Genomic DNA, 72,089 nt, shown 5'->3' with positions numbered 1-72,089 from the left:
TGTAGTATTTGATAGTTTATTTACAGTATATATAACACATATTTGGTGTACTTTTTGATATTTTATGTACATTATGTAATATATATTTACTGTATTTTTTGATATTTTATTTACAGTATAAAAAATGTATTTGGTGTACTTTTAGTTAATAATATATGTACAATAAATGAAATATATATACTGTACTTTTTGATATTTTATGTACAATATATAGATATATTTGGTGTCCTTTTTATATTTTATGTAAATTATATAATATATGTTTGGTGTAATTTTTGATATTTTACATAGGGTGTGTAGTATATATTTACTGTCCTTTCTGATATTTTATTTACAGTATTTAATTTACATTTGGTATAATTTTTGATAATTTATATACAGTACATTGAATATAATTACGGTAGTTTTTGATATTTACAGTATATAAAACTCATATTTGGTGTACTTTTTGATGTTTTATGTACAGAATATAATATATATTTACTTTAATTTTTGATATTTTATTTACAGTATATAACATGTATTTGGTGTACTTTTAGTTAATATTATATATACAATATATGAAATATATTTACTGTACTTTTTGATATTTTATGTACAGTATAGAAGATATATTTGGTGTCCTTTTGATATTTTATGTAAATTATATGATATATATTTGGTGTAGTTTGTGATATTTTAAATAGTGTGTGTAATATATATTTACTGTACTTTTTGATATTTTATTTACAGTATATAATATACATTTGGTATAATTTTTGATATTTTATGTACAGTATATTAAATATAATTACTGTAGTTTTTGATAGTTTATTTACAGTATATATTACACATATTTGGTGTACTTTTTGATATTTTATGTACAGTATGTAATATATATTTACTGTACAATTTGATATTTTATTTACAGTATATAAAATGTATTTGGTGTACTTTTAGTTAATATTATACATACAATATATGAAATATATTTACTGTACATTTTGATATTTTTTGTACAGTAGAGAAGATATATTTGGTGTCCTTTTGATATTTTATGTAAATTATATAAAATATATTTGATGTAGTTTGTGATATTTTACATAGGGTGTGTCATATATATTTACTGTACTTTTTGATATTTTATTTACAGTATATAATATACATGTGGTGTAATTTTTGATATTTTATGTACAGTATATTATATATAATTACTGTAGTTTTGATAGTTTATTTATAGTATATATAACATATATTTGGTGTACTTTTTGATATTTTATGTACAGTATGTAATATATATTTACTGTACTTTTTGATATTTTATTTACACTATATGAAATATATTTGGTGTACTTTTAGTTAATATTATATGTACAATATATGAAATATATTTACTGTACCTTTTGATATTTTATGTACAGTATATAATATATATTTGGTGTCCCTTTGATATTTTATGTGAATTTTATAAGATATATTTGGTGTAGTTTTTGATATTTTACATATGGTGTGTAATATATATTTACTGTAATTTTTGATATTTTATTTACAGTAAATAATATACATTTGGTGTAATTTTTGATATTTTATGTACAGTATATTAAATATAATTATTGTAGTTTTTGATATATACAGTTTGTATAACACATATTTGATGTACTTTTTGATATTTTATGTACAGTATGTAATATATATTTACTGAAATTTTTGATAATTTATTTACAGTATATAAAATGTATTTGGTGTCCTTTTAGTTAATATTATATATACAATATATGAAATATATTTACTGTACCTTTTGATATTTTATGTACAGTATATAATATATATTTGGTGTCCTTTTGATATTTTATGTAAGTTATATAATATATATTTGGTGTAGTTTGTGATATTTTACATAGGGTGTGTAATATATATTTACTGTACTTTTTAATATTTTATTTACAGTAAATAATATACATTTGGTGTAATTTTTGGTATATTATGTACAGTATATTAAATATAATTACTGTAGATTTGATAGTTTATTTACAGTATATATAACACATATTTGGTGTACTTTTTGATATTTTATGTACAGTATGTAATATATATTTACTGTAATTTTTGATAATTTATTTACAGTATATAAAATGTATTTGGTGTCCTTTTAGTTAATATTATATTTACAATATATGAAATATATTTACTGTACATTTTGATAATTTATGTACAGTATAGAAGGTATATTTGGGGTCCTTTTGATATTTTATGTAAATTATATAATATATATTTGGTGTAGTTTGTGATATTTTACATAGGGTGTGTAATATATATTTACTGTACTTTTTGATATTTTATTTACAGTATATAATATACATTTGGTGTAATTTTTGATATTTTATGTACAGTATATTAAATATAATTACTGTAGTATTTGATAGTTTATTTACAGTATATATAACACATCTTTGGTGTAGTTTTTGATATTTTATGTACATTATGTAATATATGTTAACTGTATTTTTGATATTTTATTTACAGTATAAAAAATGTATTTGGTGTACTTTTAGTTAATAATATATGTACAATATATGAAATATATATACTGTACTTTTTGATATTTTATGTACAATATATAGATATATTTGGTGTCCTTTTTATATTTTATGTAAATTATATAATATATGTTTGGTGTAATTTTTGATATTTTACATAGTGTGTGTAGTATATATTTACTGTCCTTTCTGATATTTTGTTTACAGTATTTAATTTACATTTGGTGTAATTTTTGATATTTTATATACAGTACATTGAATATAATTACTGTAGTTTTTGATATTTACAGTATATAAAACACATATTTGTTGTACTTTTTGATATTTTATGTACAGTATATAATATATATTTACTGTAATTTTTGATATTTTATTTACAGTATATAACATGTATTTGGTGTACTTTTAGTTAATATTATATATACAATATATGAAATATATTTACTGTACTTTTTGATATTTTATGTACAGTATAGAAGATATATTTGGTGTCCTTTTGATATTTCATGTAAATTATAAAATATATATTTGGTGTAGTTTGTGATATTTTAAATAGGGTGTGTAATATATATTTACTGTACTTTTTGATATTTTATTTACAGTATATAATATACATTTGGTGTAATTTTTGATATTTTATGTACAGTATATTAAATATAATTACTGTAGTTTTTGATAGCTTATTTACAGTATATATTACACATATTTGGTGTACTTTCTGATATTTTATGTACAGTATGTAATATATATTTACTGTACAATTTGATATTTTATTTACAGTATATAAAATGTATTTGGTGTACTTTTAGTTAATATTATACAGACAATATATGAAATATATTTACTGTACTTTTTGATATTTTTTGTACAGTATAGAAGATATAATTTGTGTCCTTTTGATATTTTATGTAAATTATATAATATATATTTCGTGTAGTTTGTGATATTTTACATAGGGTGTGTCATATATATTTCCTGTACTTTTTGATATTTTATTTACAGTTTATAATATACATTTGGTTTAATTTTTGATATTTTATGTACAGTATATTATATATAATTACTGTAGTTTTGATAGTTTATTTATAGTATATATAACATATATTTGGTGTACTTTTTGAGATTTTATGTACAGTATGTAATATATATTTACTGTACTTTTTGATATTTTATTTACAATATATAAAATGTATTTGGTGTACTTTTAGTTAATATTATATGTACAATATATGAAATATATTTACTGTACCTTTTGATATTTTATGTACACTATATAATATATATTTGGTGTCCTTTTGATATTTTATGTGAATTTTATATTATATATTTGGTATAGTTTTTGATATTTTACATAGGGTGTGTAATATATATTTACTGTAATTTTTGATATTTCATTTACAGTAAATAATATACATTTGGTGTAATTTTTGATATTTTATGTACAGTATATTAAATATAATTAGTGTAGTTTTTGATATTTACAGTATATATAACACATATTTGGTGTACTTTTTGATATTTTATGTACAGTATGTAATACATATTTACTGTAATTTTTGATAATTTAGTTACAGTATATAAAATGTATTTGGTGTCCTTTTAGTTAATATTATATATACAATATATGAAATATATTTACTGTACTTTTTGATATTTTATGTACAGTATAGAAGATATATTTGGTGTCCTTTTGATATTTTATGTAAATTATATAATATATATTTGGTGTAGTTTGTGATATTTTACATAGGGTGTGTAATATATATTTACTGTTCTTTTTGATATTTTATTTACAGTATATAATATACATTTGGTGTAATTTTTGATATTTTATGTTCAGCATATTAAATATAATTACTGTAGTTTTTGATAGTTTATTTACAGTATATATAACACATATTTGGTGTACTTTTTGATATTTTATGTACAGTATGTAATATATATTTACTGTACTTTTTGATATTTCATTTACAATATATAAAATGTATTTGGTGTACTTTTAGTTAATATTATATGTACAATATATGAAATATATTTACTGTACCTTTTGATATTTTATGTACAGTATATAATATATATCTGGTGTCCTTTTGATATTTTATGTGAATTTTATAATATATATTTGGTGTAGTTTTTGATATTTTACATAGGGTGTGTAATATATATTTACTGTAATTTTTGATATTTTATTTACAGTAAATAATATACATTTGGTGTAATTTTTGATATTTTATGTACAGTATATTAAATATAATTACTGTAGTATTCGATATTTACAGTATATATAACACATATTTGGTGTACTTTTTGATATTCTATGTACAGTATGTAATATATATTTACTGTAATTTTTGATAATTTATTTACAGTATATAAAATGTATTTGGTGTCCTTTTAGTTAATATTATATTTACAATATATGAAATATATTTACTGTACATTTTGATAACTTATGTACAGTATAGAAGGTATATTTGGGGTCCTTTTGATATTTTATGTAAATTATATAATATATATTTGGTGTGGTTTGTGATATTTTACATAGGGTGTGTAATATATATTTACTGTACTTTTTGATATTTTATTTACAGTATATAATATACATTTGGTGTAATTTTTGATATTATATGTACAGTATATTAAATATAATTACTGTAGTATTTGATAGTTTATTTACAGTATATATAACACATCTTTGGTGTAGTTTTTGATATTTTATGTACATTATGTAATATATGTTTACTGTATTTTTGATATTTTATTTACAGTATAAAAAATGTATTTGGTGTACTTTTAGTTAATAATATATGAACAATATATGAAATATATATACTGTACTTTTTGATATTTTATGTACAATATATAGATATATTTGTTGTCCTTTTTATATTTTATGTGAATTATATAATATATGTTTGGTGTAATTTTTGATATTTTACATAGTGTGTGTAGTATATATTTACTGTCCTTTCTGATATTTTGTTTACAGTATTTAATTTACATTTGGTGTAATTTTTGATATTTTATATACAGTACATTGAATATAATTACTGTAGTTTTTGATATTTACAGTATATAAAACAAGTATTTGGTGTACGTTTGATATTTTATGTACAGTATATAATATATATTTACTGTAATTTTTGATATTTTATTTACAGTATATAACATGTATTTGGTGTACTTTTAGTTAATATTATATATACAATATATGAAATATATTTACTGTACTTTTTGATATTTTATGTACAGTATAGAAGATATATTTGGTGTCCTTTTGATATTTTATGTAAATTATAAAATATATATTTGGTGTAGTTTGTGATATTTTAAATAGGGTGTGTAATATATATTTACTGTACTTTTTGATATTTTATTTACAGTATATAATATACATTTGGTGTAATTTTCAATATTTTATGTACAGTATATTAAATATAATTACTGTAGTTTTTGATAGCTTATTTACAGTATATATTACACATATTTGGTGTACTTTTTGATATTTTATGTACAGCATGTAATATATATTTACTGTACAATTTGATATTTTATTTACAGTATATAAAATGTATTTGGTGTACTTTTAGTTAATATTATACAGACAATATATGAAATATATTTACTGTACTTTTTGATATTTTTTGTACAGTATAGAAGATATATTTGGTGTCCTTTTGATATTTTATGTAAATTATATAATATATATTTGGTGTAGTTTGTGATATTTTACATAGGGGGTGTCATATATATTTCCTGTACTTTTTGATATTTTATTTACAGTTTATAATATACATTTGGTGTAATTTTTATTATTTTATGTACAGTATATTATATATAATTACTGTAGTTTTGATAGTTTATTTATAGTATATATAACATATATTTGGTGTACTTTTTGAGATTTTATGTACAGTATGTAATATATATTTACTGTATTTTTGGTATTTTATTTACAATATATAAAATGTATTTGGTGTACTTTTAGATAATATTATATGTACAATATATGAAATATAATTACTGTACCTTTTGATATTTTATGTACAGTATATAATATATATTTGGTGTCCTTTTGATATTTTATGTGAATTTTATATTATATATTTGGTATAGTTTTTCATATTTTACATAGGGTGTGTAATATATATTTACTGTAATTTTTGATATTTCATTTACAGTAAATAATATACATTTGGTGTAATTTTTGATATTTTATGTACAGTATATTAAATATAATTAGTGTAGTTTTTGATATTTACAGTATATATAACACATATTTGGTGTACTTTTTGATATTTTATGTACAGTATGTAATATATATTTACTGTAATTTTTGATAATTTATTTACAGTATACAAAATGTATTTGGTGTCCTTTTAGTTAATAATATATATACAATATATGAAATATATTTACTGTACTTTTTGATATTTTATGTACAGTATAGAAGATATATTTGGTGTCCTTTTGATATTTTATGTAAATTATATAATATATATTTGGTGTAGTTTGTGATATTTTACATAGGGTGTGTAATATATATTTACTGTTCTTTTTGATATTTTATTTACAGTATATAATATACATTTGGTGTAATTTTTGATATTTTATGTTCAGCATATTAAATATAATTACTGTAGTTTTTGATAGTTTATTTACAGTATATATAACACATATTTGGTGTACTTTTTGATATTTTATGTACAGTATGTAATATATATTTACTGTAATTTTGATATTTCATTTACAATATATAAAATGTATTTGGTGTACTTTTAGTTAATATTATATGTACAATATATGAAATATATTTACTGTACCTTTTGATATTTTATGTACAGTATATAATATATATTTGGTGTCCTTTTGATATTTTATGTGAATTTTATAATATATATTTGGTGTAGTTTTTGATATTTTACATAGGGTGTGTAATATATATTTACTGTAATTTTTGATATTTTATTTACAGTAAATAATATACATTTGGTGTAATTTTTGATATTTTATGTACAGTATATTAAATATAATTACTGTAGTATTCGATATTTACAGTATATATAACACATATTTGGTGTACTTTTTGATATTCTATGTACAGTATGTAATATATATTTATTGTAATTTTTGATAATTTATTTACAGTATATAAAATGTATTTGGTGTCCTTTTAGTTAATATTATATTTACAATATATGAAATATATTTACTGTACATTTTGATAATTTATGTACAGTATAGAAGGTATATTTGGGGTCCTTTTGATATTTTATGTAAATTATATAATATATATTTGGTGTAGTTTGTGATATTTTACATAGGGTGTGTAATATATATTTACTGTACTTTTTGATATTTTATTTACAGTATATAATATACATTTGGTGTAATTTTTGATATTTTATGTACAGTATATTAAATATAATTACTGTAGTATTTTATAGTTTATTTACAGTATATATAACACATCTTTGGTGTAGTTTTTGATATTTTATGTACATTATGTAATATATGTTTACTGTATTTTTGATATTTTATTTACAGTATAAAAAATGTATTTGGTGTACTTTTAGTTAATAATATATGTACAATATATGAAATATATATACTGTACTTTTTGATATTTTATGTACAATATATAGATATATTTGGTGTCCTTTTTATATTTTATGTAAATTATATAATATATGTTTGGTGTAATTTTTGATATTTTACATAGTGTGTGTAGTATATATTTACTGTCCTTTCTGATATTTTGTTTACAGTATTTAATTTACATTTGGTGTAATTTTTGATATTTTATATACAGTACATTGAATATAATTACTGTAGTTTTTGATATTTACAGTATATAAAACACATATTTGGTGTACTTTTTGATATTTTATGTACAGTATATAATATATATTTACTGTAATTTTTGATATTTTATTTACAGTATATAACATGTATTTGGTGTACTTTTAGTTAATATTATATATGCAATATATGAAATATATTTACTGTACTTTTTGATATTTTATGTACAGAATAGAAGATATATTTGGTGTCCTTTTGATATTTTATGTAAATTATAAAATATATATTTGGTGTAGTTTGTGATATTTTAAATAGGGTGTGTAATATATATTTACTGTACTTTTTGATATTTTATTTACAGTATATAATATACATTTGGTGTAATTTTTGATATTTTATGTACAGTATATTAAATATAATTACTGCAGTTTTTGATAGCTTATTTACAGTATATATTACACATATTTGGTGTACTTTTTGATATTTAATGTACAGTATGTAATATATATTTACTGTACAATTTGATATTTTATTTACAGTATATAAAATGTATTTGGTGTACTTTTAGTTAATATTATACAGACAATATATGAAATATATTTACTGTACTTTTTGATATTTTTTGTACAGTATAGAAGATATATTTGGTGTCCTTTTGATATTTTATGTAAATTATATAATATATATTTGGTGTAGTTTGTGATATTTTACATAGGGTGTGTCATATATATTTCCTGTACTTTTTGATATTTTATTTACAGTTTATAATATACATTTGGTGTAATTTTTGATATTTTATGTACAGTATATTATATATAATTACTGTAGTTTTGATAGTTTATTTATAGTATATATAACATATATTTGGTGTACTTTTTGAGATTTTATGTACAGTATGTAATATATATTTACTGTACTTTTTGATATTTTATTTACAATATATAAAATGTATTTGGTGTACTTTTAGTTAATATTATATGTACAATATATGAAATATATTTACTGTACCTTTTGATATTTTATGTACAGTATATAATATATATTTGGTGTCCTTTTGATATTTTATGTGAGTTTTATATTATATATTTGGTATAGTTTTTGATATTTTACATAGGGTGTGTAATATATATTTACTGTAATTTTTGATATTTCATTTACAGTTAATAATATACATTTGGTGTAATTTTTGATATTTTATGTACAGTATATTAAATATAATTAGTGTAGTTTTTGATATTTACAGTATATATAACACATATGTGGTGTACTTTTTGATATTTTATGTACAGTATGTAATATATATTTACTGTAATTTTTGATAATTTATTTACAGTATATAAAATGTATTTGGTGTCCTTTTAGTTAATATTATATATTCAATATATGAAATATATTTTCTGTACTTTTTGATATTTTATGTACAGTATAGAAGATATATTTGGTGTCCTTTTGATATTTTATGTAAATTATATAATATATATTTGTTGTGGTTTGTGATATTTTACATAGGGTATGTAATATATATTTACTGTACTGTTTGATATTTTATTTACAGTATATAATATACATTTGGTGTAATTTTTGGTATTTTATGTACAGTATATTAAATATAAATACTGTAGTTTTTGATAGTTTATTTACAGTATATATTACACATATTTGGTGTACTTTTTGATATTTTATGTACAGTATGTAATATATATTTACTGTACTTTTTGATATTTTATTTACAGTATATAAAATATATTTGGTGTACTTTTAGTTAACATTATATGTACAATATATGAAATATATTTACTGTATTTTTTGATAGTTTATGTACAGTATATAATATATATTTGGTGTCCTTTTGATATTTTATGTGAATTTTATAATATATACCTGGTGTAGTTTTTGCTATTTTACATTGGGTATGTAATATATATTTACTGTACTTTTTGATATTTTATTTACAGTATATAATATACATTTGGTGTAATTTTTGATATTTTATGTACAGTATATTACATATAATTACTGTAGTTTTTGATAGTTTATTTCCAGTATGTATAACACATATTTGGTGTACTTTTTGATATTTTATGTACATTATGTAATATATATTTACTGTACAATTTGATATTTTATTTACAGTATATAAAATCTATTTGGTGTACTTTTAGTTAATATTATACAGACAATATATGAAATATATTTACTGTACTTTTTGATATTTTTTGTACAGTATAGAAGATATATTTGGTGTCCTTTTGATATTTTATGTAAATTATATAATATATATTTGGTGTAGTTTGTGATATTTTACATAGGGTGTGTCATATATATTTCCTGTACTTTTTGATATTTTATTTACAGTTTATAATATACATTTGGTGTAATTTTTGATAGTTTATGTACAGTATATTATATATAATTACTGTAGTTTTGATAGTTTATTTATAGTATATATAACTTATATTTGGTGTACTTTTTGAGATTTTATGTACAGTATGTAATATATATTTACTGTACTTTTTGATATTTTATTTACAATATATAAAATGTATTTGGTGTACTTTTAGTTAATATTATATGTACAATATATGAAATATATTTACTGTACCTTTTCATATTTTATGTACAGTATATAATATATATTTGGTGTCCTTTTGATATTTTATGTGAGTTTTATATTATATATTTGGTATAGTTTTTGATATTTTACATAGGGTGTATAATATATATTTACTGTAATTTTTGATATTTCATTTACAGTTAATAATATACATTTGGTGTAATTTTTGATATTTTATGTACAGTATATTAAATATAATTAGTGTAGTTTTTGATATTTACAGTATATATAACACATATTTGGTGTACTTTTTGATATTTTATGTACAGTATGTAATATATATTTACTGTAATTTTTGATAATTTATTTACAGTATATAAAATGTATTTGGTGTCCTTTTAGTTAATATTATATATTCAATATATGAAATATATTTACTGTACTTTTTGATATTTTATGTACAGTATAGAAGATATATTTGGTGTCCTTTTGATATTTTCTGTAAATTATATAATATATATTTGGTGTGGTTTGTGATATTTTACATAGGGTATGTAATATATATTTACTGTACTGTTTGATATTTTATTTACAGTATATAATATACATTTGGTGTAATTTTTGGTATTTTATGTACAGTATATTAAATATAAATACTGTAGTTTTTGATAGTTTATTTACAGTATATATTACACATATTTGGTGTACTTTTTGATATTTTATGTACAGTATGTAATATATATTTACTGTACTTTTTGATATTTTATTTACAGCATATAAAATATATTTGGTGTACTTTTAGTTAACATTATATGTACAATATATGAAATATATTTACTGTATTTTTTGATAGTTTATGTACAGTATATAATATATATTTGGTGTCCTTTTGATATTTTATGTGAATTTTATAATATATACTTGGTGTAGTTTTTGATATTTTACATTGGGTATGTAATATATATTTACTGTAATTTTTGATATTTTATTTACACTATATAATATGCATTTGGTGTAATTTTTGATATTTTATGTACAGTATATTACATATAATTACTGTAGTTTTTGATAGTTTATTTCCAGTATGTATAACACATATTTGGTGTACTTTTTGATATTTTATGTACATTATGTAATATATATTTACTGTACTTTTTGATATTTTATTTACAGTATACAAAATGTATTTGGTGTACTTTTAGTTAATATTATATGTACAATATATGAAATACATTTTCTGTACTTTTTGATATTTTATGTACAGTATATAATATATATTTGGTGTCCTTTTGATATTTTATGTGAATTTTATAATATATATTTGATGTAGTTTTTGATATTTTACATAGGGTGTGTAATATATATTTACTGTAATTTTTGATATTTTATTTACAGCAAATAATATACATTTGGTGTAATTTTTGATATTTTATGTACAGTATATTAAATATAATTACTGTAGTTTTTGAAAATTTATTTACAGTATATATAACACATATTTGGTGTACTTTTTGATATTTTATGTACAGTATGTAATATATATTTACTGTAATTTTTGATAATTTATTTACAGTATATAAAATGTATTTGGTGTACTTTTAGTTAATATTATATATTCAATATATGAAATATATTTACTGTACATTTTGATATTTTAAGTACAGTATAGAAGATATATTGGGAGTCCTTTTGATATTTTATGTAAATTATATAATATATATTTGGTGTAGTTTGTGATATTTTACATAGGGTTTGTTATATATATTTACTGTACTTTTTGATATTTTATTTACAGTATATAATATACATTTGGTGTAATTTTTGATATTTTATGAACAGTATATTAAATATAATTACTGTAGTTTTTGAGAGTTTATTTGCAGTATATATAACACATATTTGGTGTACTTTTTGATATTTTATGTACAGTATGTAACATATATTTACTGTACTTTTTGATATTTTATTTACAGTATACACAATGTATTTGGTGTACTTTTAGTTAATATTATATGTACAATATATGAAATATATACACTGTACGTTTTGATATTTTATGTACAATATATAAGATATATTTGGTGTCCTTTTTATATTTTATGTAAATTATATAATATATATTTGGTGTAATTTTTGGTATTTTACATAGGGTGTGTAGTATATATTTACTGTCCTTTTTGATATTTAATTTACAGTATTTAATTTATATTTGGTGTAATTTTTGATATTTTATATAAAGTACATTGAATATAATTACTGTAGTTTTTGATATTTACAGTATATATAACACATATTTGGTGTACTTTTTGATATTTTATGTACAGTATGTAATATATATTTACTGTAATTTTTGATATTTTATTTACAGTATATAAAATGTATTTTGTGTACTTTTAGTTAATATTATATGTACAATATATGAAATATATTTACTGTACTATTTGATATTTTATGTACAGTATATAATATATATTTGTTGTCCTTTTGATATTTTATGTGAATTTTATAATATATACTTGGTGTAGTTTTTGATGTTTTACATAGGGTGTGTAATATATATTTACTGTAATTTTTGATATTTTATTTACAGTATATAAAATGTATTTGGTGTACTTTTAGTAAATATTATATGTACAATATATGAAATATATTTACTGTACTTTCTGATATTTTATGTACAGTATATAAGATATATTTGGTGTCCTGTTGATATTTTATGTAAATTATATAGTATATATTTTGTGTAGTTTTTGATAATTTACACAGAGTGTAAAATATATTTACTGTCCTTTTTCGTACTTTGTTTAGAGTATATAATATACATTTGGTGTAATTTTTGATATTTTAGGTACAGTATATTAAATATACTTACTGTAGTTTTTTATAGTGTATTTACAGTATATATAACACATATTTGGTGTACTTTTTGGTATTTTATGTACAGTATGTAATATATATTTACTGTACTTTTTGATATTTTATTTACAGTATATAAAATGTGTTTGGCGTACTTTTAGTTAATATTATAAGTACAATATAAGAAACATATTGACTGTACTTTTTGATATATTATGTACAGTATATAAGATATATTTGGTGTCCTTTTGATATTTTATGTAAATTATATAATATATATTTGGTGTGGTTTTTGATATTTTACATAGGGTGTGTCATATATATTTACTGTCCTTTTTGATATTTTATTTACAGTGTATAATATACATTTGGTGTAATTTTTGATAATTTATGTACAGTATATTAAATACAATTAGTGTAGTTTTTGATCGTTTATTTACGGTATATATAACACATATTTGGTGTACTTTTTGATATTTTAAGTACAGTATGCAATATATATTTACTGTAATTTTTGATACTTTATTTACAGTATATAAAATGTATTCGGTGTACTTTTAGTTAATATTATATGTACAATATATGAAATATATTTACTGTACTTTTTGATATTTTACGTACAGTATATAAGATATATTTGGTGTACATTTGATATTTTATGTAAATTATATAATATATATTTGGTGCAGTTTTTGATATTTTACATAGAGTGTAATATATATTTACTCTAATTTTCATATTTTATTTACAGCATATAATATACATTTGGTGTAATTTTTGATATTTTATGTACTCTATATTAAACATAATTACTGTAGTTTTTGATTGTTTATTTACAGTATATATAACACATATTTGGTGTACTTTTTGATATATTATGTACAGTATGTAATGTATATTTACTATAATTTTTGATATTTTATTTACAGTATATAAAATGTATTTGGTATACTTTTAGTACATATTATATGTACAATATATGAAATATATTTACTGTACTTTCTGATATTTTATGTACAGTATATAAGATATATTTGGTGTCCTTTTGATATTTTATGTAAATTATATAATATATATTTTGTGTAGTTTTTGATAATTTACATAGAGTGTAATATATATTTACTGTCCTTTTTGATATTTTATTTACAGTATATAATATACATTTGGTGTAATTTTTGATATTTTAAGTACAGTATATTAAATATAATTACTGTAGTTTTTTATAGTTTATTTACAGTATATATAACACATATTTGGTGTACTTTTTGGTATTTTATGTACTGTATGTAATATATATTTACTGTACTTTTCGATATTTTATTTACAGTATATAAAATGTATTTGGTGTACTTTTAGTTAATATTATATGTACAATATATGAAATATATTTACTGTACTTTTTGATATTTTATGTAGAGTATACAATATATATTTGGTGTCCTTTTGATATTTTATGTAAATTATATAATATATATTTGGTGTAGTTTTTGATATTTTACATAGGGTTTGTCATATATATTTACCGTCCTTTTTGATATTTTCTTTACACTATAAAATATACATTTGTTGTAATTTTTGATATTTAATGTACAGTATATTAAATATAATTACTGTAGTTTTTGATAGTTAATATACAGTATATAAAACACATGTTTGGTGTACATTTTGATATTTTATGTACAGTATGTAATATATATTTACTGTACTTTTTGATATTTTATTTACAGTATATAAAATATATTTGGTGTACTTTTAGTTAATATTATATGTACAATATATGAAATATATTTACTCTAGTATTTGGTATTTTATGTACAGTATATAAGATATATTTTGTGTCCTTTTGACATTTTATGAAAATTATATAATATATATTTGGTGTAGTTTGTGATATTTTACAAAGGGTGTGTAATATATATTTACTGTACTTTTTGATATTTTATTTACAGTATATAATGTGCATTTGGTGTAATTTTTGGTATTTTATATACAGTATATTAAATATAATTACTGAAGTTTTTGATAGTTTATTTACAGTATATATAACACATATTTGGTGTACTTTTTGATATTTTATGTACAGTATGTAATATATATACTGTACTTTTTGATATTTTTTTACAGTACATAAAATGTATTTGGCGTACTTTTAGTTAATATTATATGTACAATATATGAAATATATTTACTGTACTTTTTGATATATTATGTAGAGTATATAATATATATTTGGTGTCCTCTTGATATTTTATGTAATTTATATAATATATATTTGGTGTAGTTTTGGATATTTTACATAGGGTGTGTAATATACATTTACTGTACCTTTTAATATTTTATTTACAGTATACAATATACATTTGGTGTAATTTTTGATATTTTATGTACAGTATATTAAACATAATTACTGTAGTTTCTGATAGTTTATTTACAGTATATAGAACACATATTTGGTGTACTTTTTGACATGCTATGTACAGTATGTAGTATATATTTACTGTAATTTTTGATATTTTATGTACTGTTTATAAAATGTATTTGCTGTACTTTTAGTTAATATTATATGTACAATATATGAAATATATTTACTGTACTTTTTGATATTTTATGTACAGTATATAATATATAATTGGTGTCCTTTGATGTTTTATGTAAATTATATAATATATATTTGTTGTAGTTTTTGATATTTTACATAGAGTGTGTCATATATATTTACTGTACTTTTTGATATTTTATTTACAGTATGTAATATAACTTTTGTGTAATTTTTGATAATTTATGTACAGTATATTAAATACAATTACTGTAGTTTTTGATAGTTTATTTACAGTATATATAACACATATTTGGTGTACTTTTTGATATTTTATGTACATTATGTAATATATATTTACTGTAATTTTTGATAATTTATTTACAGTATATAAAATGTATTCGGTGTACTTTTAGTTAATATTATATGTACAATATATGAAATATATTTACTGTACTTTTTGATATTTTATTTACAGTATATAAGATACATTTGGTGTCCTTTTGATATTTTATGTAAATTATATAATATATATTTGGTGTAGTTTTTGATATTTTACATAGGGTGTGTCATATATATTTACTGTCCTTTTTGATATTTTATTTACAGTATATAATATACATTTCGTGTAATTTTTGATATTTTATATACTGTATATTAAATATAATTACTGTAGTTTTTGATAGTTTATTTACACTATATATAACACATATTTGGTGTACTTTTTGATATTTTATGTACAGTATGTAATATATATTTACTGTACTTTTTGATATTTTATTTACAGTATATAAAATGTGTTTGGTGTACTTTATTTTATATTATATATACAATATATGAAATATATTTACTGCAATTTTTGATATTTTATTTACAGTATATAATATATATTTGGTGTACTTTTGATATTTTATGTAAATTATACAATATATATGTGGTGTAGTTTTTGATATTTTACATAGGGTGCGTAATATAGATTTACTGTACTTTTTCATATTTTATTTAGAGTATATGATATACATTTGGTGTAATTTTTGATATTTTATATACAGTATATTAAATGTAATTACTGTAGATTTTGATAGTTTATTTACAGTGTATATAACACATATTTGGTGTACTTTTTGATATTTAACGTACAGTATGTAATATATATTTACTGTACTTTTTGATATTGTATTTACAGTATATAAAATGTATTTGGTGTAATTTTAGTTAATATTATATGTACAATATATGATATAGATACACTGTACTTTTTGATATTTTATGTACAGTATATAAGATATATTTGTTGTACTTTTGATATTTTATGTAAATTATATAATATATTTTTGGTGCAGTTTTTGATATTTTACATGGTGTGTAATATATATTTACTGTAATTTTCATATTTTATTTACAGAATATAATATACATTTGGTGTAATTTTTGATATTTTATGTACTGTATATTAAACATAATTACTGTAGTTTTTGATAGTTTATTTACAGTATATATAACACATATTTGGTGTACTTTTTGATATTTTATGTACAGTATGTAATATGTATATACTGTACATTTTGATATTTTATTTACAGTATATAAAATATATTTGGTGTACTTTTAGTTAATATTATATGTACAATATATGAAATATATTTACTGTACTTTTTGATATTTTATATACAGTATATAATATATATTTGGTGTCCTTTTGATGTTTTATGTAAATTATATAATATATATTTGTTGTAGTATTTGATATTTTACATAGGGTGTGTAATATATATTTACTGTTTTTTGATATTTTATTTATATTATATAATACACATTTGGTGTAATTTTGGATATTTTATGTACAGTATTTTGAATATAATTACTGTAGTTTTTGATAGTTTATTTACAGTATATATAACACATATTTGGTGTACTTTTTGATATTTTATGTACAGTATGTAATATGTATATACTGTACATTTTGATATTTTATTTACAGTATATAAAATATATTTGGTGTACTTTTAGTTAATATTATATGTACAATATATGAAATATATTTACTGTACTTTTTGATATTTCATGTACAGTATATAAGATATATTTGGTATCCTTTTGATATGTTATGTAAATTATATAATATATATTTGGTGTAGTTTTTGATATTTTACATAGGGTGTGTCATATATATTAACTGTCCTTTTTGATATTTTATTTACAGTATATAATATACATTTGCTGTACATTTTGATATTTTAAGTACAGTATATTAAATATAATTTCTGCAGTTTTTGATAGTTTATTTACAGTATATAAAACACATATTTGGTGTACATTTTGATATTTTTTGTACAGTATATAATATATATTTGGTGTCCTTTTGATGTTTTATGTAAATTATATAATATATATGTGGTGTAGTTTTTGATATTTTACATAGGGTGCGTAATATAGATTTACTATCATTTTTCATATTTTATTTAGTGTATATGATATACATTTGGTGTAATTTTTGATATTTTATATACTGTATATTAAATGTAATTACTGTAGATTTTGATAGTTTATTTACAGTATATATAACACATATTTGGTGTACATTTTGATATTTTATGTACAGTATGTAATATATATTTACTGTACTTTTTGATATTTTATTTACAGTATATAAAATGTATTTGGTGTACTTTTAGTTAATATTATATGTACAATATATGAAATATATTTACTCTAGTATTTGATATTTTATGTACAGTATATAAGATATATTTTGTGTCCTTTTGACATTTTATGTAAATTATATAATATTTATTTGGTGTAGTTTGTGATATTTTACAAAGGGTGTGTAATATATATTTACTGTACTTTTTGATATTTTATTTACAGTATATAATTTGCATTTGGTGTAATTTTTGGTATTTTATATGCAGTATATTAAATATAATTACTGAAGTTTTTGATAGTTTATTTACAGTATATATAACACATATTTGGTGTACTTTTTGATATTTTATGTACAGTATGTAATATATATATACTGTACTTTTTGATATTTTTTTACAGTACATAAAATGTATTTGGCGTACTTTTAGTTAATATTATATGTACAATATATGAAATATAATTACTGTACTTTTTGATATATTATGTAGAGTATATAATATATATTTGGTGTCCTCTTGATATTTTATGTAATTTATATAATATATATTTGGTGTAGTTTTGGATATTTTACATAGGGTGTGTAATATACATTTACTGTACCTTTTGATATTTTATTTACAGTATACAATATACATTTGGTGTAATTTTTGATATTTTATGTACAGTATATTAAACATAATTACTGTAGTTTCTGATAGTTTATTTACAGTATATAGAACACATATTTGGTGTACTTTTTGACATGTTATGTACAGTATGTAATATATATTTACTGTAATTTTTGATATTTTATGTACTGTTTATAAAATGTATTTGCTGTACTTTTAGTTAATATTATATGTACAATATATGAAATATATTTACTGTACTTTTTGATATTTTATGTACAGTATATAATATATATTTGGTGTCCTTTTGATGTTTTATGTAAATTATATAATATATATTTGTTGTAGTTTTTGATATTTTACATAGAGTGTGTCATATATATTTACTGTACTTTTTGATATTTTATTTACAGTATATAATATAACTTTGGTGTAATTTTTGATAATTTATGTACAGTATATTAAATACAATTACTGTAGTTTTTGATAGTTTATTTACAGTATATATAACACATATTTGGTGTACTTTTTGATATTTTATGTACATTATGTAATATATATTTACTGTAATTTTTGATAATTTATTTACAGTATATAAAATGTATTCGGTGTACTTTTAGTTAATATTAGATGTACAATATATGAAATATATTTACTGTACTTTTTGATATTTTATGTACAGTATATAAGATACATTTGGTGTCCTTTTGATATTTTATGTAAATTATATAATATATATTTGGTGTAGTTTTTGATATTTTACATAGGGTGTGTCATATATATTTACTGTCCTTTTTGATATTTTATTTACAGTATATAATATACATTTCGTGTAATTTTTGATATTTTATATACTGTATATTAAATATAATTACTGTAGTTTTTGATAGTTTATTTACAGTATATATAACACATATTTGGTGTACTATTTGATATTTTATGTACAGTATGTAATATATATTTACTATACTTTTTGATATTTTATTTACAGTATATAAAATGTGTTTGGTGTACTTTATTTTATATTATATATACAATATATGAAATATATTTACTGCAATTTTTGATATTTTATTTACAGTAAATAATATATATTTGGTGTACTTTTGATATTTTATGTAAATTATACAATATATATGTGGTGTAGTTTTTGATATTTTACATAGGGTGCGTAATATAGATTTACGGTACTTTTTCATATTTTATTTAGAGTATATGATATACATTTGGTGTAATTTTTGATATTTTATATACAGTATATTAAATGTAATTACTGTAGATTTTGATAGTTTATTTACAGTGTATATAACACATATTTGGTGTACTTTTTGATATTTTACGTACAGTATGTAATATATATTTACTGTACTTTTTGATATTGTATTTACAGTATATAAAATGAATTTGGTGTAATTTTAGTTAATATTATATGTACAATATATGATATAGATTTACTGTACTTTTTGATATTTTATGTACAGTATATAAGATATATTTGTTGTACTTTTGATATTTTATGTAAATTATATAATATATTTTTGGTGCAGTTTTTGATATTTTACATGGTGTGTAATATATATTTACTGTAATTTTCATATTTTATTTACAGAATATAATATACATTTGGTGTAATTTTTGATATTTTATGTACTGTATATTAAACATAGTTACTGTAGTTTTTGATAGTTTATTTACAGTATATATAACACATATTTGGTGTACTTTTTGATATATCATGTACAGTATGTAATGTATATTTACTGTACTTTTTGATATTTTATTTACAGTATATAAAATGTATTTGGTGTACTTTTAGTACATATTATATGTACAATATATGAAATATATTTACTATACTTTCTGATATTTTATGTACAGTATATAAGATATATTTGGTGTCCTTTTGATATTTTATGTAAATTATATAATATATATTTTGTGTAGTTTTTGATAATTTACATAGAATTTAATATATATTTACTGTCCTTTTTCATATTTTATTTAGAGTATATAATATACATTTGGTGTAATTTTTGATATTTTAGGTACAGTATATTAAATATAATTACTGTAGTTTTTTATACTTTATTTACAGTATATATAACACATATTTGGTGTACTTTTTGGTATTTTATGTACTGTATGTAATATATATTTACTGTAATTTTTGATATTTTATTTACAGTACATAAAATGTATTTGGTGTACTTTTAGTTAATATTATATGTACAATATATGAAATATATTTACTGTACTATTTGATATTTTATGTACAGTATATAATATATATTTGGTGTCCTTTTGATATTTTATGTGAATTTTATAATATATATTTGGTGTAGTTTTTGATATTTTACATATGGTGTGTAATATATATTTACCGTAATTTTTGATATTTTATTTACAGTTAATAATATACATTTGGTGTAATTTTTGATATTTTATGTACAGTATATTGAATGTAATTACAGTAGTTTTTGATAGTTTATTTACAGTATATATAACACATATTTGGTGTACTTTTTGATATTTTATGTACAGTATGTAATATATATTTACTGTACTTTTTGATATTTTTTTTGCAGTACATAAAATGTATTTGGCGTACTTTTAGTTAATATTATATGTACAATATATGAAATATATTTACTTTCCTTTTGGTATTTTATGAACAGTGTATAATATATATTTGGTGTCCTCTTGATATTTTATGTAAATTATATAATATATATTTGGTGTAGTTTTTGGTATTTTACATAGGGTGTGTAATATACATTTACTGTACTTTTGATATTTTATTTACAGTATAAAATATACATTTGGTGTAATTTTTGATATTTTATGTACAGTATATTAAACATAATTACTGTAATTTCTGATGGTTTATTTACAGTATATAGAACACATATCTGGTATACTTTTTGACATTTTATGTACAGTATGTAATATATATTCACTGTACTTTTTGATATTTTATGTACAGTATATAAAATGTATTTGCTGTACTTTTAGTTAATATTATATGTACAATATATGAAATATATTTACTGTACTTTTTGATATTTTATGTACAGTATATAATATATATTTGGTGTCCTTTTGATGTTTTATGTAAATTATATAATATATATTTGTTGTAGTATTTGATATTTTACATAGGGTGTGTAATATATATTTACTGTTTTTTGATATTTTATTTACATTATATAATATACATTTGGTGTAATTTTGGATATTTTATGTACAGTATTTTGAATATAATTACTGTAGTTTTTGATAGTTTATTTACAGTATATATAACACATATTTGGTGTACTTTTTGATATTTTATGTACAGTATGTAATATGTATATACTGTACATTTTGATATTTTATTTACAGTATATAAAATATATTTGGTGTACTTTTAGTTAATATTATATGTACAATATATGAAATATATTTACTGTACTTTTTGATATTTCATGTACAGTATATAAGATATATTTGGTGTCCTTTTGATATGTTATGTAAATTATATAATATATATTTGGTGTAGTTTTTGATATTTTACATAGGGTGTGTCATATATATTAACTGTACTTTTCGATATTTTATTTACAGTATATAATATACATTTGCTGTGCATTTTGATATTTTAAGTACAGTATATTAAATATAATTTCTGCAGTTTTTGATAGTTTATTTACAGTATATATAACACATATTTGGTGTACTTTTTGATATTTTATGTAAAGTATATAATATATATTTGGTGTCCTTTTGATGTTTTATGTAAATTATATAATATATATGTGGTGTAGTTTTTGATATTTTACATAGGGTGCGTAATATAGATTTACTATCATTTTTCATATTTTATTTAGTGTATATGATATACATTTGGTGTAATTTTTGATATTTTATATACTGTATATTAAATGTAATTACTGTAGATTTTGATAGTTTATTTACAGTATATATAACACATATTTGGTGTACTTTTAGATACTTTACGTACAGTATGTAATATATACTTACTGCAGTTTTTGATATTTTATTTACAGTATATAAAATATATTTGGTGTACTTTTAGTTAATATATGTGCAATATATGAAATATATTTACTGTACTTTTTGATATTTTATGTACAGTATATAAGATATATTTGTTGTATTTTTAATATTTTATGTAAATTATATAATATATATTTTCCGATTTTGTTATATTACATAGAGTGTAATATATACTTACTGTCCTTTTTGATTTTTTTTACAGTATATAATATACATTTGGTGTAATTTTTGATATTTTATGTACAGTATATTAAATATAATTACTGAAGTTTTTTATAGTTTATTTACAGTATATATAACACATATTTTGTGTACTTTTTGATATTCTATATACAGTATGTAATATATATTTACTGTACTTTTGATATTTTATTTATAGTATATAAAATGTATTTGGTGTAATTTTAGTTAATATTATATGTACAATACATGAAATAGATTTACTGTACTTTTTGATATTTTATGTAAATTATATAAGATATATTTGGTGTACTTTTGATATTTTATGTAAATTATATAATATATATTTGGTGCAGTTTTTGATATTTTACGTAGTGTGTAATATATATTTACTGTAATTTTCATATTTTATTTACAGTATATAATATACATTTGGTGTAATTTTTGATATTTTATGTACTGTATATTAAACATAATTACTGTAGTTTTTGATAGTTTATTTACAGTATATATAACACATATTTGGTGTACTTTTTGATATCTTATGTACAGTATGTAATGTATATTTACTGTACTTTTTGATATTTTATTTACAGTATATAAAATGAATTTGGTGTACTTTTACTAAATATTATATGTACAATAGATGAAATATATTTACTGTACTTTCTGATATTTTATGTACAGTATATAAGATATATTTGGTGTCCTTTTGATATTTTATGTAAATTATATAATATATATTTTGTGTAGTTTTTGATAATTTACATAGAGTTTAATATATATTTACTGTCCTTTTTCATATTTTATTTAGAGTATATAATATACATTTGGTGTAATTTTTGATATTTTAGGTACAGTATATTAAATATAATTACTGTAGTTTTTTATAGTTTATTTAGAGTATATATAACACATATTTGGTGTACTTTTTGGTATTTTATGTACTGTATGTAATATATATTTACTGTACTTTTTGATATTTTATTTACAGTATATAAAATGTATTTGGTGTACTTTTAGTTAATATTATATGTACAATATATGAAACATATTTACTGTACTTTTTGATATTTCATGTACAGTATATAAGATATATTTGGTGTCCTTTTGATATTTTATGAAAATTATATAATATATATTTGGTGTGGTTTTTGATATTTTACATAGGGTGTGTCATATATATTTACTGTCATTTTTGATATTTTATTGACAGTATATAGTATACATTTTGTGTAATTTTTGATAATTTATGTACAGTATATTAAATACAATTACTGTAGTTTTTGATAGTTTATTTACAGTATATATAACACATATTTGGTGTACTTTTTGATATTTTATGTACAGTATGTAATATATATTTACTGTAATTTTTGATAATTTATTTACAGTATATAAAATGTATTCGGTGTACTTTTAGTTAATATTATATGTACAATATATGAAATATATTTACTGTACTTTCTGATATTTTATGTACAGTATATAATATATATATGGTGTCCTTTTGATATTTTATGTAAATTATATAATATATATTTGGTGTAGTTTTTGATATTTTACATAGGGTGTGTCATATATATTTACTGTCCTTTTTGATATTTTATTTACAGTATATAATATACATTTGGTGTAATTTTTGATATTTTATGTACAGTATATTAAACATAATTACTGTAATTTCTGATCGTTTATTTACAGTATATAGAACACATATTTGGTGTAATTTTTGACATTTTATGTACATTATGCAATATATATTCACTGTACTTTTTGATATTTTATGTAGAGTATATAAAATGTATTTGCTGTACTTTTAGTTAATATTATATGTACAATATATGAAATATATTTACTGTACTTTTTGATATTTTATGTACAGTATATAATATATATTTGGTGTCCTTTTGATGTTTTATGTAAATTATATAATATATATTTTTTGTAGTTTTTGATATTTTACATAGGGTGTGTAATATATATTTACTGTCTTTTTGATATTTTATTTACATTATATACTATACATTTGGTGTAATTTTGGATATTTTATGTACAGTATTTTGAATATTATTACTGTGGTTTTTGATAGTTTATTTACAGTATATATAACACATATTTGGTGTACTTTTTGATATTTTATGTATAGTATGTAATATATATATACTGTACATTTTGATATTTTATTTACAGTACATAAAATGTATTTGGTGTACTTTTAGTTAATATTAAATGTACAATATATGAAATACATTTACTGTACTTTTTGATATTTCATGTACAGTATATAAGATATATTTGGTGTCCTTTTGATATGTTATGTAAATTATATAATATATATTTGGTGTAGTTTTTGATATTTTAGATAGGGTGTGTCATATATATTAACTGTCTTTTTGATATTTTATTTAGAGTATAGAATATACATTTGGTGTAAATTTTGATATTTTAAGTACAGTATAGTAAATATAATTTCTGCAGTTTTTGATAGTTTATTTACAGTATATATAACACATATTTGGTGTACTTTTTGATATTTTATATACAGTATGTAATATACATTTACTGTACTTTTTGATATTTTATTTACAGTATATAAAACCTATTTGGTGTACTTTTAGTTAATATTATATGTACAATATATGAAATATATTTACTGTACTTTTTGATATTTTATGTACACTATATAAGATATATTTGGTTTCCTTTAGATATTTTATGTAAATTATATAATATATATTTGTTGTAGTTTTTGATATATTATATAGGGTGTGTCTTATATATTCACTGTTCTTTTTGATATTTTATTTACAGTATATAATATACATTTGGTGTAATTTTTGATATTTTATGTACAGTATATTGAATATAATTACTGTAGTTTTTGATAGATTATTTACAGAATATATAACACATATTTGGTGTACTTTTTGATATTTTATGTACAGTATTTAATATATATTTACTGTACTTTTGATATTTTATTTACAGTATATAAAATGTATTTGGTGTACTTTTAGGTAATATTAAACGTACAATATATGAAATATATTTACTGTAATTTTTGATATTTCATGTACATTATATAAGATATATTTGGTGTCCTTTTGATATTTTATGTAAATTATATAATATATATTTGGTGTGGTTTTTGATATTTTACATAGGGTGTGTCATATATATTTACTGTCTTTTTGATATTTTATTTACAGTATATAATATACATTTGGTGTAATTTTTGATAATTTATGTACAGTATATTAAATACAATTACTGTAGTTTTTGATAGTTTATTTACAGTATATATAACACATATTTGGTGTACTTTTTGATATTTTTTGTACAGTATGTAATATATATTTACTGTAATTTTTGATAATTTATTTACAGTATATAAAATGTATTCGGTGTACTTTTAGTTAATATTATATGTACAATATATGAAATATATTTACTGTACTTTTTGATATTTTATGTACAGTATATAAGATACATTTGGTGTCCTTTTGATATTTTATGTAAATTATATAATATATATTTGGGTGTATTTTTTGATATTTTACATAGGGTGTGTCATATATATTTACTGTCCTTTTTGAAATTTTATTTACAGTATATAATATACATTTGGTGTAATTTTTGATATTTTATGTACAGTATATTAAACATAATTATTGTAATTTCTGATGGTTTATTTACAGTATATAGAACACATATTTGGTGTACTTTTTGACATTTTATGTACAGTATGTAATATATATTCACTGTACTTTTTGATATTTTATGTACAGTATATAAAATGTATTTGGTGTACTTTATTTCATATTATATATACAATATATGAAATACATTTACTGTAATTTTTGATATATTATTTACAGTATATAATATATATTTGGTGTACTTTTGATATTTTATGTAAATTATATAATATATATTTGGTGTAGTTTTTGATATTTTACATAGTGTGCATAATATAGATTTACTGTCCTTTTTCATATTTTATTTAGAGTATATGATATACATTTGGTGTAATTATTGATATTTTATATACAGTATATTAAATGTAATTACTGTAGATTTTGATAGTTTATTTACAGTATATATAAAACATATTTGGTGTACTTTTTGATATTTTATGTACAGTATGTAATATATATTTACTGTACTTTTTGATATTTTATTTACAGTATATATAATATATTTGTTGTACTTTTAGTTAATATTATATGTACAATAGATGAAATATATTTACTGTACTTTTTGATATTATATGTACAGTATATAAGATATATTTAGTATACTTTTAATATTTTATGTAAATTAAATAATATATATTTTCCGATTTTGATATATTACATAGAGTGTAATATATACTTACTCTCCTTTTTGATATTTTTTTTACAGTATATAATATACATTTGGTGTAATTTTTGATATTTTATGTACAGTATATTAAATATAATTACTGTAGTTTTTTATAGTTTATTTACAGTATATATAAAACATATTTTGTGTACTTTTTGATATTCTATGTACAGTATGTAATATATATTTACTGTACTTTTTGATATTTTATTTACACTATATAAAATGTATTTGGTGTAATTTTAGTTAATATTATATGTACAATATATGAAATAGATTTACTGTACTTTTTGATATTTTATGTACAGTATATAAGATATATTTGGTGTCCTTTTGATATTTTATGTAAATTATATAATATATATTTTGTGTAGTTTTTGATATTTTACATAGAGTGTAATATATATTTACTGTAATTTTCATATTTTATTTACAGCATATAATATAAATTTGGTGTAATTTTTGATATTTTATGTACTGTATATTAAACATAATTACTGTAGTTTTTGATTGTTTATTTACAGTATATATAACACATATTTGGTGTACTTTTTGATATATTATGTACAGTATGTAATGTATATTTACTGTAATTTTTGATATTTTATTTACAGTATATAAAATGTATTTGGTGTACTTTTAGTAAATATTATATGTACAATATATGAAATAACTTTACTGTACTTTCTGATATTTTATGTACAGTATATAAGATATATTTGGTGTCCTTTTGATATTTTATGTAGATTATATAATATATATTTGGGTGTAGTTTTTGATGTTTTACACAGGGTATGTCATATATATTTACTGTCCTTTTTGATATTTTATTTACAGTATATAATATACATTTGGTGTAATTTTTGATATTTTATATACTGTATATTAAATATAATTACTGTAGTTTTTTATACTTTATTTACAGTATATATAACACATATTTGGTGTAATTTTTTATATTTTATGTACAGTATGTAATATATATTTACTGTACTTTTTGATATATTATTTACAGTATATAAAATGTATTTGGTGTACTTTATTTCATATTATATATACAATTTATGAAATACATTTACTGTCATTTTTGATATATTATTTACAGTATATAATATATATTTGGTGTACTTTTGATATTTTATGTAAATTATATAATATATATTTGGTGTAGTTTTTGTTATTTTACATAGTGTGCATAATATAGATTTACTGTCCTTTTTCATATTTTATTTAGAGTATATGATATACATTTGGTGTAATTATTGATATTTTATATACAGTATATTAAATGTAATTACTGTAGATTTTGATAGTTTATTTACAGTATATGTAAAACATATTTGGTGTACTTTTTGATAATTTATGTACAGTATGTAATATATATTTACTGTAGTTTTTGATATTTTATTTACAGTATATATAATATATTTGCTGTACTTTTAGTTAATATTATATGTACAATAGATGAAATATATTTACTGTACTTTTTGATATTATATGTACAGTATATAAGATATATTTAGTATACTTTTAATATTTTATGTGAATTAAATAATATATATTTTCCGATTTTGATATATTACATAGAGTATAATATATACTTACTCTCCTTTTTGATATTTTTTTTACAGTATATAATATACATTTGGTGTAATTTTTGATATTTTATGTACAGTATATTAAATATAATTACTGTAGTTTTTTATAGTTTATTTACAGTATATATAACACATATTTGGTGTACTTTTTGATATTCTATGTACAGTATGTAATATATATTTACTGTACTTTTTGATATTTTATTTACACTATATAAAATGTATTTGGTGTAATTTTAGTTAGTATTATATGTACAATATATGAAATAGATTTACTGTACTTTTTGATATTTTATGTACAGTATATAAGATATATTTGGTGTACTTTTGATATTTTATGTAAATTATATAATATATATTTGGTGCAGTTTTTGATATTTTACATAGAGTGTAATATATATTTACTGTAATTTTCATATTTAATTTACAGCATATAATATAAATTTGGTGTAATTTTTGATATTTTATGTACTGTATATTAAACATAATTACTGTAGTTTTTGATTGTTTATTTACAGTATATATAACACATATTTGGTGTACTTTTTGATATATTATGTACAGTATGTAATGTATATTTACTGTAATTTTTGATATTTTATTTACAGTATATAAAATGTATTTGGTGTACTTTTAGTAAATATTATATGTACAATATATGAAATATCTTTACTGTACTTTCTGATATTTTATGTACAGTATATAAGATATATTTGGTGTCCTTTTGATATTTTATGTAAATTATATAATATATATTTTGTGAAGTTTTTGATAATTTACATAGAGTGTAATATATATTTACTGTCCTTTTTCATATTTTATTTAGAGTATATAATATACATTTGGTGTAATTTTTGATATTTTAGGAATGGTATATTAAATATAATTACTGTAGTTTTTTATAGTTTATTTAGAGTATATATAACACATATTTGGTGTACTTTTTGGTATTTTATATACTGTATGTAATATATATTTACTGTACTTTCTGATATTTTATGTACAGTATATAAGATATATTTGGTGTACTTTTGATATTTTATGTAAATTATATAATATATATTTGGTGCAGTTTTTGATATTTTACATAGAGTGTAATATATATTTACTGTACTTGTTGATATTTTATTTACAGTATGTAATATACATTGATTGTAATTTTTGTTATTTTATGTACAGTATATTAAATATAATTACTGTAGTTTTTGATACTATATTTACAGTATATATAACACATATTTGGTGTACTTTTTGATAATTTATGTACAGTATGTAATATATATTTACTGAAATTTTTGATATTTTATTTACAGTATATAAAATGTATTTGGTGTACTTTTAGTTAATATTATAAGTACAATATATGAAATATATTTACTGTAGTTTTTGATATTTTACGTACAGTTTGTAAGATATATTTGGTGTCCTTCCGATATTTTTTGTAAATTATAAAATATATAATTGGTGTAATTTTTGATAATTTACATAGGGTGTGTAATGTAAATTTACTGTACTTTGGATATTTTATTTACACTATATAATGTACATTTGGAGTAATTTTTGATATTTTATATACAGAATATTAAATATAATTACTCTAGTTTTTGATAGTGTATTTACAGTATATATAACATTTATTTGGTGTACTTTTTGTATTTTATGTACAGTATGTAGTATATATTTACTGTAATTTTTGATATTTTATTTACAGTATATAAACTGTATTTTGTGTAGTTTTAGTTAATATTATATGTACAATATATGAAATATATTTACTGTACTTTTTGATATTTTATGTACAGTATATAAGATATATATGCTGTCCTTTTGATATTTTTTATAAATTATATAATATACATTTGGTGAAGTTTTTGATATTTTACATAGGGTGTGTCATATATATTTACTGTCCTTTCTGATATTTTATTTACAGTATATATTATACATTTGGTGTAATTTTTGATATTTTATGTACAGTATATTAAATATAATTACTGTAGTTTTTGATAGTTTATTTACAGTATATATAACACATATTTGGTGTACTTTTTGATATTTTATGTACAGTATGTAATATATATTTACTGTAATTTTTGATAATTTATTTACAGTATATAAAATGTATTTGGTGTACTTTTAGTTAATATTATATATACAATATATGAAATATATTTACTGTACTTTTTGGTATTTTTTGTACAGTATAGAAGATATATTTGGTGTCCTTTTGATATTTTATGTAAATTATATAATATATATTTGGTGTAGTTTTTGATATTTTACATAGGGTGTGTCATATATATTTACTGTACTTTTTGATAATTTATTTACAGTGTATAATATACATTTGGCGTAATATTTGATTTTTTATGTGCAGTATATTATATATAATTACTGTAGTTTTGATAGTTTATTTATAGTATATATAACAGATATTTGGTGTACTTTTTGATATTTTATGTACAGTATGTAATATATATTTACTGTAATTTTTGATATTTTATTTACAGTATATAAAATGTATTTGGTGTACTTTTAGTTAATATTATATGTACGATATATGAAATATATTTACTGTACTTTTTGATATTTTATGTACAGTATATAAGATATATTTGCTGTCCTTTTGATATTTTATGTAAATTATATAATATATATTTGGTGAAGTTTTTGATATTTTACATAGGGTGTGTCATATATATTTACTATCCTTTTTGATATTTTATTTACAGTATATAATATACATTTGGTGTAATTTTTGATATTTTATGTACAGTATGTTAAATATAATTACTGTAGTTTTTGATAGTTTATTTACAGTATATATAACACATATTTGGTGTACTTTTTGATATTTTATGTACAGTATAGAAGATATATTTGGTGTCCTTTTGATATTTTATGTAAATTATATAAGATATATTTGGTGTAGTTTGTGTTATTTTACATAGTTTGTGTAATATATATTTACTGTATATTTTATATTTTATTTACAGTATATAATATACATTTGGTGTAATTTTTGATATTTTATGTACAGTATATTAAATATAATTACTGTAGATTTTGATAGTTTTTTTACAGTATATTTAACACATAATTGGTGTACTTTTTCATATTTCATGTACATTATGTAATATAAAATTTACTGTAGTTTTGGATATTTTATTTACAGTATATAAAATGTATTTGGTGTACTTTTAGTTAATATTATGTGTACAATATATGAAATATATTTACTGAATTTTTGATATTTTATGTACAGTATATAAGATATATTGTGTGTAATTTTGATATTTTATGTAAATTATATAATATATATTTGGTGCAGTTTTTGATATTTTACATAGAGTGTAATATATATTTACTGTAATTTTCATATTTTATTTACAGTGTATAATATACGTTTGGTGTAATTTTTGATATTTTATGTACTGTATATTAAACATAATTACTATAGTTTTTGATAGTTTATTTACAGTATATATAACACATATTTGGTGTACTTTTTGATATAGTATGTACAGTAGGTAATGTATATTTACTGTAATTTTTGATATTTTATTTACAGTATATAAAATGTATTTGGTGTACTTTTAGTAAATATTATATGTACAATATATGAAATATATTTACTGTACTTTTTGATATTTTATGTACATTATATTAGATATATTTGGTGACCTTTTGATATTTTATATAAATTATATAATATATATTTTGTGTAGTTTTTGATAATTTACATAGAGTGTAATATATATTTACTGTCCTTTTTCATATTTTATTTAGAGTATATAATATACATTTGGTGTAATTTTCGATATTTTATGTACAGTATATTAAATATAATTACTGTAGTTTTTGATAGTTTATTTAGAGTATATATAAGACATATTTGGTGTACTTTTTGATATTTTATGTACAGTATGTAATATATATTTGCTGAACTTTTTGAAATTTTATTTAAAGTATATAAAATGTATTTGCTGTACTTTTAGTTAATATTATATGTACAATATATGAAAGATGTTTACTGTACTTTTTGATATTTTATGTACAGTATATAAGATATATTTGGTGGCCTTTTGATATATTATGTAAATTATATAATATATATTTGGTGTAGTTTTTGATATTTTTCATAGGGTGTGTAATATATATTTACCGTCCTTTTTGATATTTTCTTTACATTATATAATATACATTTGGTGTAATTTTTGATATTTTATGTACAGTATATTAAATATAATTACTGTAGTTTTTGATAGTTTATTTACAGTATATGTAACACATATGGTGTGCATTTTGATATTTTACGTACATTATGTAATATCTATTTACTGTAATTTTTAATATTTTATTTACAGTACATAAAATGTATTAGGTGTACATTTAGTTAATATTATATGTACAATATATGAAATATATTTACTGTACTTTTTGTTATTTTATGTACAGTATATAAGATATATTTGGTGTCCTTTTGATATTTTATGTAAATTATATAATATATATTTGGTGTAGTTTTTGATAATTTACATTGTGCGTAATATATATTTACTGTCCTTTTTCATATATTATTTAGAGTATGTAATATACATTTGGTGTAATTTTTGATATTTTATGGACTGTATATTAAATATAATTACTGTAGTTTTTGATAGTTTATTTACAGTATATATAACAAATATTAGGTGCACTTATTGATATTTTATGTACAGTATGTAATATATATTTACTTTACTTTTTTAAATTTTATTTACAGTTTATAAAGTGTATTTGGTGTACTTTTAGTTAATATTATATGTACAATATATGAAACATATTTACTGTACTTTTTGATATTTTATGTACAGTATATAAGATATATTTGGTGTCCTTTTGATATTTTATGTAAATTATATAATATATATTTTCTGAAGTTTTTGATAATTTACATAGAGTGTAATATATATTTACTGTCCTTTTTCATATTTTATTTAGAGTATATAATATACATTTTGTGTAATTTTTGATATTTTAGGAATGGTATATTAAATATAATTACTGTAGTTTTTTATAGTTTATTTAGAGTATATATAACACATATTTGGTGTACTTTTTGGTATTTTATATACTGTATGTAATATATATTTACTGTACTTTCTGATATTTTATGTACAGTATATAAGATATATTTGGTGTACTTTTGATATTTTATGTAAATTATATAATATATATTTGGTGCAGTTTTTGATATTTTACATAGAGTGTAATATATATTTACTGTACTTGTTGATATTTTATTTACAGTATGTAATATACATTGATTGTAATTTTTGTTATTTTATGTACAGTATATTAAATATAATTACTGTAGTTTTTGATACTATATTTACAGTATATATAACACATATTTGGTGTACTTTTTGATAATTTATATACAGTATGTAATATATATTTACTGAAATTTTTGATATTTTATTTACAGTATATAAAATGTATTTGGTGTACTTTTAGTTAATATTATAAGTACAATATATGAAATATATTTACTGTAGTTTTTGATATTTTACGTACAGTTTGTAAGATATATTTGGTGTCCTTCCGATATTTTTTGTAAATTATAAAATATATAATTGGTGTAATTTTTGATAATTTACATAGGGTGTGTAATGTAAATTTACTGTACTTTGGATATTTTATTTACACTATATAATGTACATTTGGAGTAATTTTTGATATTTTATATACAGAATATTAAATATAATTACTCTAGTTTTGATAGTGTATTTACAGTATATATAACATTTATTTGGTGTACTTTTTGTATTTTATGTACAGTATGTAGTATATATTTACTGTAATTTTTGATATTTTATTTACAGTATATAAACTGTATTTTGTGTACTTTTAGTTAATATTATATGTACAATATATGAAATATATTTACTGTACTTTTTGATATTTTATGTACAGTATATAAGATATATATGCTGTCCTTTTGATATTTTTTATAAATTATATAATATACATTTGGTGAAGTTTTTGATATTTTACATAGGGTGTGTCATATATATTTACTGTCCTTTCTGATATTTTATTTACAGTATATATTATACATTTGGTGTAATTTTTGATATTTTATGTACAGTATATTAAATATAATTACTGTAGTTTTTGATAGTTTATTTACAGTATATATAACACATATTTGGTGTACTTTTTGATATTTTATGTACAGTATGTAATATATATTTACTGTAATTTTTGATAATTTATTTACAGTATATAAAATGTATTTGGTGTACTTTTAGTTAATATTATATATACAATATATGAAATATATTTACTGTACTTTTTGGTATTTTTTGTACAGTATAGAAGATATATTTGGTGTCCTTTTGATATTTTATGTAAATTATATAATATATATTTGGTGTAGTTTTTGATATTTTACATAGGGTGTGTCATATATATTTACTGTACTTTTTGATAATTTATTTACAGTGTATAATATACATTTGGCGTAATATTTGATTTTTTATGTGCAGTATATTATATATAATTACTGTAGTTTTGATAGTTTATTTATAGTATATATAACAGATATTTGGTGTACTTTTTGATATTTTATGTACAGTATGTAATATATATTTACTGTAAATTTTGATATTTTATTTACAGTATATAAAATGTATTTGGTGTACTTTTAGTTAATATTATATGTACGATATATGAAATATATTTACTGTACTTTTTGATATTTTATGTACAGTATATAAGATATATTTGCTGTCCTTTTGATATTTTATGTAAATTATATAATATATATTTGGTGAAGTTTTTGATATTTTACATAGGGTGTGTCATATATATTTACTATCCTTTTTGATATTTTATTTACAGTATATAATATACATTTGGTGTAATTTTTGATATTTTATGTACAGTATGTTAAATATAATTACTGTAGTTTTTGATAGTTTATTTACAGTATATATAACACATATTTGGTGTACTTTTTGATATTTTATGTACAGTATAGAAGATATATTTGGTGTCCTTTTGATATTTTATGTAAATTATATAAGATATATTTGGTGTAGTTTGTGTTATTTTACATAGTTTGTGTAATATATATTTACTGTATATTTTATATTTTATTTACAGTATATAATATACATTTGGTGTAATTTTTGATATTTTATGTACAGTATATTAAATATAATTACTGTAGATTTTGATAGTTTTTTTACAGTATATTTAACACATAATTGGTGTACTTTTTCATATTTCATGTACATTATGTAATATAAAATTTACTGTAGTTTTGGATATTTTATTTACAGTATATAAAATGTATTTGGTGTACTTTTAGTTAATATTATGTGTACAATATATGAAATATATTTACTGAATTTTTGATATTTTATGTACAGTATATAAGATATATTGTGTGTAATTTTGATATTTTATGTAAATTATATAATATATATTTGGTGCAGTTTTTGATATTTTACATAGAGTGTAATATATATTTACTGTAATTTTCATATTTTATTTACAGTGTATAATATACGTTTGGTGTAATTTTTGATATTTTATGTACTGTATATTAAACATAATTACTATAGTTTTTGATAGTTTATTTACAGTATATATAACACATATTTGGTGTACTTTTTGATATAGTATGTACAGTAGGTAATGTATATTTACTGTAATTTTTGATATTTTATTTACAGTATATAAAATGTATTTGGTGTACTTTTAGTAAATATTATATGTACAATATATGAAATATATTTACTGTACTTTTTGATATTTTATGTACATTATATTAGATATATTTGGTGACCTTTTGATATTTTATATAAATTATATAATATATATTTTGTGTAGTTTTTGATAATTTACATAGAGTGTAATATATATTTACTGTCCTTTTTCATATTTTATTTAGAGTATATAATATACATTTGGTGTAATTTTCGATATTTTATGTACAGTATATTAAATATAATTACTGTAGTTTTTGATAGTTTATTTAGAGTATATATAAGACATATTTGGTGTACTTTTTGATATTTTATGTACAGTATGTAATATATATTTGCTGAACTTTTTGAAATTTTATTTAAAGTATATAAAATGTATTTGCTGTACTTTTAGTTAATATTATATGTACAATATATGAAAGATGTTTACTGTACTTTTTGATATTTTATGTACAGTATATAAGATATATTTGGTGGCCTTTTGATATATTATGTAAATTATATAATATATATTTGGTGTAGTTTTTGATATTTTTCATAGGGTGTGTAATATATATTTACCGTCCTTTTTGATATTTTCTTTACATTATATAATATACATTTGGTGTAATTTTTGATATTTTATGTACAGTATATTAAATATAATTACTGTAGTTTTTGATAGTTTATTTACAGTATATGTAACACATATGGTGTGCATTTTGATATTTTACGTACATTATGTAATATCTATTTACTGTACTTTTTAATATTTTATTTACAGTACATAAAATGTATTAGGTGTACATTTAGTTAATATTATATGTACAATATATGAAATATATTTACTGTACTTTTTGTTATTTTATGTACAGTATATAAGATATATTTGGTGTCCTTTTGATATTTTATGTAAATTATATAATATATATTTGGTGTAGTTTTTGATAATTTACATTGTGCGTAATATATATTTACTGTCCTTTTTCATATATTATTTAGAGTATGTAATATACATTTGGTGTAATTTTTGATATTTTATGGACTGTATATTAAATATAATTACTGTAGTTTTTGATAGTTTATTTACAGTATATATAACAAATATTAGGTGCACTTATTGATATTTTATGTACAGTATGTAATATATATTTACTTTACTTTTTTAAATTTTATTTACAGTTTATAAAGTGTATTTGGTGTACTTTTAGTTAATATTATATGTACAATATATGAAACATATTTACTGTACTTTTTGATATTTTATGTACAGTATATAAGATATATTTGGTGTCCTTTTGATATTTTATGTAAATTATGTAATATATATTTGGTGTAGTTTTTGATATTTTACATAGTGTGTGTAATATATATTTACCGTCCTTTTTGATATTTTCTTTACACTATATAATATACATTTGTTGTAATTTTTGATACTTTATGTACAGTATATTAAATATAATTACTGTAGTTTTTGATAGTTTATTTACAGTATATATAACACATATTTGGTGTACTTTTTGATATTTTATGTACATAATGTAATATAAATTTACTGTAATTTTTGATATTTTATTTACAGTATATGAAATGTATTTGGTGTACTTTTAGTTAATATTATATGTACAATATATGAAATATATTTACTGTATTATTTGATATTTTATGTACAGTATATAAGATATATTTGGTGTCCTTTTGATATTTTATGTAAATTATATAATATATATTTGGTGTAGTTTGTGATATTTTACATAGATTGTGTAATATATATTTACTGTAATATTTGATATTTTATTTACAGTATATAATATACATTTGGTGTAACTTTTGATATTTTATGTGCAGTATATTAAATATAATTACTGTAGTTTTTGATAGTTTATTTACAGTACATTTAACACATATTTGGTGTACTTTTTGATATTTTATGTACATTATGTAATATATATTTACTGTAGTTTTGGATATTTTATTTACAGTATATAAAATGTATTTGGTGTACTTTTAGTTAATATTATATATACAATATATGAAATATAATTACTGTACTTTTTGATATTTTACGTACAGTATATAAGATATATTTGGTGTACTTTTGATATTTTATGTAAATTATATAATATATATTTGGTGTAGTTTTTGATATTTTACATAGAGTGTAATATATATTTAGTGTACTTTTTGATATTTTTTTACAGTATATAATATACATTTGGTGTAATTTTTGATATTTTATGTACAGCATATTAAATATAATTACTGTAGTTTTTTATAGTTTATTTACAGTTTATATAACACATATTTGGTGTACTTTTTGGTATTTTATGTACTGTATGTAATATATATTTACTGTACTTTTTGATATTTTATTTACAGTATATAAAATGTATTTGGTGTACTTTTAGTTAATATTATATGTACAATATATAAAATGTATTTACTGTACTTTTTGCTATTTTATGTACAGTATATAAGATATATTTGGTGTACTTTTGATATTTTATGTAAATTATATAATATATATTTGGTGCAGTTTTTGATATTTTACATAGTGTGTTATATATATTTACTGTAATTTTCATATTTTATTTACAGTATATAATATACATTTGGTGTAATTTTTGATATTTTATGTACTGTATATTAAACATAATTACTGTAGTTTTTGATAGTTTATTTACAGTATATATAACACATATTTGGTGTACTTTTTGATATATTATGTAGAGTATGTAATATATATTTACTTTTTGATATATTATGTAGAGTATGAAATATATATTTACTGTACTTTTTGATATTTTATTTACAGTTTATAAAATGTATTTGGTGTAATTTCAGTTAATATTATAGGTACAATATATGAAATATATTTACTGTAATTTTCGATATTTTATGTACAGTATATAAGATATATTTGGTGTCCTTTTGATATTTTATGTAAATTATATAATATGTATTTGGTGTAGTTTTTGATATTTTACATAGAGTGTGTAATATATATTTACTATACTTTTTGATATATTATTAACAGTAAATAATATACATTTGGTGTAATTTTTGATATTTTATGTACAGTATATTATATATAATTACTGTAGTTTGTGATAGTTTATTTACAGTATATATAACACATATTTGGTGTACATTTTGATATTTTAAGTACAGTGTGTAATATATATTTAAATTAATTTTTGATTTTTTTTGCACTATATTAAATGTATTTGGTGTTCTTTTAGTTAATATTATATGTACAATACATGAAATATATTTACTATAATTTTTGATATTTTATGTGCAGTATATAATATATATTTTGTGTACTTTTGATATTTTTTGTAAATTATATAATATACATTTGTTGTAGTTTTTGATATTTTACATAGGGTGTGTAATATATCTTTACTGTAATTTTTGATATTTTATTTACAGTATATAACATACATTTGGTGAAATATTTGATATTTTATGTACAGTATAGAAAATATATTTAGTGTACTCTTTGATGTTTTATTTACAGTATACAATATATATTTGGTGTACTTTCTTATATTTTTTGTAGAGTATGTAATATATATTTACTATACCTTTTGGTGTTTGATTTCAGTGTATGATATACATTTGGTGTATTTTTGAAAATATAATATGTACAGTATGTAAAATATATTTACTGTAATTTTTGATATTTCATTTACTGTATATAATATGTACTTGGTGTACTTTTAGATAATATTATATGTACATTATATAAAATATATTTACTGTACTTTTTGATATTTTATGCACAGTAAATAATATGTGTTTGGTGAACATTTGATATTATATGTAAATTATATAGTATATATTTGGTGTAGTTTTCGATATTTTACATACAGTGGGTAATATATATTTACTGTAATTTTTGATATTTTATTTATTGTATGTAATATAAATTTGGTGTACTATTTTATATTTTATGTACAGTATATAAAATATAATTACTGTAGATTTGATAGTTTATTTGCAATATATATAATACATATTTGGTGAACTTTTTGATATTTTATGTACAGTATATAATACATATTTACTGTAATTTTGATATTTAATTTACAGTATATAATATGTATTTGGTGTACTTTTACATAATATTATAAGTACAATATATGAAATATATTTACTGTACTTTTTGATATTTTATATACAGTATAAAATATATATTTGGTGTACTTTTGATATTTTATGTAAATTACATAATATATATTTGGTGTAGTTTTTGATATTTATCTTACAGTGTGTAATATATATTTATTTTATTTACAGTATATCATATACATATGGTGTAATTTTTGATATTTTATGTTCAGTATATAAAATATATTTACTGTACTTTTTAAATATTTTATGTACAGTATATAATATATATTTGGTGTACATTTTTATATTTTATGTACAGAATGTCATATATATTTACTCTACCTTTTGATATTTTATTTCAAGGTATAATATATATTTGGTGTATTTTAGACAATATTATATGTACACTATGTAAAAGATATTTACTGTAATTTTTGATATTTCATTTACTCTATGTAATATATATTTATTGTACTTTTTGATATTTTATGTACAGTATATAAAATATAATTGCTGTAGTTTTGGATAGTTTATTTGCAGTATATATAATAAATATTTCGTGTACTTTTTGATATTTTATATACAGTATGTAATATATATTTACTGTACATTTGGATATTTAATTTACAGTATATAATATGCATTTGGTGCAATTTTAGATAATAATATATGTACAGTATATAAAATATATTTAGTCTACTTTTTGATATTTTATCTATGGTACATAATATTTATTTGGTGTACTTTTTGATATTTTAAGCACAGTAAAAACTATATATTTAGTGTATGTTTTTATATTTTATTTACAGAATATAATGTGCATTTGGTGCACTTTTTATATATTATTATATGTACAGTATATAAAATGTATTTACAGTACTTTTTCATAGTTCATGTACAGTATTTATTTACTGTACTGCTTATACAGATATCTGTATAAATATTTATCTGTCTATTCAGATATCTTTATAAATATTTATCTATTTATACAAATACCTGTGTAAATCTTTACATGTTTATACAGATATCTGTATAAATAATGTTTATAAATTTATACAGATATCTGTATAAATAATATTTATATATTTATGCTGACATCACTATTAATAACATTTATATGTTTATACAGATATCTGAATAAATATTATTTATATGTTTATACAGATAACTGTATAAAGATTTATATGTCTATACAGTTATCTGCAAAAATAATATTTATATTTTTATGCAGATATCTCTGTAAATATTTATATGTTAATACAGATATCTGTATAAATATTTATGTTTTTACAGATATCTGTATAAATAATATTTATATGTTTATACAGATAACTGTGAAGATATATATATGTTTATACAGATATCTGTGTAAATAATATTTATATGTTTATACAGATATCTGTATAAAGAATAATTATACGTTTATACAGATATCTGTATATATATTTATATGTTTTTGCAGATATCTGTACAAATATTTATCTGTTTATACACATATCAGTAAAAATATTTATATGTTTGTACAGATGTCTGTAAAAATATTTATATGTTTATACAGATATCTGTATAAATATTAATATGTTTATACAGTTATCTGTATAAATATTTATATGTTTATACAGATATCTGTGTAAATATTTATAAGTTAATACTGATATCTGTATAAATATTTGTATGTGTATGCGGATATTTGCATAAATAATATTTATAATTTTATACAGGTATCTGCATTAATAATGTTTATATGTCTTTACACATATCTGTATAAATAATATTTATATGTTTTTACAGATATATGTATAAATAATATTTATATGTCTTTATGCATATCTGTATAAATAATATTTATATGTTTATACAGATATCTGTATAAATAATATTTATATGTTTATACACACATGTGTATATTTAATTTTTATAGAGATATCTGTTTGAATATTTATGTTTATACTGATATCTGTATCAATAATATTTATACGTTTATACAGATAGCTGTATAAATAATATATATATGTTTATACAGATATCTGTATAAATAGTATTTATATGTTTATAGAGATACTTGCATAAATAATATTTATATGTTTATACAGATATCGGTAGAAAGAATATCTATATCTTTATACAGATATCAGTATAAATAATATTAATATGTTTATATAGATATCTGTATAAATATTTATATGTTTTTATTTATACACATATCGGTATAGATATTTATAGGTTTATACCGATATCTCTATAAATAATAATTATATGTTTATACAGATATGTGCATAAATAATATTTGTATGTTTATAAAGATATCTGTATAAATAATATTTATATGTTCATGCAGATATCTGTGTAAATATTTATATTTTAATACAGATATCTGTATAAATATTTATGTCATTATGTAGATATCTGTATAAATATTTATGTGCTTATGTAGATATCTGTATAAATAATATTTATATGTTTCTACAGGTGTCTGCATAAATAATATTTATATGTCTTTACAGATATCCGTATAAGTAATATATATATGTTTACACAGATATCTGTATAAATAATATTTATGTCTATAAACATATCTGTATAAATATTTATATGTTTGTACAGATATCAGTATAAATATTTATATGTTTATACAGATGTCTGTATAAATATTTATATGTTTATTCTGATATCTGTATAAATATTTTTTTTTATAAAGATATCTGTATAATTATTTATCTGAATAAATACTATTTATATGTTTATACAGATATACCTTAAGTAATTATATGATTATATAGATATATGTGTAAATATTTTTATGTTTATACAGATATCGGTATAAATAATATTTATATGCTTATACAGATATCTTCATGAATAATATTTATATGTTTATACAGATATCTACAAAAATAATATTTATATGTTTATACAGATATCTGCATAAATAATATTTATATATATTCATACAGATATCTGCATAAATAATATTTGTATGTTTATACAGTTATCTGTATAAATAATCTTTATGTGTTTATACACATATCTGTATAAATAATATTTATATGTTTATACAGATATCTGTGTAAATAATATTTACATGTTTATACAGATATCTGTATAAATATTATTTATATGTATATAGAGATGTCTGTATAAAAAAAACTTATATGTTCACACAGATATCAGTATAAATAATATTTATATTTTTACACAGATAACTGTATAAATAATATTTATATATTTATACAGATACCTCTTTAAATAATACATATGTTTATACAGATATCTGTATAAATATTTACATGATTGTGCAGATAACTGTATATATATTTGCATGTTTATACAGACACCAGTACAACTAATATTTATATGTCTATACAGATATCTGTATAAAAAATGTTTATATGTTTATCCAGGTATCTGTATAAATTTTTATATGTTTATACAGATATCTGTATAAAAAATATTTATACTTTCATACAGATATCTTTGTGAATAATATTTATATGTTTATACAGATATCTGTATAAATATTTATATATTTACACAGATATCTGTAAAAATATTTATATGTTTATACAGATATCTGTATAAATAATATTTATATGTTTATAGAGATATCTGTGTAAATAATATTTACATGTTTATACAAATATCAGCATAAATAATATTTATATGTTTATACATATATCTGCATATGTATTATTCATATGTTTATACAGATGACTGTATAAATATTTATATGTCTATGCAGATATCTGAGTAAATAAAATTTATATGTTTGTACAGATATCCGTATAAATATTAAAATATTTGTACATATATCTGTATAAATATTTATGTGTTTATACAGATATCTGTATAAATAATTAAATATTTATACAAATATCTGTATATATATTTATATGCTTATACAGATGTCTGTATAAATATTTATATGTTTATACAGCTATGTGTATATTTACATGTTTATAAAGATATCTGTATAAATAATATTTATATGTTTATACAGATATCTGTATAAATAATATTAATATATTTATGGAGATATCTGTAAAAATAATATTTATGTTTGTAGAGATATCTGCATAAATAATATTTATATGTCTCTACAGATATCTGTATAAATATTTATGTTTACAGATATCTGTATAAATAATATTTATATGTTTATACAGATAGCTGTAAAAATATTTATATGTTTATACAGATATCTATAGAAATATTTATATGTTTATACTCATATCTGTATAACTAATATTTATATGTTTATACAGATAACTGCATAAATATTTTAATATTTATACAGATATCTGTACATATATTTATATGTACATGCAGATATCTGTTTAAATATTTATATGTTTATACAGATATCTGTATATTTATATGTTTATACAGATATCTGTATAAATAATATTTATATGTTTATACACATATATGCATAAATAATATTTATATGTTTGTACATATATCTGTATACATATTATTTGTATGTTTATACAGATAAGTGTGTAAATATTTCTATGTCTATACAGATATCAGTGTAAATAAAATTTATGTGTTTATACAGATATCTGTATTGATATTTATATTTGTATACTGATATCTGTATAAATAATATTTATATGTTTATACAGATAACTGTATAAGCAATATTTATATGTTTATACAGATATCTGTATAAATATGAACATGTTTATGACGATATCATTAGAATTATTTACACGTTTATACGGATATCTGTATAAATATTCATATATTTTTACACATATCTGTATAAATAATATTTATATGTTTTTACAGATATCTGTATAAATATTTAAATATTCATAGAATTATCTTTCTATATATTTATAAGTTTTTACAGATATCTGTATAATTATTTATATGTTTATACAGATATGTGTAAATTTATATGTTTATAGAGATATCTGTATAAAAAATAATTATATGTTTATACACATATCTGTATAAATAACATTTATATGTTTATACATATATCTGCATAAATAATATTTATATGTATATACAGATATCTGTGTAAATAATATTAATATGTTCATACAGATATCTGTATAAATGATATTTATATGTTTAAACACATACCTGTATAAATATTTATATGTTTATACAGATAACTATATAAATATTTATATGTTTATAAAGATATCTGTATAAATATTTATATGCTTATAGATATATCTGTATAAATAATATTTATATGTTGATACAGATATCTTTATAAATAATATTTATATGTTGATACCGATATGTGTGTAAATATTTATATGTAGACTCAGATATCTGTATAAATGAGATTTATAGGTTGATACAGGTATCTGTATAAATAAGATTTGTATGTTGATATTTATATCTGTATAAATAATATTTATATGTTTATGCACATATCTGTATAGTTATATGCTTATACAGTTATCTCTAAAAATATTTATATGTTTATACAGATATCTGTTTAAATAACATTTGTTTGTTTATACAGATATCTACATAAATAAAATTTATATGATTATGCAGATATCTGTATAAATAATTATATGTTTATACAGATATCTGTATAAATATTTATAAGTTTCTACAGATATCTGTATAAATATATATAGGTTTATACAGATATCTCTATAAATATTTATATGTATTTACAGATATCTTTATAAATATTTATACATTTATACGGATAACTGTATAAATATTTAAACGTTTACACAAATATCTGTATAAATAATTATCCATTTATAAATATATCTCTATAAATATTTATCCGTTTATGCAGATATCTGTCTAAATATTTATAGGTTTATACAGATATCTGTATAAATATTTATACGTTTGTAAATGTGTCTGTATAAATAATTGTATGTTTATACAGACATCACTATAAACAATATTTATATGTTTATACAGATAAAAGAATAAATAATATTTATATGTTTATACAGATATCTGTGTAAATAATATTTATATGGTTATACAGATACCTGTATAAATAATATTTATAGGTTTATACAGATATCTTTATAAATATTTATATGTTTATAAAGATATCTGCATAAATATTTATATGTTTATACACATAACTGTATAAAGAATATTTATATGTTGATACATATATCTGTATAAATATTTACATATTTATACAGATATCTGTATATATATTTATATGTTTATACAGATATCTGTGTAAATATTTATATGTTTATACATATATCTGTATATTTATATATTTATACAGATATCTGTATAAATAATATTTATAAGTTTATACAGATATCTGTATAAATAATATTTATACAGATATCTGTATAAATAATATTTATATGTTTATACAGATATCTGTATAAATAATATTTATATGTTCATACAGATATCTGTATAAATAATATTTATATGTTCATACAGATATCTGTATAAATAATATATATATGTTTATACAGATATCTGTATAAATAATATTTATATGATTATAAAAATATCTCTATATATAATATTTATAAGTTTATACAGATATCTTTATAAATAGTATTTATACATTTATACAGATATCTGTATAAATATTTATGTTTGTACAGATAACTGTATAAATAATATTTATATCTTTATACAGATATCTGCATAAATAATATTTAAATATTTATAAAGATGTCTGTATAAATAAAATTTATATGTTTATACAGATAACTGAATAAATATTTATCTGTTTCTACAGATATCTTTATAAATAATCTTTATGTGTTTGTACAGATACCTTTATAGATAATATTTTTTATATTTATATAGATATCTGTATAAATAATTATATGTTAATACAGATAACTGTATGAATATTTATATGTTTATGCAGATATCTGTATAAATAATATTTGTATGTTTATACAGATATCTACATAAATAAAATTTATATGATTATGCAGATATCTGTATAATAATTATATTATTATACAGATATCGGTATAAATATTTATAGGATTATACAGATGTCTGTACAAATATTTCTAGGTTTATACAGATATCTGTATAAATATTTACATTTATACAGATATCTGTATAAATATATATATGTTTAAACAGATATCTGTAAAAAGATTTATCTGTTTATACAGCTATCTGTATAAATATTTATGTTTATACAGGTATCAAAATAAATATTTACATGTTTATACAGATATCTGTATAAATAATATTTATATGTATATACAGATATCTGTATAAATAGTATTTATATGTTTCTACAGATATCTGTATAAATAATATTTATATGATTATACAGATATCTGTATAATATTTATATTATTATACAGATTCCTGTAAATAATATTTATATGTTTATACAGTTATCTATATAAAGATTATTTATTTGTTTGTGCTGATATCTGTACAAATAATATTTGTATGTTTATACAGATATCTCTCTAAAGAATATTTATATGTGTATACAGATATGTGTATAAATACTATTTATATGTTAATACAGATATCTGTATAAATTATATTTATATATTTATAAAGAGATCCGTATAAATAATATTTATATGTTTATACAGATGTCAGTATAAAAAATATTTGTATGTTTATAGAGATATATATATAATATTAATATGTTTACATATATATCTGTATAAATATTTATATGATTATATGGATACCAGTATATATATTTTATGTTTGTACAGATATCTGTATAAATGATATTTAAATGTTTATACAGATATCTGTATAAATAATATTTATATCTTCATACACATATGTGCAAAAATATTTACACGTTTTAACAAATACCTGTATAAATATTTAAATGTTTATACAGATACCTGTATAAGTATTCACATGTTTATACAGATATCTGTATAAATAATATTTATATATTTAGACTGATATCTGTGTAAATAATATGGGTGTGGGGGCTGACTCCAGCTGAAATCTGGGGATTTTTGGAGAGTAGCTGGGAGACACAGGAGACCCCCCGAGAGCTGCAGGTGAGCTGCTTGGTGATGGCAGTAAGAACATGTGGTAAGAACATGAATGCCAGACTCTACAGCAGAAAGCAATTTTCTCACTTTTCCACACACAATGGTTCCTACTAATTGAAAAAAAGCCATCAAATTTCATTTACAAATGTACTACTCGGTCTCAAAACATCTCACATAATCATGCACTGTACTAAAGCCATTAGATCAGTTCTTCAGTCAGGTTAAAGAAGTAGCCCTCTAATGACTGACTTTTATAATGCTATCAATATCCACTCCCAATCAGTCTGCCATTGTTAATGGTGTACAGCATTACTGAATACAATGGAATTGATGACCCCCATATCCACGGACAGACCGTGACTTATGATGGTTTGATTTGTGATTCTTCAACGTTATGATGGGTTTATTGGATTATTAGATGCGTTTCTGAGTTACACTGGGTTTATGAGTATGCGACCCTATACTCCAGAAATAACTGTATAAGGAAAAACAGGTGTACCTAATAAAAATATGCTTAGTGACTTGGGATAAACCAATAGATGTTCACAAATGATGGAGAGCCATGAAAGAGAGATAGCGGTAAATAGTTAGAATAACACAATTTTCCTGCACCTGCCGAGGATTTCCCCAAAAAAACGCAGAATGTGGGATGCACCTAAGGCATATGAAAGAGAGAGGGCAGAAGGAGTAAGAGAGAAATAGGAGGAAGGAAGGAAGGAAGGAAAGAAGGAATGTAGGAGGGAAGGAAGGAAGGAAGGAAGGGAGGAAAGAAGGACGAAAGGAAGGAGAAAACACCGGTGTTACAAAACTCCCCCCCAGAAAAATGGTTTCCCCCTGTGGGTAAGCCTACAATGTGGATGAATCTTGAAAATATTGTGCTACGTGTTATGTCAGTCATAACAGCTCACCTATTGTGCAATTCCGTTTATAGGAAATGTCCACAATATGGAAATCTATGCATATGGGATTGATCGCACTAGGTAGTTGCTACCTAGGGCTGAGGGTCAGGGAGAGGGTTTGAAAGAGTATGAGGAGTGACTAATGTCTACTGGGTTTTTCTCTGGTCGCGGGTGATAAAACGTTCTACAGTGGATTGCGAATTAAAATTAAATGTGCGCAACAACAGGTATACTAAAAACCATTCAATTCATAACTTTTAATGGGAGAATCTTATGTGGCGCAATCTCACGGACACCACGGCAGACATAGTGAGAGAGAAAAAGGTGAGTAAATATCTGAAACGGAGGCAGAAACAGACAGAATGCAAAGCCCTGTGAATGGAAGGGAGAGCGAAAAGGGAAAATGGTCCTATTTACAAATGACAGATGTGAAACTGGGGTTCCCATCAAGAGTGTCACTGCCAGGAAGGAGGGTCATGCTAGCCATGTCACCAGTAGTGTGGCCCGCAGGGACGCCGACCTGCTGGAGCGTAGTGCCAGCATGGGCTCTGGCAGCCACGTGGGCCAGCAGGAGGGTCCCGCTGCACAGCTGTGGGGTGAGGATAGCCCGGGTGGTGATATCGGCCATTACAGGGGCCTCTTCTGCTGGCAAGAGTGTGACAGTAGCAAGTAGATGGACAGGTCTGCGTGTGAGGACCGAATGCAGGAGGGGCTCTTGTGCGGCTGGGTGTGGGGCCCTCACGGGAACCGTGGAGAAATGGCCAGGTAACTGCGTAATGTGGGCTAGTAGATTGGCCAGGGCTTCGAACTGAAGGACAATAACGGGGAGTAGCTGTCAGGCCCTGGGAGTGTCTGAGTGTAAGTGGAGATGGGTTCGGGGTCACTGAGGGATGCGTGGGAGCCATCCCTGTAGAGGTACAGGTCATAGGGAGATAGTCTCGTGAGGCCTGTGAGTGTCTAGGGTTGTCCTGGGTGCCTGGGGCTGACTGTGGCAGAAATCTGGGGAAGGCTGGAGAGAAGCTGGGAGACCCAGGAGAGTCCCTGAAGGCAGGGGGCGAAGAGGTGAAAGAAATGGGGGAGGGTTGCAGTAAGGTCCGTGAGTTTGTAGGTGATTCCTGGGTGTGGGAAGCTGACTCCAGGTGAAATCTGGAGATGGTCGGAGAGTAGCTGAGAGAGACAGAAGAGTCCCTGAGGGCTGGGGGTGAGAACATGAGGGAGACTGGAGAGTAAGTCAGTGAAATTCGTGAGTTCGGTGGTGTATCGTGGGTACCTGGAACTGACTCCAGCTGGAATCTAGAGAAGTTTTGAGAGTAGCTGAAAGAGACACAAGAGTCCCTGTGGGCTGAGGGCAAAGACCTGAGAGAGACCAGGGAGGACCTCAGTGAAGTCTGTGAGTCTGCAGGTGATTCCGGAGTGTGGGAGGCTGACTCCCGCTGAAATCTGGGCGTGGTGGGAGAGTAGCTGGGACAGACAGGAGAGTCCCAGGGAGCTGGGGGTGAAGACATGAGAGAGACCGGGGAGTAACTCAGTGAAACTGATGAGTTTGCTGGTGATACCTGGGTGCCTGGAACTGACTCCCGCTGAAATGTGGGCATGGTTGGAGAGTAGCTGGGACACACAGGAGAGTCCCTGAGGGCTGGGGGTGAAGACATGAGAGAGACCGGGGAGTAACTGAGTGAAACTGGTGAGTTTGGTGGTGACTCCGGGGTGCCTGGAACTGACTCCAGCTGAAATGTGGGCGTGGTTGGAGAGTAGCTGGGACAGACAGGAGAGTCCCTGAGGGCTGGTGAAGACGTGAGAGAGACTGGAGAGTAATTGAGTGAAATTGGTGAGTTTGATGGTGATTCCTGGGTGCCTGGAACTGACTCCCGCTGAAGTGTGGGCGTGGTTGGAGAGTAGCTGGGACACACAGGAGAGTCCCTGAGGGTTGGAGATAAAGTCGTGCTAGAGACTGAGGAGTAACTGAGTGAAATTGGTGAGGTTGGTGGTGATTCCGTGGTGCCTGGAACTGACTCCAGCTGAAATGTGGGCGTGGTTGGAGAGTAGCTGGGACAGACGGGAGAGTCCCTGAGGGATGGTGAAGACATGAGAGAGACTGGGGAGTAACGCAGTGAAATTGGTGAGTTTGGTGGTGATTTCTGGGTGCCTGCAACGGACTCCCGCTGAAGTGTGGGCGTGTTTGGAGAGTAGCTGGGACAGACAGGCGAGTCCCTGAGTGTTGGAGATAAAGACGTGCTAGAGACTGGGGAGTAACTCAGTGAAAGTGGTGGGCTTGGTGGTGATCCCTGGGTTCCTGGAACTGACCCGCGCTGAAATGTGGGCGTGGTTGGAGAGTAGCTGGGACAGACTGGAGGGTCCGTGTTTGGACAGTAGCTGGGAGACACAGGAGACCCCCCGAGAACTGGGGGTGAGCTGCTGGGTGATGGCAGTAAGAACATGTGGTATATTATTGATGAACGTGGTGACTCTGAGGAATCCTCAGAGGAGGACACGGGAGAGCCCAATGGCTTCATTGATTGCCCAGCACGGTGAGGACAGGGAAATGGGAGCTTGTGGGATTCTGGTGATGACAGTGGTGAGTGTGGTGAAGCCCTAGGGGATGGTGAATGGTAGCTCCGGATCCCTGGTGGGGTGCTTCCCCTTAAGCCTGAGTTTCTGAGAGGGGAGAGGGAGAAGCTGGGTGAGGCTCGCATGGACCTTGGGGAGTCCGGGCTGGGGGACCGTTCATAAGAAGAGCCAGACGAGACCCTACTGTTCTTAGGTGCAGACATGATTAGGAACTCTGCAGCTCCCAGGGGCCCCTGCTAATTTTCTAACTCGCAGAAGGAAGGAGTGTGTGTGCGTGTGTGGGTGTGTGTGTGTGTGTGTGTGTGTTTGTGTGTGTGCGGTGTGAGGTATGTGCCCCGTAAGAAAATGGAAATCAACCAACCAATGAGACAGACAGACAGACAGAGATTCACTTGCCCAAGTGTTCTGTCCTCTCCTCTGAATCCGCTTCCAAGTCGCAAGACGCTGTGAGCTCCAAGTCCACGCAGAGTCCGCCAAACGCTCCGGCCGCTGATCCTCTCCGCGAAGATCTGAGTACAGGCCAGCCAGGGTGGGTTTCAATAGCCTCGGGCGCAGCCTAGCAGCGGAAAGGGCGGAGCTTCACTCCTCCTTTCCATCAGTCACCCCCAACTTTCCCAGGCTACACCTCCTAAGAAACTGTTCTCCTGCATTGATTCCATGCGCCACCTTTGGGACAATCTAAGAACTTACAAGTTTTCTTGGCCAGATATATTAGGAATTGTATACACTGAAACACTGAAAAACAACTAGTGGTTCCGTGGTTCCCACGTTGTGGTTTTGACACCAGCAGCACCCTTGCCACAATCAAACCCCGGAGATGCACAGATCTGTGTTGTAACAAGACCTCCCCCTGACCCTGACGCATGGCAGTTTAAGAAGTCTTTCCGTGTAAGCGAAAAGACTTTGAGGAAAACGTGGAGATATGCGTTGAATAAACATTCTTTTGCTCTGGAACCACGTAGAGACTTGGGAGCCAGTTGGGTGGAGCATTCGTTGGATGAGGGTGCTCGGGTGAGGAATATCAAAGTGTGGCTCCAGATAATCCAATCATCTAATTAAGATTCCAGTTATGCTCATCGGTTTTAAAATTCCATTTGGGTAAATTCTTTAAGTCAGACTGAGAATGGCAAAGCCTCAACCCCAATTTCCAGGGAGGGTTGAGAGCCTCAGGTGGAGTTGATCACCAATAGCCTATGGTTTAACCCATCATGCCTATAGAATGAGGTCTCCATAAAATCCCAAAAGGACTGGGTTCAGAGAGCTTCTGGATAACACTTCCCGGAAGGTAGTGCGCCCCTCCCCACATGCCGGGCCCCACATTTATCTCTCAACTTTTTGCAATGTCCGCTAAAATACAAAGGCAAGTGTAAGTGTTTCCCTGCGTGCTGTAACCTCTTCCAGCAAATGAATGCAACTAAATCTGGGAGTGGTGGCAACCTGATTTATAGCCAGTTGCTGAGAAGCACAGGTAAAACAACGTGGGGCTCCCCATTGTTATTAGTGTGGGAGGCCTGTCTGGCGGGACTCGGCCCTTTGGAATCTAATGCTATGTCCCGGTAGATAGCGTCACCATTGAATTAGAAGACACACGTATGTTGAGAATAATCTTTCTGGTCATTTGCTGCATGTCTTATTTACAATATGTAATCAAATTCTTTCTCCTGACCTTATGGCACCTGGGTTGAGAACCAAGATTTGAACCAAACATTGGCCGGTCACTTTCTGAGTTTGAAACTTTATTTTGCCTTTAGCGTTTTGCTATTGCTTTTTCGTTTTCTTTTGTTTCGTTTCGTTTCTAAGTTCTGGGGTATATGTGCAGGATGTGCAGATTTGTTACTAAGGTAAACGTGTGCCATGGTGCTTTGCTGCACCTGTCAACCCATCACCTAGGTATTCAGCCCAGCATGCAGTAGCTGTTTTTCCTAACGCTCTGCCTCCCGAAAGGCCCCAGTGTGTGTTGTTCCCCTTCCTGTGTCCATGTGATCTCATTTTTCAGCTCCCTTTATAAGTGAGAATGTGGCATTTGGTTGTCTTTCCCTGGATTAGTTTGCTGAGGATAATGACCACACATCACCACTGTTTTTGTTTTTTAGTATAAAGAGTAGTATTTTATTGAATAAGATTTGCTCACAGAAAAATAAGCTTAAATCTACAATGAATGCCAGACTCTAGAGCAGAAAGCAATTTTCTCACTTTTCCACACACAATCGTTCCTACTAATTGAAAAAAAGCCATCAAATTTCATTCACAAATGTACTACTCTGTCTCAAGACATCTCACATAATCATGCACTGTACTAAAGCCATTAGATCAGTTCTTCAGTCAGGTTAAAGAAGTAGCCCTCTAATGACTGACTTTTATAATGCTATCAATATCCACTCCCAATCAGTCTGCCATTGATAATGGTGTACAGCATTACTGAATACAATGGAATTGATGACGCCCATATCCACGGACAGACCGTGACTTATGATGGTTTGATTTGTGATTCTTCAACGTTATGATGGGTTTATTGGATTATTAGATGCGTTTCTGAGTTACACTGGGTTTATGAGTATGCGACCCTATACTCCAGAAACAGCTGTATAAGGAAAAACAGGTGTACCTAATAAAAATATGCTTAGTGACTTGGGATAAACCAATAGATGTTCACAACTGATGGAGAGCCGTGAAAGAGAGATAGCGGTAAATAGTTACAATAACAAAATTTTCCTGCACCTGTCGAGGATTTCCCCAAAAAAACGCAGAATGTGGGATGCACCTAAGGCATATGAAAGAGAGAGGGCAGAAGGAGTAAGAGAGAAATAGGAGGAAGGAAGGAGGGAAGGAAGGAAGGAAGGTAGGAAGGAAGGAAGGAAGGAAGGAAGGGAGGAAAGAAGGACGAAAGGAAGGAGAAAACACCGGTGTTACTAAAACCCCCCCATAAAAATGGATTCCCCCTGGGGGTAAGCCTACAATGTGGATGAATCTTGAAAATATTGTGCTACGGGTTATGTCAGTCATAACAGCTCACCTATTGTGCAATTCCGTTGATAGGAAATGTCCACAATATGGAAATCTATGCATATGGGATTGATCGCACTAGGTAGTTGCTACCTAGGGCTGAGGGTCAGGGAGAGGGTTTGAGACAGAATGAGGAGTGACTAACGTCTACAGGGTTCTTCTCTGGTAGGGGCTGATAAGACGTTCTACAATGGATTGCGGATTAAAATTGAATGTGCACAGCCACAGGTATACTAAAAGCCACTCAATTCATAACTTTTAATGGGGGAATCTTACGTGGCGCACTCTCATGGACACCACGGCAGACATAGTGAGAGAGAAAAAGGTGAGTAAATATCTGAAATGGAGGCAGAAACAGAGAGAATGCAAAGCCCTGTGAATGGAAGGGAGAGCGAAAAGGGAAAATGGACCTATTTACAAATGACAGATGTGAAACTGGGGTTCACATCAACAGTGTCACTGTCAGGAAGGAGGGTCATGCTAGCCATGTCACCGGTAGTGTGGCCCGCAGGGACGCCGACCTGCTGGAGCGTCGTGCCAGCATGGGCTCTGGCAGCCACGTGGGCCAGCAGGAGGGTCCCGCTGCACAGCTGTGGGGTGAGGATAGCCTGGGTGGTGATATCGGCCATTACAGGGGCCTCTTCTGCTGGCAAGAGTGTGACAGTAGCAAGTAGATGGACAGGCCTGCGTGTGAGGACGGAATGCAGGAGGGGCTCTTGTGCGGCTGGGTGTGGGGCCCTCATGGGAACCGTGGAGAAATGGCCAGGTAACTGCTTCATGTGAGCTAGTAGATTGGCCAGGGCTTCGAACTGAAGGACAATAACGGGGAGTAGCTGTCAGGCCCTGGGAGTGTCTGAGTGTAAGTGGAGATGGGTTTGGGGTCACTGAGGGATGCGTGGGAGCCATCCCTGTATAGGTACAGGTCATAGGGAGATAGTCTCGTGAGGCCTGTGGGTGTCTAGGGTTGTCCTGGGTGCCTGGGGCTGACTGTGGCAGAAATCTGGGGAAGGCTGGAGAGAAGCTGGGAGACCCAGGAGAGTCCCTGAAGGCAGGGGGCGAAGAGGTGAAAGAAATGGGGGAGGGTTGCAGTAAGGTCCGTGAGTTTGTAGGTGATTCCTGGGTGCGGGAAGCTGACTCCAGGTGAAATCTGGAGGTGGTCGGAGAGTAGCTGAGAGAGACAGAAGAGTCCCTGTGGGCTGGGGGTGAGAACATGAGGGAGACTGGGGAGTAAGTCAGTGAAATTCGTGAGTTCGGTGGTGTATCGTGGGTACCTGGAACTGACTCCAGCTGGAATCTAGAGAAGTTTTGAGAGTAGCTGAAAGAGACACAAGAGTCCCTGTGGGCTGAGGGCAAAGACCTGAGAGAGACCAGGGAGGACCTCAGTGAAGTCTGTGAGTCTGTAGGTGATTCCGGAGTGTGGGAGGCTGACTCCCTCTGAAATCTAGGCGTGGTGGGAGAGTAGCTGGGACAGACAGGAGAGTCCCAGGGAGCTGGGGGTGAAGACATGAGAGAGACCGGGGAGTAACTCAGTGAAACTGCGGAGTTTGGTGGTGATACCTGGGTGCCTGGAACTGATTCCCGCTGAAATCTGGGCATGGTTGGAGAGTAGCTGGGACACACAGGAGAGTCCCTGAGGGCTGGGGGTGAAGACATGAGAGAGACCGGGGAGTAACTGAGTGAAACTGGTGAGTTTGGTGGTGACTCCGGGGTGCCTGGAACTGACTCCAGCTGAAATGTGGGCGTGGTTGGAGAGTAGCTGGGACAGACAGGAGAGTCCCTGAGGGCTGGTGAAGGCGTGAGAGAGACTGGAGAGTAATTGATTGAAATTGGTGAGTTTGATCGTGATTCCTGGGTGCATGGAACCGACTCCCGCTGAAGTGTGGACATGGTTGGAGAGTAGCTGGGACACACAGGAGAGTCCCTGAGGGTTGGAGATAAAGACGTGCTAGAGACTGAGGAGTAACTGAGTGAAATCGGTGAGTTTGGTGGTGATTCCGTGGTGCCTGGAACTGACTCCAGCTGAAATGTGGGCGTGGTTGGAGAGTAGCTGGGACAGACGGGAGAGTCCCTGAGGGATGGTGAAGACATGAGAGAGACTGGGAAGTAACGCAGTGAAATTGGTGAGTTTGGTGGTGATTTCTGGGTGCTTGCAACGGACTCCCGCTGAAGTGTGGGCGTGTTTGGAGAGTAGCTGGGACAGACAGGCGAGTCCCTGAGGGTTGGAGATAAAGACGTGCTAGAGACTGGGGAGTAACTCAGTGAAAGTGGTGGGCTTGGTGGTGATCCCTGGGTTCCTGGAACTGACCCGCGCTGAAATGTGGGCGTGGTTGGAGAGTAGCTGGGACAGACTGGAGGGTCCGTGTTTGGAGAGTAGCTGGGAGACACAGGAGACCCCCCGAGAGCTGGGGGTGAGCTGCTGGGTGATGGCAGTAAGAACATGTGGTATATTACTGATGAACGTGGTGACTCTGAGGAATCCTCAGAGGAGGACACGGGAGAGCCCAATGGCTTCATTGATTGCCCAGCACGGTGAGGACAGGGAAATGGGAGCTTGTGGGATTCTGGTGATGACAGAGGTGAGTGTGGTGAAGCCCTAGGGGATGGTGAATGGTAGCTCCGGATCCCTGGTGGGGAGCTTCCCTTTAAGGCTGAGTTTCTGAGAAGGGAGAGGGAGAAGCTGGGTGAGGCTCGCATGGACCTTGGGGAGTCCGGGCTGGGGAACCGTTCATAAGAAGAGCCAGACGAGACCCTACTGTTCTTAGGTGCAGACATGATTAGGAACCCTGCAGCTCCCAGGGGCCCCTACTAATTTTCTAACTCGCAGAAGGAAGGAGTGTGTGTGCGTGTGTGCGTGTGTGTGTGTGTGTGTTTGTGTGTGTGCGGTGTGAGGTATGTGCCCCGTAAGAAAATGGAAATCAACCAACCAATGAGACAGACAGACAGACAGAGATTCACTTGCCCGAGTGTTCTGTCCTGTCCTCTGAATCCGCTTCCAAGTCGCAAGACGCTGTGAGCTCCAAGTCCACGCAGAGTCCGCCAAACGCTCCGGCCGCTGATCCTCTCCGCGAAGATCTGAGTACAGGCCAGCCAGGGTGGGTTTCAATAGCCTCGGGCGCAGCCTAGCAGCGGAAAGGGCGGAGCTTCACTCCTCCTTTCCATCAGTCACCCCCAACTTTCCCAGGCTACACCTCCTAAGAAACTGTTCTCCTGCATTGATTCCATGCGCCACCTTTGGGACAATCTAAGAACTTACAAGTTTTCTTGGCCAGATATATTAGGAATTGTATACACTGAAACACTGAAAAACAACTAGTGGTTCCGTGGTTCCCACGTTGTGGTTTTGACACCAGCAGCACCCTTGCCACAATCAAACCCCGGAGATGCACAGATCTGTGTTGTAACAAGACCTCCCCCTGACCCTGACGCATGGCAGTTTAAGAAGTCTTTCCGTGTAAGCGAAAAGACTTTGAGGAAAACGTGGAGATATGCGTTGAATAAACATTCTTTTGCTCTGGAACCACGTAGAGACTTGGGAGCCAGTTGGGTGGAGCATTCGTTGGATGAGGGTGCTCGGGTGAGGAATATCAAAGTGTGGCTCCAGATAATCCAATCATCTAATTAAGATTCCAGTTATGCTCATCGGTTTTAAAATTCCATTTGGGTAAATTCTTTAAGTCAGACTGAGAATGGCAAAGCCTCAACCCCAATTTCCAGGGAGGGTTGAGAGCCTCAGGTGGAGTTGATCACCAATAGCCTATGGTTTAACCCATCATGCCTATAGAATGAGGTCTCCATAAAAACCCAAAAGGACTGGGTTCAGAGAGCTTCTGGATAACACTTCCCGGAAGGTAGTGCGCCCCTCCCCACATGCCGGGCCCCACATTTATCTCTCAACTTTTTGCAATGTCCGCTAAAATACAAAGGCAAGTGTAAGTGTTTCCCTGCGTGCTGTAACCTCTTCCAGCAAATGAATGCAACTAAATCTGGGAGTGGTGGCAACCTGATTTATAGCCAGTTGCTGAGAAGCACAGGTAAAACAACGTGGGGCTCCCCATTGTTATTAGTGTGGGAGGCCTGTCTGGCGGGACTCGGCCCTTTGGAATCTAATGCTATGTCCCGGTAGATAGCGTCACCATTGAATTAGAAGACACACGTATGTTGAGAATAATCTTTCTGGTCATTTGCTGCATGTCTTATTTACAATATGTAATCAAATTCTTTCTCCTGACCTTATGGCACCTGGGTTGAGAACCAAGATTTGAACCAAACATTGGCCGGTCACTTTCTGAGTTTGAAACTTTATTTTGCCTTTAGCGTTTTGCTATTGCTTTTTCGTTTTCTTTTGTTTCGTTTCGTTTCTAAGTTCTGGGGTATATGTGCAGGATGTGCAGATTTGTTACTAAGGTAAACGTGTGCCATGGTGCTTTGCTGCACCTGTCAACCCATCACCTAGGTATTCAGCCCAGCATGCAGTAGCTGTTTTTCCTAACGCTCTGCCTCCCGAAAGGCCCCAGTGTGTGTTGTTCCCCTTCCTGTGTCCATGTGATCTCATTTTTCAGCTCCCTTTATAAGTGAGAATGTGGCATTTGGTTGTCTTTCCCTGGATTAGTTTGCTGAGGATAATGACCACACATCACCACTGTTTTTGTTTTTTAGTATAAAGAGTAGTATTTTATTGAATAAGATTTGCTCACAGAAAAATAAGCTTAAATCTACAATGAATGCCAGACTCTAGAGCAGAAAGCAATTTTCTCACTTTTCCACACACAATCGTTCCTACTAATTGAAAAAAAGCCATCAAATTTCATTCACAAATGTACTACTCTGTCTCAAGACATCTCACATAATCATGCACTGTACTAAAGCCATTAGATCAGTTCTTCAGTCAGGTTAAAGAAGTAGCCCTCTAATGACTGACTTTTATAATGCTATCAATATCCACTCCCAATCAGTCTGCCATTGATAATGGTGTACAGCATTACTGAATACAATGGAATTGATGACGCCCATATCCACGGACAGACCGTGACTTATGATGGTTTGATTTGTGATTCTTCAACGTTATGATGGGTTTATTGGATTATTAGATGCGTTTCTGAGTTACACTGGGTTTATGAGTATGCGACCCTATACTCCAGAAACAGCTGTATAAGGAAAAACAGGTGTACCTAATAAAAATATGCTTAGTGACTTGGGATAAACCAATAGATGTTCACAACTGATGGAGAGCCGTGAAAGAGAGATAGCGGTAAATAGTTACAATAACAAAATTTTCCTGCACCTGTCGAGGATTTCCCCAAAAAAACGCAGAATGTGGGATGCACCTAAGGCATATGAAAGAGAGAGGGCAGAAGGAGTAAGAGAGAAATAGGAGGAAGGAAGGAGGGAAGGAAGGAAGGAAGGTAGGAAGGAAGGAAGGAAGGAAGGAAGGGAGGAAAGAAGGACGAAAGGAAGGAGAAAACACCGGTGTTACTAAAACCCCCCCATAAAAATGGATTCCCCCTGGGGGTAAGCCTACAATGTGGATGAATCTTGAAAATATTGTGCTACGGGTTATGTCAGTCATAACAGCTCACCTATTGTGCAATTCCGTTGATAGGAAATGTCCACAATATGGAAATCTATGCATATGGGATTGATCGCACTAGGTAGTTGCTACCTAGGGCTGAGGGTCAGGGAGAGGGTTTGAGACAGAATGAGGAGTGACTAACGTCTACAGGGTTCTTCTCTGGTCGGGGCTGATAAGACGTTCTACAATGGATTGCGGATTAAAATTGAATGTGCACAGCCACAGGTATACTAAAAGCCACTCAATTCATAACTTTTAATGGGGGAATCTTACGTGGCGCACTCTCATGGACACCACGGCAGACATAGTGAGAGAGAAAAAGGTGAGTAAATATCTGAAATGGAGGCAGAAACAGAGAGAATGCAAAGCCCTGTGAATGGAAGGGAGAGCGAAAAGGGAAAATGGTCCTATTTACAAATGACAGATGTGAAACTGGGGTTCACATCAACAGTGTCACTCTCAGGAAGGAGGGTCATGCTATCCATGTCACAGGTAGTGTGGCCCGCAGGGACGCCGACCTGCTGGAGCGTCGTGCCAGCATGGGCTCTGGCAGCCACGTGGGCCAGCAGGAGGGTCCCGCTGCACAGCTGTGGGGTGAGGATAGCCTGGGTGGTGATATCGGCCATTACAGGGGCCTCTTCTGCTGGCAAGAGTGTGACAGTAGCAAGTAGATGGACAGGCCTGCGTGTGAGGACGGAATGCAGGAGGGGCTCTTGTGCGGCTGGGTGGGAGGCCCTCACGGGAACCGTGGAGAAATGGCCAGGTAACTGCGCCATGTGGGCTAGTAGATTGGCCAGGGCTTCGAACTGAAGGACAATAACGGGGAGTAGCTGTCAGGCCCTGGGAGTGTCTGAGTGTAAGTGGAGATGGGTTTGGGGTCACTGAGGGATGCGTGGGAGCCATCCCTGTATAGGTACAGGTCATAGGGAGATAGTCTCGTGAGGCCTGTGAGTGTCTAGGGTTGTCCTGGGTGCCTGGGGCTGACTGTGGCAGAAATCTGGGGAAGGCTGGAGAGAAGCTGGGAGACCCAGGAGAGTCCCTGAAGGCAGGGGGCGAAGAGGTGAAAGAAATGGGGGAGGGTTGCAGTAAGGTCCGTGAGTTTGTAGGTGATTCCTGGGTGCGGGAAGCTGACTCCAGGTGAAATCTGGAGGTGGTCGGAGAGTAGCTGAGAGAGACAGAAGAGTCCCTGTGGGCTGGGGGTGAGAACATGAGGGAGACTGGGGAGTAAGTCAGTGAAATTCGTGAGTTCGGTGGTGTATCGTGGGTACCTGGAACTGACTCCAGCTGGAATCTAGAGAAGTTTTGAGAGTAGCTGAAAGAGACACAAGAGTCCCTGTGGGCTGAGGGCAAAGACCTGAGAGAGACCAGGGAGGACCTCAGTGAAGTCTGTGAGTCTGTAGGTGATTCCGGAGTGTGGGAGGCTGACTCCCTCTGAAATCTAGGCGTGGTGGGAGAGTAGCTGGGACAGACAGGAGAGTCCCAGGGAGCTGGGGGTGAAGACATGAGAGAGACCGGGGAGTAACTCAGTGAAACTGCGGAGTTTGGTGGTGATACCTGGGTGCCTGGAACTGATTCCCGCTGAAATCTGGGCATGGTTGGAGAGTAGCTGGGACACACAGGAGAGTCCCTGAGGGCTGGGGTGAAGACATGAGAGAGACCGGGGAGTAACTGAGTGAAACTGGTGAGTTTGGTGGTGACTCCGGGGTGCCTGGAACTGACTCCAGCTGAAATGTGGGCGTGGTTGGAGAGTAGCTGGGACAGACAGGAGAGTCCTTGAGGGCTGGTGAAGGCGTGAGAGAGACTGGAGAGTAATTGATTGAAATTGGTGAGTTTGATCGTGATTCCTGGGTGCATGGAACCGACTCCCGCTGAAGTGTGGACATGGTTGGAGAGTAGCTGGGACACACAGGAGAGTCCCTGAGGGTTGGAGATAAAGACGTGCTAGAGACTGAGGAGTAACTGAGTGAAATCGGTGAGTTTGGTGGTGATTCCGGGGTGCCTGGAACTGACTCCAGCTGAAATGTGGGCGTGGTGGGAGAGTAGCTGGGACCGACCGGAGAGTCCCTGAGGGATGGTGAAGACATGAGAGAGACTGGGGAGTAACGCAGTGAAATTGGTGAGTCTGGTGGTGATTTCTGGGTGCCTGCAACGGACTCCCGCTGAAGTGTGGGCGTGTTTGGAGAGTAGCTGGGACAGACAGGCGAGTCCCTGAGTGTTGGAGATAAAGACGTGCTAGAGACTGGGGAGTAACTCAGTGAAAGTGGTGGGCTTGGTGGTGATCCCTGGGTTCCTGGAACTGACCCGCACTGAAATGTGGGCGTGGTTGGAGAGTAGCTGGGACAGACTGGAGGGTCTGTGTTTGGAGAGTAGCTGGGAGACACAGGAGACCCCCCGAGAGCTGGGGGAGAGCTGCTGGGTGATGGCAGTAAGAACATGTGGTATATTACTGATGAACGTGGTGACTCTGAGGAATCCTCAGAGGAGGACACGGGAGAGCCCAATGGCTTCATTGATTGCCCAGCACGGTGAGGACAGGGAAATGGGAGCTTGTGGGATTCTGGTGATGACAGAGGTGAGTGTGGTGAAGCCCTAGGGGATGGTGAATGGTAGCTCCGGATCCCTGGTTGGGAGCTTCCCCTTAAGTCTGAGTTTCTGAGAGGGGAGAGGGAGAAGCTGGGTGAGGCTCGCATGGACCTTGGGGAGTCCGGGCTGGGGAACCGTTCATAAGAAGAGCCAGACGAGACCCTACTGTTCTTAGGTGCAGACATGATTAGGAACCCTGCAGCTCCCAGGGGCCCCTACTAATTTTCTAACTCGCAGAAGGAAGGAGTGTGTGTGCATGTGTGCGTGTGTGTGTGTGTGTGTGTGTTTGTGTGTGTGCGGTGTGAGGTATGTGCCCCTTAAGAAAATGGAAATCAACCAACCAATGAGACAGACAGACAGACAGAGATTCACTCGCCCGAGTGTTCTGTCCTGTCCTCTGAATCCGCTTCCAAGTCGCAAGACGCTGTGAGCTCCAAGTCAAGGCAGAGTCCGCCAACCGCTCCGGCCGCTGATCCGCTCCGCGAAGATCTGAGTACAGGCCAGCCAGGGTGGGATTCAATAGCCTCGGGCGCAGCCTAGCAGCGGAAAGGGCGGAGCTTCACTCCTCCTTTCCATCAGTCACCCCCAACTTTCCCAGGCTACACCTCCTAAGAAACTGTTCTCCTGCATTGATTCCATGCGCCACCTTTGGGACAATCTAAGAACTTACAAGTTTTCTTGGCCAGATATATTAGGAATTGTATACACTGAATCACTGAAAAACAACTAGTGGTTCTGTGGTTCCCACGTTGTGGTTTTGACACCAGCAGCACCCTTGCCACAATCAAACCCCGGAGATGCACAGATCTGTGTTGTAACAAGACCTCCCCCTGACCCTGACGCATGGCAGTTTAAGAAGTCTTTCCGTGTAAGCGAAAAGACTTTGAGGAAAACGTGGAGATATGCGTTGAATAAACATTCTTTTGCTCTGGAACCACGTAGAGACTTGGGAGCCAGTTGGGTGGAGCATTCGTTGGATGAGGGTGCTCGGGTGAGGAATATCAAAGTGTGGCTCCAGATAATCCAATCATCTAATTAAGATTCCAGTTATGCTCATCGGTTTTAAAATTCCATTTGGGTAAATTCTTTAAGTCAGACTGAGAATGGCAAAGCCTCAACCCCAATTTCCAGGGAGGGTTGAGAGCCTCAGGTGGAGTTGATCACCAATAGCCTATGGTTTAACCCATCATGCCTATAGAATGAGGTCTCCATAAAAACCCAAAAGGACTGGGTTCAGAGAGCTTCTGGATAACACTTCCCGGAAGGTAGTGCGCCCCTCCCCACATGCCGGGCCCCACATTTATCTCTCAACTTTTTGCAATGTCCGCTAAAATACAAAGGCAAGTGTAAGTGTTTCCCTGCGTGCTGTAACCTCTTCCAGCAAATGAATGCAACTAAATCTGGGAGTGGTGGCAACCTGATTTATAGCCAGTTGCTGAGAAGCACAGGTAAAACAACGTGGGGCTCCCCATTGTTATTAGTGTGGGAGGCCTGTCTGGCGGGACTCGGCCCTTTGGAATCTAATGCTATGTCCCGGTAGATAGCGTCACCATTGAATTAGAAGACACACGTATGTTGAGAATAATCTTTCTGGTCATTTGCTGCATGTCTTATTTACAATATGTAATCAAATTCTTTCTCCTGACCTTATGGCACCTGGGTTGAGAACCAAGATTTGAACCAAACATTGGCCGGTCACTTTCTGAGTTTGAAACTTTATTTTGCCTTTAGCGTTTTGCTATTGCTTTTTCGTTTTCTTTTGTTTCGTTTCGTTTCTAAGTTCTGGGGTATATGTGCAGGATGTGCAGATTTGTTACTAAGGTAAACGTGTGCCATGGTGCTTTGCTGCACCTGTCAACCCATCACCTAGGTATTCAGCCCAGCATGCAGTAGCTGTTTTTCCTAACGCTCTGCCTCCCGAAAGGCCCCAGTGTGTGTTGTTCCCCTTCCTGTGTCCATGTGATCTCATTTTTCAGCTCCCTTTATAAGTGAGAATGTGGCATTTGGTTGTCTTTCCCTGGATTAGTTTGCTGAGGATAATGACCACACATCACCACTGTTTTTGTTTTTTAGTATAAAGAGTAGTATTTTATTGAATAAGATTTGCTCACAGAAAAATAAGCTTAAATCTACAATGAATGCCAGACTCTAGAGCAGAAAGCAATTTTCTCACTTTTCCACACACAATCGTTCCTACTAATTGAAAAAAAGCCATCAAATTTCATTCACAAATGTACTACTCTGTCTCAAGACATCTCACATAATCATGCACTGTACTAAAGCCATTAGATCAGTTCTTCAGTCAGGTTAAAGAAGTAGCCCTCTAATGACTGACTTTTATAATGCTATCAATATCCACTCCCAATCAGTCTGCCATTGATAATGGTGTACAGCATTACTGAATACAATGGAATTGATGACGCCCATATCCACGGACAGACCGTGACTTATGATGGTTTGATTTGTGATTCTTCAACGTTATGATGGGTTTATTGGATTATTAGATGCGTTTCTGAGTTACACTGGGTTTATGAGTATGCGACCCTATACTCCAGAAACAGCTGTATAAGGAAAAACAGGTGTACCTAATAAAAATATGCTTAGTGACTTGGGATAAACCAATAGATGTTCACAACTGATGGAGAGCCGTGAAAGAGAGATAGCGGTAAATAGTTACAATAACAAAATTTTCCTGCACCTGTCGAGGATTTCCCCAAAAAAACGCAGAATGTGGGATGCACCTAAGGCATATGAAAGAGAGAGGGCAGAAGGAGTAAGAGAGAAATAGGAGGAAGGAAGGAGGGAAGGAAGGAAGGAAGGTAGGAAGGAAGGAAGGAAGGAAGGAAGGGAGGAAAGAAGGACGAAAGGAAGGAGAAAACACCGGTGTTACTAAAACCCCCCCATAAAAATGGATTCCCCCTGGGGGTAAGCCTACAATGTGGATGAATCTTGAAAATATTGTGCTACGGGTTATGTCAGTCATAACAGCTCACCTATTGTGCAATTCCGTTGATAGGAAATGTCCACAATATGGAAATCTATGCATATGGGATTGATCGCACTAGGTAGTTGCTACCTAGGGCTGAGGGTCAGGGAGAGGGTTTGAGACAGAATGAGGAGTGACTAACGTCTACAGGGTTCTTCTCTGGTCGGGGCTGATAAGACGTTCTACAATGGATTGCGGATTAAAATTGAATGTGCACAGCCACAGGTATACTAAAAGCCACTCAATTCATAACTTTTAATGGGGGAATCTTACGTGGCGCACTCTCATGGACACCACGGCAGACATAGTGAGAGAGAAAAAGGTGAGTAAATATCTGAAATGGAGGCAGAAACAGAGAGAATGCAAAGCCCTGTGAATGGAAGGGAGAGCGAAAAGGGAAAATGGTCCTATTTACAAATGACAGATGTGAAACTGGGGTTCACATCAACAGTGTCACTCTCAGGAAGGAGGGTCATGCTATCCATGTCACAGGTAGTGTGGCCCGCAGGGACGCCGACCTGCTGGAGCGTCGTGCCAGCATGGGCTCTGGCAGCCACGTGGGCCAGCAGGAGGGTCCCGCTGCACAGCTGTGGGGTGAGGATAGCCTGGGTGGTGATATCGGCCATTACAGGGGCCTCTTCTGCTGGCAAGAGTGTGACAGTAGCAAGTAGATGGACAGGCCTGCGTGTGAGGACGGAATGCAGGAGGGGCTCTTGTGCGGCTGGGTGGGAGGCCCTCACGGGAACCGTGGAGAAATGGCCAGGTAACTGCGCCATGTGGGCTAGTAGATTGGCCAGGGCTTCGAACTGAAGGACAATAACGGGGAGTAGCTGTCAGGCCCTGGGAGTGTCTGAGTGTAAGTGGAGATGGGTTTGGGGTCACTGAGGGATGCGTGGGAGCCATCCCTGTATAGGTACAGGTCATAGGGAGATAGTCTCGTGAGGCCTGTGAGTGTCTAGGGTTGTCCTGGGTGCCTGGGGCTGACTGTGGCAGAAATCTGGGGAAGGCTGGAGAGAAGCTGGGAGACCCAGGAGAGTCCCTGAAGGCAGGGGGCGAAGAGGTGAAAGAAATGGGGGAGGGTTGCAGTAAGGTCCGTGAGTTTGTAGGTGATTCCTGGGTGCGGGAAGCTGACTCCAGGTGAAATCTGGAGGTGGTCGGAGAGTAGCTGAGAGAGACAGAAGAGTCCCTGTGGGCTGGGGGTGAGAACATGAGGGAGACTGGGGAGTAAGTCAGTGAAATTCGTGAGTTCGGTGGTGTATCGTGGGTACCTGGAACTGACTCCAGCTGGAATCTAGAGAAGTTTTGAGAGTAGCTGAAAGAGACACAAGAGTCCCTGTGGGCTGAGGGCAAAGACCTGAGAGAGACCAGGGAGGACCTCAGTGAAGTCTGTGAGTCTGTAGGTGATTCCGGAGTGTGGGAGGCTGACTCCCTCTGAAATCTAGGCGTGGTGGGAGAGTAGCTGGGACAGACAGGAGAGTCCCAGGGAGCTGGGGGTGAAGACATGAGAGAGACCGGGGAGTAACTCAGTGAAACTGCGGAGTTTGGTGGTGATACCTGGGTGCCTGGAACTGATTCCCGCTGAAATCTGGGCATGGTTGGAGAGTAGCTGGGACACACAGGAGAGTCCCTGAGGGCTGGGGTGAAGACATGAGAGAGACCGGGGAGTAACTGAGTGAAACTGGTGAGTTTGGTGGTGACTCCGGGGTGCCTGGAACTGACTCCAGCTGAAATGTGGGCGTGGTTGGAGAGTAGCTGGGACAGACAGGAGAGTCCTTGAGGGCTGGTGAAGGCGTGAGAGAGACTGGAGAGTAATTGATTGAAATTGGTGAGTTTGATCGTGATTCCTGGGTGCATGGAACCGACTCCCGCTGAAGTGTGGACATGGTTGGAGAGTAGCTGGGACACACAGGAGAGTCCCTGAGGGTTGGAGATAAAGACGTGCTAGAGACTGAGGAGTAACTGAGTGAAATCGGTGAGTTTGGTGGTGATTCCGGGGTGCCTGGAACTGACTCCAGCTGAAATGTGGGCGTGGTGGGAGAGTAGCTGGGACCGACCGGAGAGTCCCTGAGGGATGGTGAAGACATGAGAGAGACTGGGGAGTAACGCAGTGAAATTGGTGAGTCTGGTGGTGATTTCTGGGTGCCTGCAACGGACTCCCGCTGAAGTGTGGGCGTGTTTGGAGAGTAGCTGGGACAGACAGGCGAGTCCCTGAGTGTTGGAGATAAAGACGTGCTAGAGACTGGGGAGTAACTCAGTGAAAGTGGTGGGCTTGGTGGTGATCCCTGGGTTCCTGGAACTGACCCGCACTGAAATGTGGGCGTGGTTGGAGAGTAGCTGGGACAGACTGGAGGGTCTGTGTTTGGAGAGTAGCTGGGAGACACAGGAGACCCCCCGAGAGCTGGGGGAGAGCTGCTGGGTGATGGCAGTAAGAACATGTGGTATATTACTGATGAACGTGGTGACTCTGAGGAATCCTCAGAGGAGGACACGGGAGAGCCCAATGGCTTCATTGATTGCCCAGCACGGTGAGGACAGGGAAATGGGAGCTTGTGGGATTCTGGTGATGACAGAGGTGAGTGTGGTGAAGCCCTAGGGGATGGTGAATGGTAGCTCCGGATCCCTGGTTGGGAGCTTCCCCTTAAGTCTGAGTTTCTGAGAGGGGAGAGGGAGAAGCTGGGTGAGGCTCGCATGGACCTTGGGGAGTCCGGGCTGGGGAACCGTTCATAAGAAGAGCCAGACGAGACCCTACTGTTCTTAGGTGCAGACATGATTAGGAACCCTGCAGCTCCCAGGGGCCCCTACTAATTTTCTAACTCGCAGAAGGAAGGAGTGTGTGTGCATGTGTGCGTGTGTGTGTGTGTGTGTGTGTTTGTGTGTGTGCGGTGTGAGGTATGTGCCCCTTAAGAAAATGGAAATCAACCAACCAATGAGACAGACAGACAGACAGAGATTCACTCGCCCGAGTGTTCTGTCCTGTCCTCTGAATCCGCTTCCAAGTCGCAAGACGCTGTGAGCTCCAAGTCAAGGCAGAGTCCGCCAACCGCTCCGGCCGCTGATCCGCTCCGCGAAGATCTGAGTACAGGCCAGCCAGGGTGGGATTCAATAGCCTCGGGCGCAGCCTAGCAGCGGAAAGGGCGGAGCTTCACTCCTCCTTTCCATCAGTCACCCCCAACTTTCCCAGGCTACACCTCCTAAGAAACTGTTCTCCTGCATTGATTCCATGCGCCACCTTTGGGACAATCTAAGAACTTACAAGTTTTCTTGGCCAGATATATTAGGAATTGTATACACTGAATCACTGAAAAACAACTAGTGGTTCTGTGGTTCCCACGTTGTGGTTTTGACACCAGCAGCACCCTTGCCACAATCAAACCCCGGAGATGCACAGATCTGTGTTGTAACAAGACCTCCCCCTGACCCTGACGCATGGCAGTTTAAGAAGTCTTTCCGTGTAAGCGAAAAGACTTTGAGGAAAACGTGGAGATATGCGTTGAATAAACATTCTTTTGCTCTGGAACCACGTAGAGACTTGGGAGCCAGTTGGGTGGAGCATTCGTTGGATGAGGGTGCTCGGGTGAGGAATATCAAAGTGTGGCTCCAGATAATCCAATCATCTAATTAAGATTCCAGTTATGCTCATCGGTTTTAAAATTCCATTTGGGTAAATTCTTTAAGTCAGACTGAGAATGGCAAAGCCTCAACCCCAATTTCCAGGGAGGGTTGAGAGCCTCAGGTGGAGTTGATCACCAATAGCCTATGGTTTAACCCATCATGCCTATAGAATGAGGTCTCCATAAAAACCCAAAAGGACTGGGTTCAGAGAGCTTCTGGATAACACTTCCCGGAAGGTAGTGCGCCCCTCCCCACATGCCGGGCCCCACATTTATCTCTCAACTTTTTGCAATGTCCGCTAAAATACAAAGGCAAGTGTAAGTGTTTCCCTGCGTGCTGTAACCTCTTCCAGCAAATGAATGCAACTAAATCTGGGAGTGGTGGCAACCTGATTTATAGCCAGTTGCTGAGAAGCACAGGTAAAACAACGTGGGGCTCCCCATTGTTATTAGTGTGGGAGGCCTGTCTGGCGGGACTCGGCCCTTTGGAATCTAATGCTATGTCCCCGTAGATAGCGTCACCATTGAATTAGAAGACACACGTATGTTGAGAATAATCTTTCTGGTCATTTGCTGCATGTCTTATTTACAATATGTAATCAAATTCCTTCTCCTGACCTTATGGCACCTGGGTTGAGAACCAAGATTTGAACCGAACATTGGCCGGTCACTTTCTGAGTTTGAAACTTTATTTTGCCTTTAGCGTTTTGCTATTGCTTTTTCGTTTTCTTTTGTTTCGTTTCGTTTCTAAGTTCTGGGGTATATGTGCAGGATGTGCAGATTTGTTACTAAGGTAAACGTGTGCCATGGTGGTTTGCTACACCTGTCAACCCATCACCTAGGTATTCAGCCCAGCATGCAGTAGCTGTTTTTCCTAACGCTCTGCCTCCCGAAAGGCCCCAGTGTGTGTTGTTCCCCTTTCTGTGTCCATGTGATCTCATTTTTCAGCTCCCTTTATAAGTGAGAATGTGGCATTTGGTTGTCTTTCCCTGGATTAGTTTGCTGAGGATAATGACCACACATCACCACTGTTTTTGTTTTTTAGTATAAAGAGTAGTATTTTATTGAATAAGATTTGCTCACAGAAAAATAAGCTTAAATCTACAATGAATGCCAGACTCTACAGCAGAAAGCAATTTTCTCACTTTTCCACACACAATCGTTCCTACTAATTGAAAAAAAGCCAAAAAATTTCATTCACAAATGTACTACTCAGTCTCAAAACATCTCACATAATCATGCACTGTACTGAAGCCATTAGATCAGTTCTTCAGTCAGGTTAAAGAAGTAGCCCTCTAATGACTGACTTTTATAGTGCT

The sequence above is a fragment of the Pan paniscus genome, chromosome 17, assembly GCF_029289425.2.
Source record: "Pan paniscus chromosome 17, NHGRI_mPanPan1-v2.0_pri, whole genome shotgun sequence".
In the NCBI taxonomy this organism is placed as follows: Eukaryota; Metazoa; Chordata; class Mammalia; order Primates; family Hominidae; genus Pan; species Pan paniscus.
Note: the sequence above shows the minus strand (reverse complement) of the source record.